This window comes from Kogia breviceps, chromosome 4 (genome assembly GCF_026419965.1).
Source record: "Kogia breviceps isolate mKogBre1 chromosome 4, mKogBre1 haplotype 1, whole genome shotgun sequence".
Classification (NCBI taxonomy): Eukaryota; Metazoa; Chordata; class Mammalia; order Artiodactyla; family Physeteridae; genus Kogia; species Kogia breviceps.
In genome coordinates, this window is record NC_081313.1 from 179,153,932 (window position 1) to 179,209,832 (window position 55,901).

The following is a 55,901-nucleotide window of genomic DNA, read 5'->3' on the forward strand; positions in this document are numbered from 1 at the left end:
GGCAGGCAGGGACAGGGTGGAAGGTGGTAGCAGGATTTAATAGCTCCCCAGGTGATTCAAACAGATTCTCAGTGTCAGGAACCATTAGATACACAGTCCAGTGCAGTAGCCACTTAATACATGCTTGCTGAGTGGTAAATGAATTATTTGGGGAGAGTCATAGAGAAGGTGAGGGGGATGGGCAGGCCTTGGCCAGCCTGTCGTTTGGACTTGGGAGCGGTTGGGCACCCAAGACCCAGTTCCCTTAATTGTACCTAAAGAATTGCCATCATTAGCCTAAGAAAATTCCAAGTGATGATAAGTGCTATCAAGAAAATGCAAGAGGGCTTCCCTGGTGGCGCAGTGGTTGAGAGTCCGCCTGCCGATGCAGGGGACACGGGTTCGTGCCCCGGTCCGGGAAGATCCCACGTGCCGCGGAGCGGCTGGGCCCGTGAGCCACAACTACTGAGCCTGCCCGTCTGGAGCCTGTGCTCCGCAAAGGGAGAGGCCACAACAGTGAGAGGCCCGCGTACCGCAAAAAAAAAAAAAAAAAAGAAAGAAAAAGAAAATGCAAGAAGATGGTGGGACTGGAAGCAATTGAGCAGCTTTTGGAGCCAGTTGGTCAGGGAGAGCTTCTTGGAGGAGGTGACATTTAAGTTGACACCTGAAGGGTGAGCTGACCCTAGAGATGTGTGGGAAAGGTGTGCCAGGCAGAGGGAACAGCAAGGGTGGAGGCCCTGAGGAGGTGACAAACATATAAACAGGTGGTTGCAGCACAGGGTGACCAGGACTGTGATGGGGGACGCCAGAGGTGGCAATTCAGCCCTGTCACTCCTCAGCGAAAAGGCCCCTCTCCCTCCGCTCCCCCTCCCCTCACCCCCATCCCCGAGAGAAACAGCACCTGAATAGACGCATTTATTTATTTTTTTTTTCCAAGGGGAGAGAGAGTGAACACGATCACCCTACATCCATCTGATTTTAAATTTAGCCCAGTGCACATGGAACTCAGTTCGGGAAAAACAAGAAGTTATAAAAATATAATTCCATTTTTCACCACAGGCAGCGGCACAGGGAGTGGGGCAGGGAGAGATGGAGAGGTGGGATTTGGAGGGTGAGGAAGATGTAAAACTCCCAGGGCAGCTACAGAGCCTGAGCTGCTGTGATAGGAGACTTCTGGGGTCCCATCCCGGGCCCCCCACCTCCTCCAGTCCTGCCCCCTGACAGCGCTGTCCCCGCCCAGCCATAAGCAGAACGACCAAGCTACAACCCAGATTCATCCCATCCCACGCTGCCCCCAGACGCCCGTGGTTCCCCACCGCCCTGTCAGCGAAACGCAAACTCCTCTCTCCCCGCTCCTGCCCAGAAAAAACGCCTTCCAGCCTGAAGAAGTCACATGTGCTGGCTTAGTCATCTCTGGCGGCCCCAGAAATGACCCCAAACGTAAGAACTGCAAGCAGCACACGTCACTACCCATAGATTCTGTGGGTCAGGAACCCAGCGCTGCTTAGCTGGGCGCCTTGCTTCGGAATCTCACGAGACCACGTTCAGGGAGACATCTGGGGTCGCGGTCTCATCTGCAGGTGCAACTAGGGCAGGCTGGGCTGTCCAGTCTGGTCAGGTGCTGTTGGTGATGTTCAGTGTCTTGTCAGGTGGCCTTCTCCATCAGGGTGAGCTTGTGGAGAGAGAGAGAGAGAGAGAGAGATAGATAGATAGATAGAGAGAGAGAGAGAGAGAGAGAGAGAGAGAGAGAGGAACAGCAAAAAGGAATTTACAATCTCATGTAAATTAATTAACCTCAGAAGTAACATCCCATCACTTTTGCTATATTCTATTGTTTAGAAGTGAGCCAGAGGCCCCATCACACCCAGTTGGAGGGGAGGGATTACACAGGGTGTGATAGAGCAGGAGGCAGGGATCCTTGGAGGGCCATCCTAGAGCTAGGGCTTCATTAAGGATATCACTTTAGACTCACACTGTGGAATGCTACACAGCTGTTAAAAGTGTTATGGAGTTTTAATTTAGACTATTTTCCTGTTACCGTTGAAAAATGTCTATATATATGTTGAAAAAAATATATTTTATATATATATAAACATCCCTCATAATCTAGTACTGGTCCTCCCTCAGGGCCTTTGCATGCACTGTGCCCTCTTCCTGGAATGCTCTTCCTTCATATTTCTGCGTAGCTTATTCCCTCATCTCCTTCAGGTCTGTGTTCAAAATCACCTCCTGAGGGACTTCCCTGGTGGCACAGTGGTTAAGAATCCACCTGCTAATGCAGGGGACACGGGTTCGAGCCCTGGTCCGGGAAGATCCCACATGCCGCGGAGCAACTAAGCTCATGCGCTACAATTACTGAGCCCACGTGCCACAACACTGAAGCGTGCGCTTCTAGAGCCCGTGCTCTGCAACAAGAGAAGCCACCGCAATGAGAAGCCTGTGCACCTCAACGAAGAGTAGCCCCCGCTCACCACCACTAGAGAAAGCCCGAGCGCAGCAACAAGGACCCAACGCAGCCAAAAATAAATGAATAAGTAAATAAATAAATAAATAAATAAATAAACAAAGTCACCTCCTGAGAGAGGCCCTCCCTGACCACCCTCTGTCTAAAATAGCCCCGTTCCCCTCCCTGACCACCCCCAACCCTGCTTTGTTCCGTCCATAGCTCAGCTCACCCCTGGACCTTGTGTATGTATCTTGTGAGTCCTCCATTTGCCACTGGAATATCAGTTCCACAAAGGCATGGACCTCTGTCTGGTTTTTTCATTCCTGTGTTCCCATCACCTGGCACACAGTAGGTGCTCAACAAGGACAAACGAATTTGTGCCCCCTCCCCACAGATTCTTTGATTAATGTCAGCACCCTGCTGAAACTCCTGAATATCAACTCTTTCTTCTTAAATGCCACCCCCATCCCCCACCCCACACCCTGGGACATCAGTCAGTGGTCTTGACCCTGTCTCTCAGCTTCATCTTTTAAAAAAAAAAAAATTTAATTAATTTATTTATTTTGGCTGCTCCAGGTCTTAGTTGCGGCATGCGGGCTCTTTAGTTGCGGCATGCAGACTCCTTAGTTGCGGCATGCGGACTCAGTTGCGGCATGCATGCAGGATCTAGTTCCCTGGTCAGGGATCGAACCCGGGCCCCCTGCATTGGGAGCACAGAGTCTTACCTACTGGACCACCAGGGAAGCCCCTCTCAGCTTCATCTTTATTGCTAGGCAACGCAGTGCTCTTCACTCTCTCCTCCAGCCCCCCAATCCACACTCGTTTCTTGGGGTAGAGTAGACTAGCTTGTCCCACCAGCCCGCCTTCTCACCACACCCAGCCCCTGAACCCCCGGCCACATTTTCTGAACCAAATTGGCCTCTGGATGGGGGTCCCAAGGCAAGCCGGCCCCTCCCTCATCCCCCTCCACCTCTTGGTACCATCCAAGTCCACAGCGGTCCCCTGGTCCCTCGACTCCATCTTTCACATGTTCTAAGCAATTTCTCTGTGCCGGTTTGCTTAATTATCACCCAGCGAGGTGCCACTGGGTCCCCATACAGATGAGGAAGCTGAACTGTCAAGGGGGGCACAGCAAGTGAGGACTGCTGGGGCTCGCACCTGAAGCCACAGGGGGTCCCAGGACAGACGCTGTGTGGCCTTGTAGAGGCCCCTTTCCCTCTCTGGTCCCCCCACCCCCACTCCCAGCCAGGCAGAGAGAAGGTGAGGCCGCAGGATACATTTCAATATTGCCTCCCAGCTCAATTCTGCCTCCCAGGTTGAGTACCTGGGGAGGTGGGGAGCAAATGGAGGGACCCAGAAATAGAGGTGGGGGACCAGCCTGGTAGAGAAGGGGAATGTGGAGCTCAGAGACACGCAGCACTGGGGGAGGGTGCCCAGCACATCTGAGATCCCTGCTAACAAAAACTGAGATAGAATGTCAGAGGAGGGACTTCCCTGGTGGCACAGTGGTTAAGAATCCACCTACCAGTGCAAAGGACACAGGTTCGCACCCTGGTCCGGGAAGATCCCTCATGCCGCGGAGCAACTAAGCCTGTGCACCAAAACTACTGAGCCTGTGTTCTAGAGCCCGCTTGCCACAACTAGTGAGCCTGCGTGCTGCAACTACTGAAGCCCACGCGCCCAGAGCCTGTGCTCAGCAACAAGAGAAGCCACTACGAGCACCGCAACAGAAAGTAGTCCCTGCTCGCCGCAAATAGAGGAAGCCCGCATGCAGCAACAAAGACCCAACGCTGCCAAAAATAAATAAATAGTTTAAAAAACAGTTAATAATTTCTTTTAAAAAAGTCAGAGGAGAGGCAAAGAGATGGGGGAGACCAGACCATCTCCCCACCTGTGACCAGTGACAGAGTGGTGTGGGTCCCCAGTGGCGTGGGGAGGGGAGAAAAGAGAAGAGGAGAGTGAAGGAGGTGCAGTGGGGAGGGAAACTGGAAAGGCGGACAAGAGTAGGGGATGAAGGAGGGAGTGAGAGGGCAGGGAGGGGGCTGAGAAGGGGGGGAAGTTGTGGGAGGGAGGGAGAGAGGCAGTGAATGCAGCGGGTGCCTCATGGGACGGACAGAGACAAAAGGAGACCCAGACAGATAGAGGGAGAGAGACACAGACACACAGAGACACACTAGGGATCAGAGATGGACACGTATAAGGAGAGAGGGAGAGAGATCAGGGAGAGGGACCTGGCCAGCCTCAGACTCAGAGGGATATTCAGATCATAAATGTTTCAGCAGCTGTTTTGTCTTTTTTAACAGCTATCTTTGGGTACCTGTGCAGGTACTGGAGTCCAGGTGGTCTCCCACAGACCAACCCCCAGGCCTCATGGTCAGGCTGGGGTGGAGGGGAGCTGGAGCTGGGGGTGGATGTTGGCCAGAGGGGAACAGGGAGAGGAGGCTCTGGTTTGGGTGGGAGAATTAAGGCTGCACTGAAAGGGGCTTGGAGCAGGGGCATTAAAGGGTGAATAGGTGACCAATCACTAAGAAGAAAATACGTTGGGGAAAGGTATTTCTGGCAGAACAGCATGTGCAAAGGCCCTGAGGCAGGACCCTGCCTGATGTGTTGGAGGAACAGTAAGGAGGCCTGTGTGGCTGGAGCAGAGTGAGCGAGGGGGAGAGAGGGAGGAGGGGAGGGCAGGGAGGGGACAGAGCAGGTCATGCAGGACCCTGTGGCCCACAGGGAAGACTTGGGCTTTTTATCTCAAAGGAGGTGGGAGCTCTGGAGAGCTGTGGGTAGAAGCAGGATGGATCTGGCTCAGATTTTAAATCGATCATTCTGAATTCTTCCACAGAAGAAAAACAAAAACCTCAGGCAGGCCAAAGTGACAAAACATTAACTGTGTTCATTAACTGAGGTTGGTTCTTATGTGATGGTATTCTCCAGACTTTATGTTTAAAAAGAGTAAAAAAGTCTCCAAATATAAATCAACTAATAAATGAACAATGACAAGTTGAATTTGATTGGTGGTCTTCAACTCCAGCCCCAGCTGGACCCACTGACCGGGACATCCAGGCCTCCGTCTGACCTGCACATTTGGCCCTTTCCTGGAGCTGGGCACCCACATTGCTGCCCCCTCACCTTGAGCCTTTCTGGCAGGGAGCCTAGCTTCTTCCCTGAACTCAACGACGACGGAATTCCTCAGCTCTGAAAGCCTAATTGTGCGTGAAATCCAATCGAATTATCAGGCCCTGATGAGCAATTCCCGAGATTATTTAGCTCAGTGAAGTAAATAATGACATTAGCATCTCCTGTGAGCTCCTGGAGTCCCCACTGCTCCCCTTCAGTCTTGCATTCTAGTTCCCAGCAGGGTCTTTTGCCTGAATGGTGGGAACAAAGATGGGGGGTGGGGCTCAAAATCCTTAGATGTTAGCGCAGGAGGGACTCAACACTTTCCTACAGATGGGGAAACTGAGGCCCAAAGCAGGACCTGTCACACAGAGAGTTAGAGCCTCTGGAATCCATCTCCACCTCTTTGGCCATTCCTGCAAGCATGGGTGACCCACATGGGCAAACCCCCCTCACTTCCTTCCTTGGGTGTGCCAAGGCAGGACTCAAATACCAGCAAGAGTGACATGCTGTGTGCTGTGTGTGTGTGTATGTGTGTGCGTGTGTGTGTGTGTGTGTGTGTGTGTGTGTGTGTGTGTCGGGGAGAGGGTGGGGAAGGCTGTGGTGTGCATGAACCCTAAGATTTGTCTTCTTGAGAGAGGCAAAGAGACACGGATTAACTTTCTGCTATGGTAAGCTAAGTATGCATGTTTTTTTAAAAAAAATATTGTAAGAATGACTACTGAGAGGATAGAAATAGAATGAATAATTTCCAAATCACTAGAGGGAATAAAAAAGGAAATAAAGGAAATCCACAAATTCAGCAGAAGGTTGAAGAGAAGGTAAAAAGGAAGCAACGGAAAAAAATGTTGAACAGAAAACACAATAAAAGAAGGTGATGGGAATATATCCAAATATGTCTGTAAATGCAATAAATATACATGGATTAAACCCACTACTTGAAAGACATAGACTCTCAAGTTAGATGCATACAAACAGAAACAAAGAAACAAAATCCATCTCTATATTCTTTGGAGGACACACCTAAAACAGAATGCTTGTCATCGACAAATAAATTGCAAGGAAAAAAGAAAAAGACATAAAGAGAAATCAACCAATTATGTGTGTAAATCTTATTTGGATCCTGTTTCAAACTGTGGGGAAAGAATTATGACGCTTTTTATATAATTGGAAATTTAAAGACTGGTGGAATATTTGATGATATTATGGAAGTATTAATTTTTTAACTAAGATAATTAAATTATCTTTAATTAAGATAGTGAGTCCTTATCTTTTAGAGACACAAACTGATCTATGTCTGTATACATGATATGATTCTGGAATTTTCTTCAAAATAATACCAAGAGAGATGAAACAAGATCAATAATTAATTGATAAATTTTTGACATTGATGATGGGTACATGGGGTTTCATTGTATTATTTTCTCCACTTTTATACATGTTTGAAATGTCCCATAATAAAGTGTTAAAAGAAAAAAAAAGGATGATGCAGATAAGCTTAAATGTCAAAGAACAGAAAAAGACTTACCAGGAAAATATGAAACCCCCCCCCCACAAAAGAGCCCTCAGAATAATAAACCAGTTCCGCCTCTGCATGGGTGGACCCTTACTAACATCATATTCCCTTCATCAGTTCTTTTTTTAAAAGTTTATTTATTTATTTATTTTTGGCTGCGTTGGATTTTCGTTGCTGTGCGTGGGCTCTCTCTAGTTGCGGCGAGCTGGGCTACTCTTCATTGCGGTGCACAGGCTTCTCATTGTGGTGGCTTCTCTTGTTGCAGAGCATAGGCCCTAGGTCTGCAGGCTAAAGTAGCTGTGGCTTGTGGGCTCTGGAGTGCAGGCTCAGTAGTTGTGGCACGCATGGGCTTAGTTGTTCCGTGGCATGTGGGGTCTTCCTGGACCAGGGCTTGAACCCGTGTCCCCTGCATTGGCAGGCGGATTCTTAACCACTGCGCCACCAGGGAAGCCCCCCACTTCATGAGTTCTTAAAAAGAATCCTTTCTCTTGTTCTGACCCCAGGCCCTTTGCACATGCTGTACCCCCTGCCTAGACCACCTTCTCTCTTCTTCCCACTCTTACTCAGCCTTCAGGTCTCAACTTCAATAGCCCCTGCTCTAAGAAGCCTTCCCTGATCCCCACACCAGGTGCCTCATCTGCAGCCCCCCCAAATGCCTGGATGTCCCACATCAGGACCCTTACCACCCTAAGTTGTAATTGCTTGGTTTCAAGTCTCTCGCTCCCATGGGACTGTGAGCCCCATGAAGACAGGGCCCCAATCAGTCTTGGCCACCACAGTGAACCCAGGACCCCCAGCATGGGGCCTGGCACACAGTAGGTGTTTGGTACATATTTTCTAGGCGAATGAACCTGTACCCCTCAACAACCCCTCCCCATCTTTAGGCCCGAGTTTCCTCTCCTGTAAAATGGAGGGAAACCCTCCCACACAGGCTTAGGGTGGGGTGTGCCAGAGATGGGAAGGAAAACACCCAGGGGGTCACACCGGGGGGCAGCATCATGAGTGTGGCCTCCCCAGCTCAGTTCAGGCCTGGGTGGTGGAGACCGCCCCCATTGTAGGAACAAATGTGTCCCTGTCTCTGGGACCCAGCTCTGGCTGAGTGAGGATCAGGGTCCTGATTCTGATCAGGAGGGTCTCACGGCTGAGTCCATGGCCTCTGCAGGTGGGGAGACCTGATGTTAGGGGCTGTGGTCCTTCAAGGAGGGGTCCCAAGTAGCAGCTAGGGGAATGGGGGGCAGGTTAGCAGGGCAGGACCAGAGCCCTCGGCCCAGAGGGGACAAGTGAGAGGATGGGCTTGGAGCCTCTTACACACTTCTCTCTGTCCCTCTGTCTCCTTCTGTCTCTGTCTCTGTCCCTCTCTGTCTCTCTCGGTCTCTCTCTGGGTCCCTCTCTCTGCGCCTCTCTCTCTCTGGGGCTCAATCTCAGTCTCTCTGTCTCTCTGTGCCTCCCTTTATCTCTGACTGTCTTTGTCTCTCTGTCTCTGTCACTATCTGTGTGTCTCTCAATGTTCTTTCCCTCTGTCTCTCCTCACCTCCTCCATCACCCCTCCCCGTGGTTCTCCTTCTCTCTACCCACCCCCCTTCTGGTTCGCACAGAGACCCCTCCCCGCCTTGGCCCTGCCTTCACTCCAGAGAGGGGCGGGTGAACACTCTGCCCTCTGGTCCAGTGTCCTGCTGGACCGACCAGCTAGCTCTCTGACCAACCCCTTCCCTCCCTCACTGCTTCCCCATCTTGATTCCCAGGGAGGTTCCCTCCTGCAGAAGCACCATCTCCACCAGCCCTTTCCCTCCGCTGCTCCCACACCTCTCATTGTTGCTGCTGCTGCCCAAGGCTACAAAGCGAAGAACCACAGTCTGGTCCCCTGGTCTCTCCCATCCCTCACTTTGCCCCAGGCCCTTGGAACAATGGAGAAGCGAATGTTTTCTCTCTTTTCCAGACAAGGCATGAAAAAGTCCCTCTCCATGTGGGGAGGCCAAGGCCCTGTAACCTGGTCGTTGAGGGCAGGCCTGGCACACAGCCACTGCTTCATAATCATTCGCTGGATAGATACTTATTGAGCACCTACTGTGTGCCAGGCCGTATTCTAGGCATAGGGAATGCTGCGGGGGTCCAAGATGGACGGAATTCCTGCCCTCCAAGAGGTGACCTTCAAGAGCAGGAGACACACCAAAGTCAAACACTCCCCGCACCCCACCCCCGCTGCCCCCAAACAAATTCATACCCACCTGGAACCTTGGGATGGGACCTTACCAGCAGCTGGGGTCTTTGCAGATGTAATTAAGGATCTCGAGGTGAAATCATCCTGGACTTAGGGTGGGCCCTAAATCCAATGACCAGTGTGTTTATGAGAAAGGACAGGCTGATTAGGGCACACAGGGAAGACAGCCACGCGATGATAGATGCAGAGATTGGGGTGATGCGGCTACCAGTCAAGGAACACCAAGGTTGCCTCAAACTTACTGGCTTGAAACAACACAAATTTATTATTTTAAAGTTCTGTAGCTAAAACCCTGGTGTGGGCAGGGCTGATCCTTCTGGAGGCTCCAGGGGAGAATTGTTTCCTTGCCTTTTCCAACTTCTCCAGGCCTCCCACATTCCTCAACTCAAGGGACAGGGGCATCGGGGGTGGGGGGGGGACCCTTCCTCCACCTTCACAGCCAGCAATGGCTGGTGGAGTCTTTCTGCCTTTACATCACTATCATTCTTTGGCTTCCCTTTTATAAGGTTCCCTGTGATTACACTGAGCTCACTCGGGATAATCTAAAATAATCTCTTTAACTCAACTGTCCACTGATTAGCAACCTTAATTCCATCGGCAACCTTAATTCCCCTTTGCCCTGTCGGGTTAAATATTCACAGATTCTAGGGATTCAGACGGGGACAACTTTGGGGGGCAGTTAGAACCTAGCACAGTTGGTTATACAGCTTTAGACACCCAGAACATGTGGAATCATTCCTAAGCCTGCCACGATATTCCTCCTCCCTGCCTTCCTTTGGGACTTGCTTCTATTCATCCTTCAGATCTCAGCTTATGGATCACCTCCTCCAGGAAGCCCTCCCTGATGCCTCCTTTGGTCCCCACTGCCACCTGTGTGTCATCATCACAGCCCTTACCACCCTATGTGGGTTACCTGGTGATGTCTGTCCCTCCCACTGGATCCACCAGGAGGTGTGTCTTGCCCCTTCTGGGTCCTCGCACCTAGCACAGAGCCTAACACACCAGTCGGCACCCAATGAATGTTTGCAGCTTGCATGAGTTGGACGCTGCTCCACTCAGGTCTATAAATAGCTCCGGCCTGGTGATGATAAACATAATCAGAGCATACACGGGGACTCAACAGACTTGGCAGGCAGGTGGGCACTGGTGGCCACGGGACCCCGTGGCCCCTGACTAGGCCTGGCCCAACCCAGTGCCTGCTGCTCCAAGGAGACCTTCTGGCCTCCTCATTAAAGCAGGCCTTTTACTTAGGCCGACTCTGCCAGTTCTAATTGATTGCCTGCCTCCCCGGGGGGGAGCTCGAGTTCCTGAGGTCGGCAGCTGGGCCAGGGCCAGGCCACGGCAGGTGGGAGGGAGCCCCGCTCCAGGATTGGGAACAAGGCCTGAAGGCTGGACCTTCTGCCTCACCAGAGAGGGCCTGCCCTCCCTCCAGGACTAGGGCACCCACCAACCTGCAGGCTCAGCATCCCTTCCCAGGCTCATGCAAGCCTCTGGTATGTTTGATCTTCATGTACTTGGTGACACCAAGAACAAAGAACGCACCAAGATGCACACAGACACTCAAACACACACAAGCCCACAACCCACAGATCCAGACAGAAGTGGTATAGCATGGTGGTGAGACACCTGGGCACATAGCCCCTCTGTGCCTCAATCTTGCCGTCTGCAAAATGGGATTATAATAGTCTCTTCCCCACACACATCCATGGGGCTTCCAGGAGAATTAAATAAATTAATAGTTAGAAAATACTTAGCACAGGGCCTGGTGCATACTCAGTGTTCTATAATGCTTATTATGTATGCATTTGACAGGTATTGATTGAGTACTTAATGCATGGCAGGCCTAGCAGTTATGGCAGTAAACAAGATATGCACAAATTCCTGTTCTGGGGAGCTGACATCTGAAAGGGGAGGGGGAGAGTAAGCCTAATAAAAGAGTAAATGTTGGGGTGAGCTGGGAGGACACAGGTGGACACACGCACTCAGACACCCCTGCAGAGGTACATTCTCTGAGTTTCTGTGATTATTCCCATTTCACAGATGGAGTAAATGAGGCTCTGAAACAAAAGGAAAATGGGTTTGTTTGGGGCCACCCAGTTTCTGAAATAGTCAATGCTTCCTGTGGCCCCAGGACCTTTGTCCCTGCTGTTCCGTTGCCAGGCAAACCCCCACCCCCATCCTTCTGTTCTCAGTTCAAGTGTCACTGCCTCAGGCTAGCCCTTCCATCCCCTCACTCCCCTGCAGTTCCCTGCCTCCTTCAAACTCTCTTGGCCATGGCTGCATCTGTCCTGGGGAACTTCTTTCATTAATATCTGTCACAGATGCCTCTGAGTTCCCAGAGCCGGGCACACAGTGGGTGCTCAATAAATGCACACTGGCCCTGGAACACAGCCCCTCCCAGGCAGAACTTGCAAACTGGCAGGCGGGGAAGGCCAGGTTGGGGGCCTCCCACCTCCCAGCCTTGATCCTGGCTGTCCCCGCCTTGGCCACCCCCAGCTTCTAGAACCTGTTTCTAGCTTTTCATCCTCCCTGGAGAGCCCTCATTACCGCTCCCAGCCCGAGAGACAGGAACCTGCAGCCTCCTGGGCTTTGAAAACAACATGTTAAAATAGAAATCGATGCCACCACTTGGGCACCCTGGGGCCTAGACTTTGGGCTGTGAGCCCCTGGCCGCGTGCTGTCACTTTTAGCCCTTCCTTTGTGAGCTGAAGGAGATGACAGACTTTGGAGCCCAGAGCATCGGGAACTAGTAATAACCGTCATTAGGATAATGATTTTAATTATTATCTAATAAAAGTATATTTAGCAGCATCCATTTTGTGAGCCTTTACACTGTTCAAGGCACTTTTCTTTTGGCCGCGCTTGCGGGATCTTAGTTCCTCCACCAGGGATAGAACCTGCTCCCTCGGCAGTGAAAGCACGGAGTCCTAACCACTGGACCACCAGGGAATCCCCTCAAGGCACGTTTCAAAACCCTTTTCTTGATCCCACATTCCTCTCTGTTGATCACCCGGTTACGCTCACCCTTTCTCCCATTGCCTCCAGAATCTACTCCAGTGGGTCTCTCGCGATCCCCACACCAGGAAATTGTACTCTGGAAAAGATGCCCCTGGCAGGGGCACCCACCTTGGTGACTGCCAGGCAGGTGGAGGGGGAAGCTGCCACCTCCACTGCTTGGAAGGAGAGGGCTGGGGGCTGCTGGCCTGGAGGGGCTCTGGGATGGGGGAATCACTCACCAGGCAGGGGGACCGGTCCCAGACACACCCACCTCAGCCCCTAACTCTAAGCCTGGGGGCCTGAGAGGCCCTGGGAATACCACCCCTTCACAGTCACACATGCAGCCTCTCTCACGAAGAAGACAGACTCAGAGGGAAAACAGGAGAGAAAGCTAACATTTATGAAGGGTGTGTTCCATGCTAGTGGGTATGTGTAGTAACTCCTTTAATTGTAAAAGCAACCTTATGAGTTAGATACTATTAGAGTGCCCCTCCAACCTTTTTTTTTTTTTTTTGCCGCACCACGCGACATGCAGGATCTTAGTTCCTGGACCAGGGATGGAACCCGTGCCCGCTGCAGTGGGGCAGTGGAAGCACGGAGTCTTAACCACTAGACTGCCAGGGAAGTGCCTATAGTACCCATTTTATTGTTGGGGAAACTGAGGCACAGAGAGGTGCCGTGGCCTGGCCAGTCACGCAGCCAGTAAGTGGCACCCCGAGTCTGAACCCTCGTCTCTCCGAGTTGAGAGGCACAGCCTGTGCTAAGTATCATTTCCCACCCAGGAGCAGTGGAATCCACAGAGCCATGCGCCGGGTCGGTTCTGTTATCTGCCCATTGTACAGATGAGGAAACTGAGGCTCAGAGGAGCTGCTGGGCTGTGCTGGGAGGACACAGCAGAGCTGCGGCTCCAGCCTGAGGCCATGCGCCCAGAACTGGGTCTCTTAACCACTCCAGTCACCAAAGGCTCTCCCGGCCTCTGTTTCAGCATCCATAAGGTGGGTTTAATTGCAGAATCCAGGTTATGAGGACCACGTGTGAGAAGGCTTGTAAAGCACCCCTCGTGGGTTCTGGCCAAACAGTAGGGTCTGATTTGCATGAGTTGGGGACACAGTGGGGACGGCGCAGGGAAAAGTTTTCCCATGGCCCCCGTCCATCATCCTCTCTCCAACCTGGGGCAGTTAGATCTGCCACACACACACACACACACACAGGCACACACACACACACACACACACACACACACACACACACACACACACACACACACACACACACTCCGCCTGAGATCCCCTTCCCTGGCGGTCACCTAAGTGCCCTCCGGCCCCTAGCAGGGAACAGCGCCGCCTCTGTGTCAGGCGCGGGGCCAGCATCCCTCCAGGTTTCTCAGCGTTGCCCAGAGACGGGAAGGGAGTCGGCGGGCCCCCGCCCCCTGCACGCAGACCCCTGCCCGCCCAGCCCCCAGGACCCCGGATCCAGAACAATGGGCAGGCCGAAGGAGGAGGCGGGCAGGCGGAGCTGAGGCCTCGGGGAGCCTGGGAACAGAGCGGCTCGGGGTTGGTGTGCAGGGAGGGGGGGGTCCTGAGATCAGACGGAGCCTCCAAGAGGGGCGGGGGCGCCGAGAGGGGCGGGAGGCGCACCCAGCCAGGAGGGATCTCGCGGAGGCGAGGAAGCTTAGCCCCCTCTCCCACGGCGGCTCCAGAAGGAGCGGCCGCCCCCTCCCCCCGGCCCCGGGGCTCGTGCCGGGAACAGGTGTGGGGGGCTCTGAAGGCAAGACTAAGGGACACAATCCCTTTCGGAAGTGAAGTGACATCGGGGCCCCGCACCGCTATAAATACGGACACAGCTGACTTGGGGGAGGGGGGATCGGAGGAAACCTGAAGGACCCGAGAAGAGGGCGGGTAGGGTAGCGGGATGGAAGGCGACCCTGAGCCCTTGGGACGCGGCCAAGTTTCTGGGTGGATGCGAAACCCGGTGACGTGATACACTCCGGACCCTGGCATCCTGGGGCCGCAGCGGAGGACAGAGCCGGGCGGGTCCACAACCTGTCTGAGCCCCGCCCCTCGCCGAGCCCCACCCCTCCCTGAAGCCCCTCCCGGTTCTGAGCCGGCTCCGCTCTCTCGGCCCCTCCCCTTTCAGCGCCCTCTCCTCTCCCTTAACCCCCTCCCCTGGCTGAGCCTCGTCTTCTATCTCAGCCCCCACCTCTCTCCCAGCCCCCCTGTTTCTAAGCACCACCTCCCATCTTTCAGTTCCCTGGGGTGGGGAGTGTCCTGGGACAGCCCCTTCCGGCTGTCCAGATAGAAACTTGACTCCTTGGCTGGTGGGGGCTTCCCCGGCTCTTCCTCACCTGCAGCCTCACCCTCATATTCTGTGACTGGAACAACCAGAGCTTTTGAGGTTACGCCCTCCCCGGGTGCCCCGCGGGCCCGGTTCTCCAGCAAATACCTGCAGAGATCCGCTACCTCCAACACCCGGTCCCCAGCTAGGCTCCTCATCAGAAACTGCGAGAAAGACCTTCGGGCATGCATACCCCCTTCAAATTCCCACTTAGACCTCTCATTCTTCCCAGATCTAGGAGCCAATTTTGAAATGGGGGATGGGTAGAAATTCTGACTTCATTCATTCATCTTTTCATTCATATTCTGCGACAAACATTTAATGAGCACTTACTGTCTGCAAGGCTGTGCCGGAGGCTGCGGATACAGCTCACGGTCTAGTGGGGGCACACAGGCAGCTATAGGGGTCAGGGAGCTGGTGGGTCAGGGAAGGAAGGCTTCCCACAGGAGGTGTCATCTAAACTGAAGGCTAAAGATATTAGGGGCCAAGAGAGGGTGTTCCTGGCAGAGAAAACAGCAAGTATAAAGGTCCTGAGGCAGGAGCAAGAGTCCCTGGCTTGCAGTCCCAGCTTTGCTGTTTATTTGCTGTGTGACCCAGACAAGTGACTGTTTCTTCCTGAACCTGAGTTACCAATGCTCGACGAAACGGCTTGGCAGGGCACCTGGTATACAAGAGGTACTCCATAAATGTTTGCCAAATGTTGCTGAGGGAATTGAGGTTTCAAGGGTTGTCATGAAAGAGAAGGCTTTGTGGCCCCTGCCTGGGGATGAATGGATTGGGGCAGCTCGTGACCTCTTTTTCTGGCCAAGGTGCCCCTGTCCCCTGGGCCCCTCCCCCCGGGCCCACCCGTCCTCCACCAGCTGTCCCTCCATGTGTGCGGCCGCCTGTCAAGAGCAGGCGCCTGTTCCGGAACACCTGATGCTTTGCTTCCCAGGGATTTCAGAGGGGTAGATGCACGGAAGTTCAGCTGCCACGGAGGCTTAACCCTGGAGCCTGGGTGCCGGGTCTTCAGAGGCCCAACGGCATCCCTCTTGACCCTGTGAAGAGCTCTGGCACCGCTACCAACCTTAGCTGGAAAGACCCCACTTCAACTCCTAGCCCTGGCATTGCTTGGCTGTGTGGCCTTGGGAAAGTTAGTCAACCTCTCTGGTCACTGCCACCACCAATAATGATAACAGCTGACACATCCTCAGTGCATATAACGTGCCCGGGGCCATGTTTAGAGCCTTTCTATGAATGAACTCTATCTTCTAGCAGGATTCTGAGTTCCCAAGTATTGTTGACCCCATTTTATAGATGTGAAAACTGAGGCACAGAGCAAGGTTATATGACTCACAGGGTGAAATAACTCAATCAGTAATAACTACAGTAACACCTATTGCATGCTCACTGGGTGCCTGCTTTACATGGATTAGCTCATTTAATTGTCCCCCAAACCAAATGAGGTGGTGGAGACTGCTAATAGAAGTTCCTTTTTACAGATGTGGAAACTGAGGCCCAGAGCGAATAAGCAATTTGCTCAAACCTACAAAGCTGTATAACTGAACACACATCATCATAGAAAGTTCTACTGATGAACATTGCTCTATGAGAAAGTGCTTGCTGTCATCTGGTAGGAGCCCAGGCCCTGGTAAGTTACAGTTAACTTGTAGGTTTCTGTCTGGTAGAAAAAAACTCCAATTATGGTTTTGCTGCGTGTAGGACATTCACTAGTTTGTACCCAGCCTAATCTTATTCTAACATTCTTAAGAAAAAAAAATCCTGATAAATACCCAGTCCCTTAAATGCTCTCAGAATCAGCTTGGGGACTTCCCTGGTGGCGCAGTGGTTAAGAATCCGCCTGCCAATGCAGAGGACACAGGTTCAATCCCTGGTCCTGGAATATCCCACATGCCACGGAGCAACTAAGCCCGTGAGCCACAACTACTGAAGCCCGCTCTCCTAGAGCCTGTGCTCCGCAACAAGAGAAACCGCCACAGTGAGAAGCCCGCGCACCGCAACGAAGAGTAGCCCCCGCTCGTGGAGAATGACCATTTAACTGGTTCCCTGAATAATGAGTTAATTAATCATTGACCAGAATTCATGTTTTCAACTTTCTGAGAACTGTACCTTGACAGCCCCGTTTTGCAAATGGGGAAACTGAGGCAAGTTCCCTGCTTCCCCCGCCCCAAGCCTGGGGGCCCAGTCATTGCACACCTGGCTCTCCACATCCAGGCAGCCCCCACCCAGCTCCCAGAAGCAGCACCGAGAACCTGTCTTCCCTAAGCAGCAGAGAACCAGGTCAGCCAACCGCTGGGACATCAAAGGGAATCTATAAATACAGCTGCAGGAGGAAAAATAGACACTTTTCTAGCCTCTCCCGGCCTTGCCTCTCTCCCTCTCCAGATCTTTCCTGGCTAGGCTCCCACTGTGGTAGCTGGGCCGAAGCCCCCAACCCCAAGGACCCCTGCTGGAAAACAGTGGGGAAAGCTGCTGGCACTTCCCCGGTTTCCCCCAATGAGCTCAACCTCTTCTGCCCTCCCCTTCCCCTGCCAGGGGACTGAGAAAAGAGGGGAATCACTGGGCCTGTCCCTGGGAGGTGCAGATGAGGTTCTAAGCCCAGAGGTGAGGGTTACTGGTTTGTAGAAATCTTCGAATTCCAGAACCCTGGAATCTCCCCTCTTTCTCACAGAACACGTAGGGCTTCTGCACTGTGTTGTGTGCTGGGAAACTGGCAGGACAAAGGCAGACAGTTTAGACTTGGCCAGGGCAATCAGGAGGGCTTCCTGGAGGAAGTGACATGAGCTGAACCCAATGTAAGGTGGGACAGATGGGGAGGGAAGAGCAAAACAGGGGAGGAGGTTGCAGGGGAAGGAATTCAGAGTCCTCCTGCATGATTCCCATTTCCTTGCTCCCCAAGTCTTTGCATCCAAAATGACTCTCAAGGGACTTCCCTAGTGGCCCAGTGGTTAAGACTCCGTGTTTCCAGTTCAGGGGGCGTGGGTTCAATCCCTGGTCAGGGAACTGAGATCCCACATGCCACCCAGGGCAGCCAAAAAAAAAAAAGGAAGGCCTCTCTAATCTGCCTATTTCTCCCCACCTCCTCAGCCCCTGCCCCAGTCTAGGCCCCCATGTTGTTCCCCCAGACGAGTCCCTCCTCCCCTGGGGCCTATTCCTGCCCTGGGTGCATCAGTCTCTGAAAGGCAGACAGAGGGACCTTTTTAAACGTCAAATCAGATCATGTCACTTGCTCACTATAAGCTCTCCCATGGCTCCCTAGTGCCCTTGAAATAAAATCCAAACTTTTCCCCATGTCCCCAACACTGCTCTGCCCTCCCCTCCTCCCTCTCTCCCCCTCATTCTTTCTGCTCCAGCCACACGGGCCTCCTGGCTGTTACTCCAACGTGGTCCTTCCCCAGGGCCTTTGCACATGTTGTTCCCTATGCTCTTCCCCTACTTCTTCCCCAGACTGGTACCTACTTCTCCTTCAGGTCTCAGCTCAAAAGTCACCTCATCTGAGAAACCCTCCCTGATACCTCCAGACAGCTGATGCTCTTCATCCTCTTTTCTTTCTGGCCTTTATAATGATCTGAAATTATTTTAGTCATTCACACGGTTCTTCATTGTCTGTCCATGAATGCCCAGAGAGGGCAGGGACCCTGCCAGAGACCTCACCTACCATGGGCTTCAGTTTCCTTGTTTATAAAATAGGAGGGCTGGTGACAAGTTGCTCCCTTGGGGAGGCCGCCTGCCTCGTTTGTTGTTCAAGTTACTATTGATATTTCCCTTACAAACTGTTTGTAATCGATATGCTAATTGATGCAGATTTTATGTAAATGCACAAGTATTTATTTCTCCTCCCCCCTTCCCCCCAACAAATTCCCCAATGGCCTAAGGGACCCTGGAAGCTGGAGGGTGGGTGGGTAGCTGTCTCAGCCCACACCTCTTGGGGATCTTTAGGGGTAGAGGGACAGTCTTGGGGGCAAGCAGGAAAAGGGGCAGGAGGTGGGCGTGGGGGATAGAAATCTGGAGACCTGGGGGAAGATTGAGACCAAGACACTAAACGAGCAAGATGGAGAGATGAAGAAGAGGGTGGGGAGATGGAGAAACACAGAGAGGATAGGAGAGAAGCAGAGAGGGAGACTGGAAGGAACGAGGGAGGAGGACCTGGCAGGGGTCCCTTGCCCACCTCAGGGCGTGCCGGGGGCAGACCTGCTCCCCACCACACACTTAGATCAGTGGAGTGACCGTCCCACCTTCACTCTGATCGTAGCCTATTGGAATCTTCTTGCAGGGGAAACGGAGGCAGGACAAGGGGAAGCGCTGGCCTCACTGGCCATTCCAGGACAGGTCTGGGATGAGAACTGGCCCACCGCTCCACGGGATCCTGGAGGTAAGGAGGCTTCCTTGACACTTGCCTGGACCTTAGCCAATACTCCATTGTCTTTACTGAGTGCCTACCGTGTGCCAGGTCTGTGCTGGGCGGTTCTGGGATCAAGACCAAGTGCCTTGACCAAGACAGCTTGGGGTCTTTTTTTTTTTTTGCGATACGCGGGCCTCTCACTGTTGTGGCCTCTCCCGTTGCGGAGCACAGGCTCCGGACGCGCAGGCTCAGCGGCCATGGCTCACGGGCCCAGCCGCTCCGCGGCACGTGGGATCTTCCCGGACCGGGGCACGAACCCGTGTCCCCTGCATCGGCAGGCGGACTCTCAACCACTGCGCCACCAGGGAAGCCCCAGCTTGGGGTCTTTGAGGAACCAAGTGAATTCCAAAGTGGTCCCCACGGCCCACGAGGCCTTGCATGACCTGCCCCCCCCCAACACACACACCCTATCACCTCTTCCCTCTCTCCCCCTGGATCATGCTGCCCCTGCTTCTCCTCTAGCAGGTCAGGAATGGTCCTTCCCCAGGGCCTTGGCACTGGCCATTCCCCCCCATCTGGAGCTCCCTTCCCCCACATACCTGCATGCTTTTCTCCCTTACCTCCTCCAGGTCTCTGCTCAGATGTCACCTCCTCCATGAGACCTCCCTGACTACCTGCCTAATATCTCCCCCAACTCGGGCACTTCCCATCTTCTTTCCTTGCTTAATTCTTCTCCTTAGCACCGTCTGGCCCAGGATAGATCTCACTCGTTTATGTTGCTTCTTGTCTGTCAACCCCATTGGGACGTCAGCTCCACGAGGCCAGGACTTCTATCTATACTGTTTGCTGCTGCGTCCCCAGTGACTAAAACAAGCAGGGCATCCAGTAGGTACTCAATCCATACTCGTTAAATAAGTTCATCTTCTCCTGCCCTGAGCTGTGAGCATTGCCAGGACAGAACCTGGCTCTGTCTTGGTCACCGTTGTGTCGCCAGCACGACCCAGCAGAGCCTGCTACACAGTAGGCGCTCAATAAAGTTAGCTGAATAAATAGGCCAATGAGGGTCAAGACCTATGGACTCGGCTCTGCTTCCTGAACGCATCAGAGGGTTTGTAGGCAAAGCTGAGTTTGTCCCAGGCAGGTCCCAAAGGGCACGAGGAGCCTGGGCGTGGAGGGTGAGCTCAGGGACCGCCAACTGCACCTCCACACACTGACGTCAGCATCCCCTGGGTCGAGAGCCTTGGTGGCAGTGACGGAATCGCCACCAGATGAGGTCATTCACACACACCCTCTATTATCACTGGCTGTTTTTTTGTTTTTGTTTTTCCCATAACAGTTTTGATTTGATTTGATTTCTTTTTGTGGGAAAATATACCGAATGTAATATTATTTTAACCATTTGTAAATGTTCAATTCAGTGGCATGAAAGACATTCCCATTTTTGTCCAGACATCACCACTACCTAGACCCAAACTTTTCCCCCTTCCCAAACTGAAACTCTGTCCCCATGAAACACTGACCCCCCCAGCCCCTCCCCCAGCCCCTGGCCCCCACCATCTACTTCCTGTCCCTATAGATTTGACGCCTCTAGGGACCTCCTGTGAGTGGAATCAGACAGTATTTATCCTTTCGTGCCTGGCTTCTTTTCACTGAGCATCACGCCCTCAAGATTCCTCAGTGTTGTAGCAGGTGTCAAATTTCCTGCAGTGGCCACGCCCATTCTATCACTCCATCACTGATTGAAACATGAATTAACAAAAGGCCTCTTGGAGAAAAGGATATTGGCCAAACACGTGAGGATCTTCCCAAGGAGAGGGAACAGCAAGTGCAAAGGTCCTGGGGTGGGGCTGAACTCCACGTGTTTGCTAGGCTGGAACAGGAAGCTCAGGGGAGGGTGGATTTTGAACAGGGAGAATGTGACCCTTTTTCGCCTCCCCCCAAGTGACGCTGGCTTCCTGCCCTTTCTGTGCCTCAGTTTCCTATCCACACCCAGCACAGACCCCAGGGAGCTCAAAGGTCCCTGGGCCCCTCACCACTTCTCCCTTCTGAGTACCAGGGTGCCCCTTGCCTCATTTGCATATTCAGATGAGGCCTTGGGGCTGGGGGTTCTGGGAGGACCCTGGACACACCCATGCCTTTCTGGGGATGTCACTGGTTCTGACCAGGAGGAAGCACTGTAATTGCTCTAATTTCCACTCACAGATCAGGCAGGGAATGCTGCTGCTTCTCTCTCTACTGTTTCCCGGGGGTATGTCTGGACCTTGGAGCTCCAGCCAGACACACAGTCAGATCAAGCCACAGCCCTGGGTCCAAGGGGCTGCAGAGAGGGTCTCAGTCTGGACAGCACCCAGCCATCCCCGCTGGCTGCCTGGCTGAAGGCCTACTGTGTGCCCAGGCCTGGCACTCACCCTCTCCACTGCAGTGGAGGGGCACTCGGGCAAACTCTAGGGCCAAGCATCCTGGGTTTAAATCCTTGCTCTGGCTCAAAATGTGCACAGTACCTGGAGCTATGCAGTGCACACAGAGGGCACTTAATCAGTGCTCCTGAAGTTATTACTTCACTGGATACCTCTTCCCCAGCCTGAAGAGGTGGCCTCATGCTGCCCCATTTTGCTGCTCAGGGGACTGAGTGACCCTGGGCTCCTGCCCAGCTGGGCCTCAGTTTTCCCATCTGTACAACGAAAGCAGAGCTCTCAGGCCCCCATTCATTCATTCGTTTGTTCAACGCATTTATTGAATGCTTACCGTGTGCCAGGCCCTGTTCTAGATGCTGGGGACACAGCCATGACCAAGGCAGACTCTGGCCCTGCCCCGGCAGAGCTGATTGCAGGGGTGGGGCAGAAGAGGGGGCAGGAATGGGAAGAGAAGCAAGTAAATGGATAAAAGAAATACTGTTGGTGGGCTTCCCTGGTGGAGCACTGGTTACGAATCCACCTGCCAATGCAGGCAACACAGGTTCGAGCCCTGGTCCGGGAAGATCCCACGTGCCGTGGAGCAACTGAGCCCGTGCGCCACACCTACTGAAGGCTGCGCGCCTAGAGCCTGAGCTCCGCGACAAGAGAAAGGCCGGGGGCAGCAAGGAAGACCCAGTGCAGCTAAAAATCAACAAATAATAAGAATAAATTAATTATAAAAATTTAAAAAAGAACCTTCCAAGCTAGGAGGTCCCTTGGAAACGATTAAAAGCATGGGGTCCAAATTCCTGTTTTATTTCCTGGCTATTTGAGTGGCCAAGCCATTTCTCTCTAGGCCTCAGTTACCACACCTGAAAATGGGGCAATAACAGTAGTCATGCTCTAGAATCACGGGACTACATATAGTAGGTGCTCCATAAATGTTAGCTCATCATTCTCATTATTACTATATGCACAAAATGGGTCATTTTCCCAGCCCAGAGGTGCTGTGTCATCTCTGGAAAGGGCCACACCCTCTCTGGGCACCAGGTCCCCCAAATGCTCCAAAGGCCCCAGGACTATTCTTGAATCTGGAGAAGAGTCCCAGAGAGGAGCCCCTCAGCATGCCCTGCGAGCAGGCAGGGGTCAAAGGGCAAGAGGCAGGGATGGGTCAAGGCCATGCCCCACCCACCCCCCACACGCACATGCACACACACCCCACCATGGGCTCTAGGCGGTTAGCTCTGCGGAGGGACCAGCTGGGCGGATTTAGCGAGCGCATCTGCCGCCGGAACAGCTGCCGTTCTGGGGGGGGCTGGAGGGGGATATGGGACGAGGGAAAAATCTGTCCGAGGAGAATCGCGTCTGCGCTAACCAGCTGCAGGCTCAGACTGGGGGGACACCCCGAATCCGCCCGGACCCCGAGCCCCTCCCCTGCTGCGGTCGCCCCCCACGTGCCTCTGGGGGGAGGGGGCTCGGGGAGGTCCTGACGTCACAGGCGGCCTCAGCCAATTGGAGCTGCCCTTTCAGAGCCCCCCCCCCCCGGAGATTCCCAGGCCGGAGCCGGGACCAGGGGCGCGACCGAGAAGCTAAGACCCCCCCCAACCTGGGCTTAAAAGAGGGCCCGGACCTGACTGGAGAAACCAAGGCTGGGACCCTCCAGGAAGGGGGCGCGGGACCCAGCTGACCCTCCGAGCCTCTGCCCATCCGCCTGGCTCCAGCGCGACCCAGAGAGGGGCAGGGGCCGGCGGGAGTCACACAGCAGGGCGGCGAGGCGGGGAGCCCTGATGGGGGGCGCGCAGGCAGCGGGGCGGGGTTTTCCTTCCCCGCAGGCGCCAGGCACCAAGGCCGGGCTTAGCCTCAGCCCATCCCAGGGGACACAAAGGCCGCTTGACCCACTCCAGGTCTCCCCGGGACCCCTCGGACCCGGGGCCGCGGCCTGGACACGCAGGGAGGAAGGTGTTGGTGGCCGCGGGCACCCTCAAAACCCGCCCTGGATTCCTGCGGGTCGGAGCTGGACGGGAGCGCAGAGCTGCCCAGCCTGACCTGAGAAACTGAGGCCCAGAGGGGCGGGGCTTTGCTCAGAGTCACACAGCTTGGAGGGCTCTGCTGGCGCTGGTGACCTCGGGCAAGGCCCTGCCCCTCCCGGGGCCTCCCTGGCTCACCCGGCGGGCAAGCTGTGAACTTCCTGCCACCCTCTTCCAGGTCAAGGCTCAGACAGTCAGGAGCCCACGGAGGGGGAGGGAGCAGCCCGGTCTGACCTTGCCCTAGTCCGGGGCATGAAAGACCCATTCATGACTGCCGAAGCCTGGACAGCAAGCTGAGCCGGCCCGAGGGGGTGGGGCCTCCCTCAGGGCCTTTGTCCCAGCGGGTCCCTCTGCTTAGTATACCCTTCCCACCACCCCCTGCACCCCATGTACTCCGCCAGATCTCTCTGTCGTCCTTCTGTGGCCCCCACATCACCTCGTGGACCTCCTGGGCCGCACAATGCCCCCGTCTATCTCAGCACGTATCTGTACCTTGAGTTCGTCAGCCACTGATTCTTCTGTCTCCCTTCAGCAAGTTTGCCTTGCTGACTGCTCAGTCCAGGACCTGGCACACAGTAGATGCTCAATAAATGTTTGTTGATGGAATAGGTTGCCGAGGAGCCCAGTCGGGCCAAGGCTGCAACTGGCAGGGCACAGCACGTGGAATGGTATAGAGGTGGGAGGGGAATAAAGAGCCTGGACACCAAGCTGAAGTGCTGGGACTTAGCACGCCCCCCGTTGCCCGGCTGGCCTCAGTCTCCCCAGGGGGCAGGAGGCAAGGGGGTAGAGTCCAGACAGACGCAGGCAGGTGCTTGGCTGATTTGCCTGGGACTCTGGCTCAGCCGGAAAGCTGGTCAGAGAAAAACCACTGGCAGGAAGGCCTGGCTGCTGGCGGAGGTTTCTAGTTGCCAGGACGGCCCCTGGGCAGCTACCGCGGGCCTGGAAGAACCGGGTTGTCTCCACGGATGCCAGGAGGGCTGCAGGTGGCCCAGGATGCAATGTCCCACTGCGTGTGTGCGCCACCGGGAAGCCACACAGCCTGCCTGAGCCCCCAGACTGCTGGGAGTCCTGGGTGGGACTCAGCGGGCAAGGCACGCACCAAAGGTGCTCAATAACCAAAGGCAAGAGGATTTATGCAAGCTGGTCGACCTCTCTGTGCCTCAGTTTCCCATCTGTGGGAGCCTCGTGCGGCCGCCCTGAGGACTGCACAATGCGATTTATGCATCAAACATAAGCACACGGCAGGTGTGCAAGAAATGTCACTTAGATACATACACAATAGTAAAACTTTTATGGAGAACCTCCTGTATACTGGGGATGCCAGAGGGGCCGGGACAGCGTGCAGCGCAGCGGGGGAGACATACACAGTCACACCCATATGGAGAGGTGCTTTGGACAGAGAGGGACATTGAGGTCCTGAGAGGAGCTCTCTTTCTAAGGTCACAAAGGAGCAGGGAGGTTACAGGGAGGTCTCGGAAACAGGAAGACCAGTTTGTCTTGGAGTCCCAAAGGCAGGGGGCCAGAGGGCTCCACACCGGCTGAGGGTCTGCTCCCGTCAGTCCCCATGGGCGCTGGGACAGAAGATAGCAGCCAGCTCGCTCTGTTCAAATTCCAGTTCTGCCACTTTCTAACTGGGTGACCTTGGACAAGACGCCCCCCATGCCTCAGTTTCCTTACATGTCTACTGAGTATTGTTTAATATAATGCTTGTGGATTGAATAAATGTCCTCATATATGGAGAGGGCCATGTAGACCCCCGGAGTTCCTGCCTCCACAGCATCCCCATCATCCCCGCGGATCCGATAGAGGATGGATTCTGGGTATGCGGGACTGGCCAGAATGGACCGAGGCAGTAATGTGGGGAGGGGAGCGGCGATCAGGCCCTCCATCGGGACAAAAGCAGGGTGCCTTCTCTTGGGTCACTCCTCCACCCCCCACCCCCGCCCCCGCCCCCAGCGCCGCCGGCCGCCCACCCGGCTCCGCCCTCCGTTCCGCGCCGCCTTTGCTCCGGGCCGGGTTTTGCGCGGCTCCGGCCCGGCTTGGTAAGGGGGGGTTGCCGGGGGTGGGGGGGCGGAGGTGGCAGAGTCGCGAGTCGCAGCGGCGGCCGCGGCGGGCAGAGGAGATGCGGCCGCGGCGCGCCCCCGGTCCGGCCGCCGCGCAGCGCCCCCCCCGGAGCCGACGCCAGCGCGCCGGGGGCCGGGGCTGAGCCCCCTCCCCCAGCGCAGCGCAGCGGGCCCGGGGGCGGGGAGAGCGCGCGCCCCCAGCCCCCCTCCCCACCCCGGGATGCCTGGCTGAGCCGGCCGGGCCGGGACAGGTGCGCGCACGAACCCCCCCACCCCCCCCCACCCGCGCCCTCCCGCCCTCGAGCTCCCTCCCGCGCACTCGCGGCGGCCGCGGCTCCGAGGTAAGCGCCCCGGGGCGTCTGCAAGAGGGGGGGCTGGGGAGGCGCTATCCCGGGGGTGTCTGTCGGCACGCAGCTGGGGGCTGAATTGTTGGCTGGGGTGGCCGGGTCAGGCGCTATAATGGGGGGCCTGGGGGCCCCGCCACTGCGAGGGGGATGGATTGGGGCCGGAGAGGGGATTTGTGGAGCTCTGTAACGGGAGGATCTGCCGGCAACGCAACTGGGGAGGGGGCTGGATTTTAGGGGGCTCGCAGTATGGAGCGATATAATGGGGGTCCAGTAACAACGCTTTGAAGGGTCTGGATTTGGGCCTGGGGCGCCGAATGAGACTCCATAATGGGGGTGTTTAACGGCACCGCAGCTGGGGGGGGCCTGGATTGTTGACTGGGGGCCTGTATGTGGAGCTATAATGGGGGTTCTGTCGGCACCGCAACGGGTGGAGGTTTTGTCCGAGGGGGCCGTAGGAAGCACAATAATGGGGGCTTGCGGCTGCGCCGCTGGATTCGGGCCCAGGTGGGGGGTTCAGGGCAGGCAGGGGGCCTGCTGGCCGGGGGTGGGAGGTGGTGCTGGGGGGCGGGGCCCTGGGCGCTAAGTCGAGGGCCCCCCGGGGCTGGTGCGGTGGTCCCGGCGAGGTGAGGCCCCTCCGCCCTGCTCCGCGGTCCAGCCGCCGCACCTTGGGCGCCCCTGAACGAGTCCAGGGCCCGGGCCGCGGGGGAGGGGCCGCGGTGGGGGGAGAGAGTCAGCCGGTCCGGATCCCCCCCGCTGCAGTGGGAGCCCAGGGGTTCGGGGCCCCCCAAGAGCTGACAAAGGGACAAAGAAAGCGTCTCTCTCCGAGAGCGCTGGGAGGGGTGGGGGGCTCCGAGTGTGGCCCCCTCCCGTGGGCGCTGATTGGTCTCCAGGGCGGGGGTCACGTGCCCCCTGTCCCGCTCTCCCCCTCGGAGTGCCCTCCGAGTTTGGGGCACCTCCGCCCTGCTCTGCCCCTGCCCGGACGTGTAGACGCTGAAGCTGGGAGTTTTTGCAAGCGTCCTGGGGCTGGGGGCGATTCCCAGACCCTCAACTCCTGTTTGGTCCTCTCTGGCTGAGGTCTTTGGCATCCTCCCCCTGAGGCTGTCATCTTTGACCCCCAGACTGGAGGGGAACTGGGGCTTGGGGTTAGGGGATTGGGCCCTTAAGTTTTGGGGATCTCTTTTGGGTTTAAGGAGGAAGGGGGGGAACCAATGGCTGGGGCTTCAGAAGATCCCCCCCCCAGTTTGCAAAATTGCATTGCTTCATATTTTTCTGGGTCCCCTCAGCTTCTCAAGAGTACAGCGCACTCTCCAAAATCAAAGTTCAGTACCCCCGGGGCATCCCCTCCCCTACAGACGCTGGCCAGTCCCTTTCCCACATCCTAGTAGATACGTTTTCTTTCAAGGATGAAATTTTGAAATTTTTGAATGTATCTGAGCAATTGCTGAAACTCTATTTAGACAGAGTACAGGGTGTGGGGAGAGGCTGGGAGTCATAGGTGGGGTCAGGATTCTTCTGGGAGGGGGTCCTGAGCTCTTCAGGAAGGTAGCTGGGGGTGGGGGGTCCCTGTGGCACAGAGGACCTTGGATATCGGGTAGGTGGCAGCCTGGCAGGAGACTCATTAAACTGTAGCGTGTCCACCCCGAACTGGCCCATTCCCGAGAACAGACAGGGAGACTGACGCCCAGGGAGGCGGCAGAATGGGTGGAGAGGGAAGCCAGGCCTCTCCACTGCTGGGGCTGTTAGATGGGGTCATGGGGGAAAGGAGCCTCCACATCTGCTGAAACCCAAAATGCCAGCCCAAGGGTTTCCTTGGAAACCCCGGCCCCCTACCCAGCCGACCCGGGGAGGGCAGAAATTAGACCTGGAGCTGCCAACGCCCCACCCCTCTCCAAAGAAAAAAAAAAGCATCGTAGAGAAGGCTGGGGCCTGAGAGGAGGAGTGCTGCTGTGTGGCCTCAGACAGGTCTCTAGCTCTCTCTGGGCTGCCATCTCCCCAGAAGGTTTTAGGACCTGAGCGGAGGGAGATAAGGCAGAGAGAGGTCCCAAGGAATACCCTGGATTTGTAACCTCTCCCTCCAGTCCCCACCTGCCTTCTGCCAGGGCTGAGCACCCATGGGGCCTAAGGGTCCTGTCTCCTCCTCTGCTTTGAGGTGAGAGCACGACTCCCAGCGGAGGTATTGAGTCACCAGGGAGGGGCCATTCACTTCTGTCCTCTGGTCAAAGAAGGTGCTGGAGATGTGAGCTGTAAGAGGGTTTGGCATCTGCAGTGGCTGCCCAGGGCTTGAGCCGAGAGTTGCTGGGGTTACCGGGGGCTGGACCAGGAAGATAGACATCAAACTGTCCTTGCAAAGGTGACCCTGACGTCAGCTGGCGGGACAGGTAAGCTGGGTCCCCCGGGGCTGAAGGATGTGCCGGTTGTTGCCCATCTCCCAGGAAGGAGGGTGTCCCTAACTGACCCTGTGGTGTGGCCCTGTCCTGTGTGGCCAGCCCTTTGCCAGGTGATGATGGGGAACCCAGAGAGGACTCAGCCAGGGTCAGGACAGGTGGAAACAGGGATGCCAGTGCCAGCATCCCCTGCCTGGAGGAGGGGATGCTGGCACTGGCCTTGAGGGGTGAGAAGGCGCTTGCCAGGAGGCGAGGGGGTCAGGGATTCCAGGTTGAAGGAGCAGAGGGGAAAACCACGGAGGGGTGTGTTGGGGGGCTCCTGAGTGACTAGGCTATTTTAAGGGTGGGAGACAATAAACAATGAGGCCTGAGAGGTGACAGGGGCCGCGGATGCCAAGCTGGGGAGCGGGCTTTATCCCGAGGGTAATAGGGAGCCATCGAAGATCGTAGAGCAGGGGAGGGAAGGCGCCACGTTTCAGACCTTGAGCAGCCGTGGGGGAAGGATAGCTACCAGGAGACAGGTTTTCCAGAATGCTGGACAAATGTTTAGGATACAGTGATTCCAAAATTCTAAGCCATTTAAGGGGCTGCAGATTCTCAGACTGATTCATCCAAGACCCAGCAGTAATTGGGGTTGGCCGTGGGAGGGGCCTCACTTAGCAGAAACAGGGACACTGAGGCTCATGGCAGCCTGGGAGGGGGCCCCAGGGGGCCCCGGCCGTCTGCCCCACATCCCGTGGTCAAATTATCTAGGAGTCGGCTTCAGGGAACAGACCCGCACGCTAGATACCCCCACCATTGTGCTCGGTGTAGGTTTGGCTTGCCAGAGCCAGGGTTTGATTGTGGCCTGAGAATGTCTGGGCCTGAGCCACATAATTCTCTCTTATTATCACGGTCATTCATCACCTGCCCTTGAGGGATGTCCAGATGAAGTGGCAGGCATTAGAATGTGCTAAGGAGGTGACTTGGGAGGCCAAGGACCCCTCTTGCATCTCTTTGGGCAGGGATACAGGGGTGGCCCCCTACCAGCCACCCTTGAATCTCCTTCACTGGCCCCAGGGTCCAAAGGTGGTAGCCCCAGGGCCTACTGGGAGGGAAGCCCAGTCTAGTGAGGACTACATTTCCCAGGATGCACTTTGTCCCAGGCTGAGCCTGCCTTCCAAGGGCTGACCTAGGAGAGAACTTCCCAACTGCAGGATCCCAGAGAGGATTGTGGATACATGGGTTTTCAGGAGGGCCCAGGGGGAGACTTGGTCCAGAGCGGTAGGGGAGGTCAGTCACTAAACAGACGCTCCCAGTGGCCTCTGTGTGCCTGGCCCTGGGCTGGGTGATGCTGGGATCGCAGAGAGGGAGGTTTAGCTCTAGTGCCTGGTTGGCCCTCAAGGTTCTTCCAGGCTCAGGGAGGGGAAACAGGCAGACCCTGGCCCTGTTGGCTACATGGGATCAGAATTGGGGCAAAATGGGGCTGAGGAAAGCTGGCTCTTCCCAGTGGATCAGAGAAGATGCATCGAGGAGGGGCATTGCCGCTAGGACCATGATGTATGTGTAGGAGTTCACCGGGGGGGGGGGAAGCCCATGTTTTCTGATAGTTTTAGAACCTTCCCCCTTTCCTGAATGCCCAGTAAGAATCCCCTAGGGCAGTTGAGACAGCCCCTCTGAATTTTTGCCTTTAGAGATTGCCACAACAGTTGGATCAGACTTACCTGGGTTGGAATTCATCTCTTCATTCACTCACTCCCTCATGCCCCCTCTCTAAGCCTCAGTTTCCTCATCTGTGAAACATGGATGCTATTCTCTCTCCCTTAGGGTTGAACATTTAAACAAGAGGATGCAGGGAAAATGCCAGGTCTGGACCTGTTCTTTTCTTACTCTAGAAAAAGGAATAATTTTGAAAAGAAGAAGCTTGTGGCCTCTGGTCCTCACCTCATTGAGAGCTGTGGGGTCTTTGCTCTCATTTCATGAGTTGACAGATATTTAATGACTGCCTACTATGTGCCAGGTGCTGGGAACCCAGCAATGATCAAGGCAGACCAGGCCCTGCCCTTGCCAAGCTCACACTAGATGGGAACATGGATACTAACTCAGGAAAGAAAGTGAATCGAGTATAACAAGTGCCCCGAGGACAATGACACTGAGAAGGGCGGGGCTGTTTTAGCTGATGATGTCTGGGAGGGTGTCTCTGAGGAGGTGATGTTTGAGCTGAGACCTGGAAAATGAAAAGGAGACAGTCATGCAGAGAACTGGAAGAGCCTTCCCGACAGAGGGCACAGCCCGTGCAAAGGCCCTGGGGCAGGACCGTGCATGGTATGTTGGAGGAACAGTGAGGAGGCCCCTGTGTCTGGAGCAGAGTGAGCAAAGGGGAGAGAGGGAGGAGGGGAGGGCAGGGAGGGGACAGCGCAAGTCATGCAGGTCCCTGTGGGCCACAGGGAGGACTTGGGCTTTTATCCCAGTGAGGTGGGAGCCCTGGAGGACTCTGAGCAGAGGAGAGGCGGGGCCTGACTCAAGTGCTCACAGGCGCCTTTTGGCTGCTGCAGGGAGCATAGGCTGTGGGCAGCAAGGGCCAGAGCTGGGGGACCAGGGTGGAGGGGTCTGCGCTGGTCCAGATGAACCATGATAGGGGCCAGCCAGGGTGAGGCAGTAGAGGGGAAAAGAAGTGGGTGAATCAGGGTAGATTTTGGACTTGCTAGATGTGGGGGACTGAGAGCCCCTTTCTCTGGGGGCACATAGTGCTAAGGTTAAGAATGTGGTGTCTGGACCATATGGCCTGGGTTCAAAAACAAGCCTGGCCTTTTCCTAGCTGTGCAACCTTGGGCATATTACTTGCCCACTCTGGGCTGCCTACAATTCCTCACCTGTAAAATGGTGAGGAAACCCCTCCTACCTACCCCGCCAGTACTTTCTGCAAAGCCCTTTGCACAGGGCTTGGAACACGATAGGTGCTCTATAAATGTTTGCTGTTATTCCCCTTTGAATGTCTACGTCCCAGGGTCTGGGAAGAAACGAGGCACAGATTGGGGTGGCAAATTCCCCTAGGTCACCCAGCAAAACGGGGGCCCCTGTCCCCTCGCTGTTTTGCTCCATTGATACACAGTTCTCACGCCCCAGCCCCCAGAACCCACGTCACTCTCTGCCAGCATCTCCACCATTCCTGAGCCCTGACTCACCAGGACTTGTGGTCCGCTATGACCCCAGGACCATCCCCCAGGACCCACTTCCCGCCTTTGTCTTCTTCAAGTTCATCGCCAGGTCTTCCGTTCCCAGCAGCACTTGGCACGGCCCCGCCTGCCTCCCTCCCAGCATCTCTCAGTGGTGTCCCCCTCCAGACCTGCCTTTCTGGTCTCATCCCACTTGGGGATCCCTGTGGCCTCCCAGACAGGGCCTCTAGGGAGGGACGGTGACTGGGGGACTTCGGCTGGGAGGAACAGCCTGTGGGAGAGGAGGGCTCCCAGAACCCCAAGTGCGAGGGGCCAGGCTCACCATCTTCTTCTTCCTCCAGGTTGAGGACCCCAAGGGCAGGGGCCAGATCTGTTTGCCCTCCCTACAGTGGAGCCCCCTAGAGCCGAACCTTACTCCCCTCTGTCCCCCAAAGCTGGGTCCCAAGAGCAGCACCCTGCTCTTCTGTGTTTCCTCCAAATTGTGGTTGAGACCAGGGTACATTTGCCCCCAGGCCGGCTCAGGGCCCCCCACTTCGGAATCTGTGGGTTCCTGACCCCCAACCCCAGCGCCATCCTGGATTCCCTAGGAGCCCCCAGGCCCCTCAAGTGGCCCCCTCCCAGGGCCCCTAATTACCCGCTGGGTATAAATGACACTTTAATTTCCTCGGAATGGTCGCCACATCACCAAGAAAGCAGCGCCCCCCTTCCCCATTCCTAATTACAAGTTGCTGCTTCCGATTTGCCTCCTGGCAGCCCAATTTCCAAACAGTGATTAAAATTAATTACCCAGGAGCACCCCCTGTCTATCTGGCTGGGAGCCCCGGGGACCTGTCCATGTCCCCCACTCAAGGTCCTGCTTCTGCCACCTGGTCTCCCCACTGGCTCTCTGAGTGGCCTGGCACTGGGGCGGCCTCTCTCTGGGTCTCTCTGCTTGCTTTTCTGCAAAATGTGCAATTAGAGTGTGCAGCCTCGTTGACAGATGGCGGCACATTGTGGGCACTCGGTAAATGTCAGCAAGAGGCAGTTTAGCCACGTGGCCTGGGTTCGAATCCCAGCTACAGCCTTCTGTGCTGTGAGACCTTGGCCAAGTGTCTTAACCTCTCTGAGCCTGAGTTTTTTCCCTCTGTGAAATGGGGATAATTGTGCTGGTCGCCGCTTCATAGGGTTGGCGTGGGCAGGAAACCAGTTCAAACATGTGAAAGGCTTGGTCCAGCAGCTGGCACACAGTAGGGGCTTCATCAAATTTTAGCTTAAATCCCTGCCCTGCTGGGCTGCTGTGGGATGCATCGGGGAGTCGCCTCAGGTTCTCCGAGCACCATCCTCTTTAAACGAGATGCTCAGCATTAATTGGGTGCTTACTGCATGCCCAGCTCTGTGCACGATCCTGGTCAGGGCTGAATCCCCAGCCATGCTGGCACATGGTAGGTGCTCAGGAAGTCTGGAATAAGCAGATCCTTGTAGCTCTTTCATAAATTGGATCTTTTTGTGGGACATTCATTCAGCCAGTATTCGTGGAGGGCCAGACCCCTTGCCCCTGTGGAGCCAATGTTCTCATCCCTGATTTACAGAGGCAGAAGCAAACCCAGAGAGGGGAAGGATGTAACGCTAGGCTGCACAGCAGTCAATAGTTTATTAAGCACCTACTATCTGGAGCTCATTTACCCATCGTGATAACCCGTCGGGGATGGTTATCATGATCAAGTCCCTGATGGGGAAGCAGAGGTTCCGGGAACCGAGAACACAGGGAGGAAGGCTGAGGACCAAGGGGATATGCTGGCCGCCTCCCAGGCTGGGGAGGGATGAGTTAACCAGCGTGGTGCGAACGTTGCGGGGCGAGGGAGCCCCTCTCCTCAGCGCCCCCGTGGCCTGGGCCCCAAGGGACTCCCTCTGGCTAGTCTGCCAAGTTCCTAGACAGCCCCGGAGCCCGGCTGGGCTGCACTGGGGGCAACTGAGGCAGGTGGAGGAGGCAGCTGTAAGCAGAGCTGGTAACTAGACCTGGACGACGCAGGGGCCCGGCTGCCTGGCCAGGTTACTCGATCCCCTTGGGGACGCCGGGCCCCGGAGCTGGAATCCTGGGGCGGCCGGGCTGACAGGAGCTCCTTCCATAGAACTGGAGATGGGCATCCCGCCCCCATCCTTGCCATGGCAGATGGAGAAACAGGGGCTCCGAGCCTGGCCTGGGGTCACTGAGTCACCTGCTGTGGTATGGAGAGGCCCAGAGAGGGCAAGCTGCTGGCCCAAGGTCACCCAGCAAGGTCATTTCACAGAGAGTAAACACGTGTGCCAGGCCCTGTTCTAGTGCCTTATTGTACAGATGAGAAAATTGAGGCTCTGTGTTTTGTCTGGAAAAGGGGGAAAGTCCCAGGGCTCCTCTCTTATGATATGGCAGCCTCCCCGCCCATTGGCATCTTCTTGCTGTTCCTTTGACGGTTCCAGCCTCCAGGGCTTTGCCTTTTCAGTTCCCTCTCCAGGAGGTCCCCTGACCACCAGCCAAAGCAGCGCCTTTGCCATTACTCTCCACCATTCTCTGCATTTTCATCTTCAGGCTTCGATATCATTGTCAGAAGCTGAGTTCTGTTTTCTGGTAATGCGTGTACCCCTGTCTCCCCACTGGACTGGGAAACCCCCAGAGGCAGGGCTTTGCAACTGTCTTGGCCACCGCTGCGTCCCCATGCTGGGAACAGTGTCTGGCACACAACTGATGCTCAGTAATGGCTCATCCAATGAGTGAATGAATAGCTTCCAATTTGGGGTACAGAGAGCCAGAGCTGGTCACAGATGCTCCAGTTGGTGAGGTGGGGTGGAGCCGAGGGCGAGGTCATGGCTGAGGGAGCCCGGGGAAACGGAGCTCCCCAGGGAAGGCAGTTAGAGAAGGCTTCCTGGAGGAGGGGGCATCCCCATGTAGACTTCTTTTGAGGGGTAGGGGGCTGCACCTCACGGCATGCAGAACTGCCCCAATCAGGGATCGAACCTATGCCCCTGCCGTGGAAGCACAGAGTCTTAAACACTGGACCACCAGGGAAGTCCCAGGACTCAGCATTTCTAACCGCTCCCAAGTGAGGCTGCTGCTGCTGGTGATCCGAGGACCATATTCGAAGTAACAGAGGGTCTAGAGGACCCTTTGAGAGTGTGACACTGGACCCCAGGTGGGAGGTGGGTGCATGGGGAGGGACGGGGTTGCTAGAGTCCAGGGGGTGGGGGTGGAGACCTGAAATAAGGAGGGAGCCATGTGGGTATCTGAGAGAAAAGGCTTTCAGGAGTGAGGAACAGCCCGTGCAAAGGCCCTGGGGCAGGACCGGGCCTGGTGTGTTGGAGGAACAGCGAGGAGGCTCACGTGTCTGTAGCAGAGTGAGCGAGGGGGAGAGAGGAGGGAGAGGACGGCAGGGAGGGGATGGGGCAGGTGGCGCAGGGTCTTGTGGGCCCCAGGAGGACTTGGATTTTTACTGGGAGGGAGGTGGGAGCCCTGGAGGGCTGGGGGCAGAGGAGGGGCGGGGCCTGACTCGGGTGCTCACGCGCGCCCTCTGGTGGCGGCTGCGGGGAGGGCAGACTGTGGGGATGAAGGGTGCGAGCTGTGGACCGGGTGGAGGGGACTGTGGGGTCCAGGCAGGAGATGCTGGGGGCCGACCAGGAAAAAGACTAGTGAGGGGTGAGAATTCTGGATGAATTTGGCAGACCCCACAGGGCTTGCTGGCATTGGATGTGAGGGTGAGAAAAGAAGGGGCTGGTGCTGAAGGGAGTTGGCGGGTGGGGGGAGGGGGGATGACTCCCAGGTGGGGCCTGAGCCATTAGCGGAGACAGGGAGCCTGTCCGTCAACAGATCAATTTGGTCTATGCGTTCAGCACGGTTCCGGTGAAAATCCTAACAGATTTTAAGTTTTATGTTATTTGTTTTGCAACTTACCAGCTGATCCTAAAATGTATGCTGAAGCCCTGGGGTAGCCCAGGTAGCCCTGGCCAGGTGGGAAAAAATGTTCCAGAAGGAAATTTGAGCTTTTGACGAAGTTAGAGTAGCTAAGGCCATATGGTACCTGGGAAGGTCGATGGGAGAGTGAAGCCAGGTGGCCTGGGGGGAGTTTCCATCCCTGCCTCAGTTTCCTCATCTGTACAGTGAGACTGTACCAAGGCTTGGAGAGATGGTTGGGAGGTCAGGCAGAGAGGCCGTGCCACAGCGCGAGCCCTCCCGGCTGGGGGTGGACCTCTATCTCTTTATGACCGTCCCTCCCACCCCCATGTGCATGGATGCACGTCTCCAGGGCTGCAGGCAGGCAGACACACGGGTGCCCTGCAAGCCAAGGAGCGCATACGCCGGCCATGCAGCTCCCCACGCCCGGCCCCGGGGTTGGGAGGCAGCGCGGCTCCCAGTGACCAGGTGCCAGGGCCGGCGGTGGGGCCACTTCCAGGCAGGTGGGCGCCAGGCAGCTGCTGGCAGAGATGCCTCGAGTTTTATGGAGAGCAGCGGATGGTCTTGGAGGGGTGGGAGAGGGGCCACCTCTCTGATAACCCCAGGTCAGGGGGGTAAACTGAGGCCAGGTGCAGTGGTTTGGCCCCGACGTGACCCAGACTCCCCCAAAGAGCATGTGGGGTTCAGCTCTGCATGATCGTCAAGCTAACAAAGGTCGATTGAGCAGGTTTCAGTCTTGGCTCCACTGTTTCCATTCAGGCAAGTGACTTCGCCTCTCTGTGCCTCAGTTTCCCCATCTGTGTAAGGGGCACAGCACCCACCTCTCCGATGTGTTGTGCGGATCAAATGAGTTCATTTAAGTCCTTCGGACAGTGCCTGGCACATCACAAGTGCTTGGTGTTTGCTACTTTTATTCTTTATTGAGCTTCTACTGTATGCCAGGCCTTACGCTGGGCAGTGGGGACACAGTGGTGGCCAAGGCAGACTCAGTCCCGCCCTCTCGGAGAGCTCAGAGTCCAGTGGGGAGATGAACAGTTAACCAGGCCTTTGGAAGATAGGGTGAGCAGGGCCCTCCTGCACAGGCAGGCAGGAGCCCAGGGCAAGTCAATCCCGGCGGATCTGGGGAGCCTTCCTGGAGGAGATGTCTGAGACCTGATGTGCGAGCGTGTTCACCAGGTTACTGGGAGCCGGAGGAAGGTGTTCCAAGCAGAGGGCACAGCATGTGCAGATGCTCAGAGGTGGAGATGGAAGGGAGGGGACTTCATTTCAAGGGCACTGGGGAGCCATAGAAGGGTTTAGAGCAGACGTTCTCAGCTGGGGGTGGTTTTGCCCCCCACGGGATACTGGGCGGTGTTTGGGGACATTTTTGGTGGTCACAATTGAGGGATGCTCCTGGCATCGAGTGGGTGGGGGCCAGGAATGCTGCTCCACACCTGGCAGCGCCCAGAACCTCCCCACCCCAAAGAATGACCTGGCCCTGAATGTCAGCAGGGCCAAAGGGGAGAGACCCTGGTTTAGATGAGGGAGGAAGCCAGTGAGATTTGGGTTCTAGAAAGATTCCTTTGCTACCTTGAGGAGGATACTGAAGGGGCGGGACTGGAAGCCAGGGGGCCAGGTAGGGGGTGGGAGCTGGGCTATGGGGCCCTCGGGGCAGGGGAGGGACTGGGAGGCTGACACCCTTGTCTTTGGCTCAGGAACAATGGGGCTGGTAAGAAAAGCCCAGTTTGGGTTTCAGGGTTCCCAGGGTGGTTCTGAGGGGCCGGGGGCAGCTGGGGGCAGAGGGAGGACAGGAACAGCCTTCTAGCCCCGAGTTGCTGCATCACAAAGTCATGAAAACCAGGAGAAAAAATGAGCCTTGAGGTCCCACCCCGACCTGGGGCCTCAGTCTTCCCATCTGTGAACTGGGTGTTAAACAACTGCTGGCCTCACCGGGTTGAGGGATGACGGAACGAGTGATTATTAATCTTGCCATGACCATTCGTACGCTCAACCCCCAGGAGCAAAATCCTGGTAGCAGAGAGCCCGGGGTTCAATCCAGCTGCCACATCCTCTCTGGTGGGTCATGGCCCCTCAATCAGCCCCTCAGTTTCCCCATCTGCAAAATGGTCTGAATTGGGCTTCCCTGGTGGCGCAGTGGTTGAGACTCCGCCTGCCGATGCAGGGGACGCGGATTCGTGCCCCGGTCCGGGAGGATCCCACGTGCCACGGAGCGGCTGGGCCCGCGAGCCATGGCCGCTGCGCCTGCGCGTCCAGAGCCTGTGCTCCGCAACGGGAGAGGCCACAGCAGAGGGAGGCCCGCGTACCGCAAAAAAAAAAAAAAAAAAAAAAAAAAGGGCTGAATGTTATACCAACCGTACTAGAGCCATCATGGGTCTCCATGAAGCAATTCCTGGAAACCACCCAGCCCGGCCTCTGATACTCAATATACCAACAGCAACAACAACAATAATAATAATTAGCATTTACGGAGCACGTGCAGCATGCCAGGCACTTTGCTAACACCCACCACAGGCCTGTGAGGCCGATACTGTTACCATGCCCATTTCACAGATGAGAAAACTGAGGCCCAGAGGGGTGGAGTGACCTGTTCAGGGTCACACAGCATGTACATAGCAGAGCTGGGATTTGAACCCTTATGGCCTTGGAGCCCAAAATAGTGTTGGCAGGAGAAATTGGAATGCATGGGCAATGCCAGTGGGAATGTATAATGGTGCAGCTGCTGTGGAAAAGAGCATGGCAGTTCCTCCAAAAGTTAAACATACAATCACCATATGATCCAGCAATTCCACTCCTGCATATACACCCAAAAGAACTGAAAGCAGGGTCTCAAAGAAATGTTTGCACACCCACGTTCATAGCCATTCACAACAGCCAAAAGGTGGAAGCAGCCCCAGTGTCCATCAACAGGTGAATGGATAAATAAAATGTGGTCCATCCACATAGTGGAATATTACTGAGCCTTAAAGAGTCAAGGCATTCTGACAGTCATTACAACATGGATGGACCCTGAGGACGTGATGCTCAGTGAAAGGAGCCAGACACAAAAGGACAAATGCTGTCTGATTCTACTTATGTGAGGCCCCTAGAGGAGTCACAGCCACAGAGACAGAAAGTAGATGGTGGGGGCCAGGGGCTGGGGGAGGGGCTGGGGAGTCAGTGTTTCATGGGGACAGAGTTTCAGTTTGGGAAGATGAGAAAGTTCTGGAGATGGATGGTGGGGATGGTTGCACAAGAATGTGAGTATACTTAGTGCCACTTAAAAATGGTTAAGATGGCAAACTTTGTTATACATTTTACCACAATGTTAAAAAAAAAATGTTTAGGGACTTCCCTGGTGGTGCAGTCGTTAGGAATTCACCTGCCAATGCAGGAGACACGGGTTCAAGCCCTGGTCCTGGAAGATCCCACATGCCGCGGAACACCTAAGCCCGTGCGCCACAACTACTGAGCCTGTGCTCTGGAGCCCACGAGCCACAACTACTGAGCCCACGCACCGCAACTACTGAAGCCCGCCCAGCTAGAGCCTGTGCTCCACAACAAGAGAAGCCACCACAATTAGTAGCCTGCGCACCGCAAGGAAGAGTAACCCCCTCTCGCCGCAACTAGAGAAAGCCCAGCTCCCAGCAATGAAGACCCAAAGCAGCCATAAATTAATAAGTAAATAAATTGTTAGATAAATCTTTAAAAAAGAGAGAGAGAGAGAGAGAAGGAACAGAGCAGACAGAACACCAGAGGCAGGGTGCCCCGGCAGGTGTTGTAAGGAGGAAGCTTGTAGGGTGGGGTAGGCAGCAGCGGGGCCTGTGATCCCGTTGGGGGTCTTGAATGTAGTGTCTGGGGCCTGGCTCAGGGGTCTCTGGGAGCCACGGGACTTTGCTAAGCAGGGGAGGAGCCGGGGAAGGAAACTCTTAAGGAAGTAGAGCCAGATCCGCGCACACGTGAGATCCTGGCGTCCGCTGAGTCACAAATCCTGGAAGTTCAGGGTCACAGAGAGGAAACTCCGCTGTTCCACGCAAGGACTTCCTGTTTTTTGGCCCTGAATCCTCAGAGGCAGGCGTTCCAGGGCCAAAGTTCCCGCCTCGCGTCCACCTCCACGGGTTCGGGATCCCCGCACCCCGAGGCTGGGGCAGGGCTCGGAGAGGTACCTGCTGCCCAGACGGGGAAACTGAGGCACGGGGCGCGCCCGGAGGCTGCAGGTGTCTTCTTGGGGCCTCCGGACTGCACTCCTTCTGGAAGGGGTGTGGAGGGCTGGGTTCCAGAGGGTGAGTTCTTCTCACACCGCCCACCAGAGCATCACTTGGGACGGGTCGGGGGTGGTCTCCACTCTACACACCTGGAAGTTTCTTCAAAGTCCCTTGAGTGGGAGCGGGAAGCAGGCCCCCTGAAGAGGTAGTGAGGCCCCTGTCACAGAGGTATTCCAGGAGAGAACAGAAAGGCTGTTATCAGGAAGGAAGTCAAACTTACCGGGGCCTCTGAGGTCCCTGGCCAGCTAGAATACTCTGCTATTCTAAAGTACTGCAGTTCCCAGATTGTGGTTTATAAAATTCCAAGAGCCTTTGAATTTTTGTTCTTTGAGACTTTCATTTTAAGGTTTCTGTGTTTTAATTCTAGGAATTCTTAAAACATGTTTTGAGGTTGAATTTTTATAAATATATGTTTTGAAATGTTTGGGTTTTTAAAAAATAAATTTATTTATGTATTTTTGACTGTGTTGGGTCTTCGTTGCTGCACACGGGCTTTCTCTAGTTGCGGTGAGCAGGGGCTACTCTCCGTTGCTGTGCGCGGGCTTCTCATTGCGGTGGCTTCTCTTGTTGCGGAGCACGGGCTCTAGGCGCGCGGGCTTCAGTAGTTGCAGCACGTGGGCTCAGTAGTTATGGCTCGCGGGCTCTAGAGCGCAGCCTCAGGAGTTGTGGAGCTCGGGCTTAGTTGCTCCGCGACATGTGGGATCTTCCCGGACCAGGGCTCCAACCCGTGTCCCCGGCATTGGGAGGCGGATTTTTTTTTTAACATCTTTATTAGACTATAATTGCTTTACAATGATGTTGTTAGTTTCTGCTTTATAACAAAGTGAATCAGTTATACATATACGTATGTCCCCATATCTCTTCCCTCTTGGGGAGGCGGATTCTTAACCACTGCGCCACCAGGGAAGTCCCTGTTTATCTATTATTATTATTAGTTTTTTAATTTAAAATCATTTAATTTTTAAAATATTCTCATGATTATCCATTTTGTGTTAGAAACCGTTTCCTGAGCTTTCACTAAAATGTGGTCAGAAATTTGTTCTGATAATTAATAAGTGCTGGTGTTATTGTTATTGCAATGATTGTTGTTATTTTTAAATGATTACCCCCCCCCCAATGGGGAATTTTTCTGGAAATTGAAGGTCCCCGCCGCGGCGGCTCTCGGGCTCCCTCTGCTGGCAGCAATGGGGACTGCAAGCCACACGGCTCACCGCTTGGCCCCTCGCTCGCAGGTGTCGCCTCCTGTCGCCCTGACCTCGCCATGCGGACCCCGCGAGCACCCCCTCCCCGCCCGGCCCTACTGCTCCTGCTGCTGCTACTGGGAGGCTCCCACGGCCTCTTCCCCGAGGAGCCGCCGCCACTCAGCGTGGCGTCCAGGGACTGTGAGTGGGGGGCCTGGGGAGGGGGAGTCCCGAGGGAGGGTCTTGCTCCCCAGCTGGATCTGCTGCCCCCTCCCCCGGGGGCTCACCAGGCCAGGCTCACCCTGTCCCTGGATCACACCCCTTCTCTCTCTCCCCCCAGACCTGAACCACTATCCCGTGTTCGTGGGCAGCGGGCCAGGACACCTGACCCCCGCTGAGGGCACCGACGACCTCAACATCCAGCGGGTTCTGCGGGTCAACAGGACGCTCTTCATCGGGGACAGGTACGAGAGACTGTCGGGCAGAGTGTGCAGGGTGAGATGTGCGGGAGTAGGTGGTAGCATTTTAGGGAGGTTTGCATGCTGGGGCCTGTTGTTTGTCTGGAGTGTGAATGTGTGTCCCTGGGGTGGGATTTTTAAGGGTGCTGAACTCTGGGTGTGGTTGGAGCCCAGAGCTTGCTATGATGTGTTACCAGGTAGGGACAACTGTTTGGTCAAAATTCACTGGGTGCTAGAGGGGGTGCTGAATGATGAGGAGCCAGCTATAAGGAAATCTGGGGGAGAGGGAGAAGTCAGGGCATAGGACACAGACCGTGCAAAGGTCCTGGGGCCAGACTCTGCTTGGCACGGTGGAGGGATAGCAAGGAGGCTCTTGTGGCTGGAGCAGAGTGAGTGAGGGGGAGAGGGGGAGAGAGGGAGGAGGGGAGGGCAGGGAGGGGACTGGTCAGGGAGGGCAGGGCCTTGTGGGCTGCAGGGGAGGACTTGAGCTTTTACCCCCAAGGGAGGCGGGACCCTGGAGGGCTGTGGGCAGAGGAGGGACAGGACGTGACTCAGGTGCTCACAGGTGCCCTCTGGTGGCGGCTGGGGGAGGACACACTGTACTGGTGAGGGCAGGAGCCACTAGACTAGGGCAGAGGGGACAATGCTGGTCCAGGTGGGCAGTAATGGGGGCTGAACTAGGGTGGTGGTCATAGAGGATGTGAGAAGTGGGTGAACCCTCGCTAGATACTGAAAGGCAGACGTGACGTATTGGGAGGGAAGGAGAAGGGAGTTGAAGATGACTGCCACGTCGTGGGGATAGAGTTGCCTCAGCCGAGACGGTGGACAGGGCAGGAGCAGATTTGGGGGATGGTCGGGTGCCATGTGGCCAAGCTGAGTGTGAGACAGAGTATGAGACACCTTTGAGCCCCCTCGTGGAGACCTTGAGGGTTAGCTGGACCCCAAATCTGGAGCTCAGGGGAGGCCCTGGCCGGAGACAGGACTGTGGGTGTCATCCGGGCAGAGACGTGGTTCCAGCCCTGAGAGTGGATAAGGCGGCCCAGGAGGGGTATGGACGGGGGAGGGAAGAGGCCAGAGGACCCAGGTGTGGGCCCACCAGGGAGAGAGGAGGGCCCGGAGACGTGGGAGGGAAGCCAGGCGAGTGCAGGGTCCAGGGACCCAGTGAGGATGGAGTTCCCAGGAGGAGGGTGGACTGGCCGGGAGAGACGCTGTGGAGAGGGGGAGGAGGACAGAGAAGTGACCGCTGCACTTAGCAGGGGCCAGTGACCTTGATTAGGGCAGTTTCTGCGGCATGGGGGGAGGGGTGAGAGCCCGGGGGAGACTGAGGGGTGGCTGAGGGGGGGACAGCGGATGTAAAGGCATCAGACAGTGCGTTGTGTTGGGTGTAGGCCATGGGGTGTGTAAGCGTGAGGTGGCATGGTAAGGCATGTGGGGTGTGCTAGAACCTGTGGCTCACTTTAGGGCACGAGGAGGTGTGTTAGGGCATGCACATGCGGAGCTGCACGTGGCAGAGGCGCTGGCACGCCCCTGTTTGGCACGTGTTGGACCTCACGTCTGCTGTCAGAATAGTGGGGGGGAGGGGAGGCTCTCAGATCTCATTAACTACACACCTCCTCTAGGGACAACCTGTACCGGGTGGAGCTGGAGCCCCCCACGTCCATGGAGCTGCGGTACCAGCGGGTGAGGAGGGGTGCAGGCGGGAGGGGAGGGGGCAAGTGCTTGGGGCTCTCGCCAGGGGACCCAGACACTGAGCTGGGGAGCAAGGTGGATTCGGGCCTGTCTAGCAGGGTTCCTAGGGCTGTCAAGGACTCCGCTCACCTCACCAGCTTTCTGTGTCCCAGAAGCTGACCTGGCGCTCCAACCCCAGCGACATCAACGTGTGTCGGATGAAGGGCAAGCAGGAGGTAAGTGAGCCCTGGCCACGCCTCCATCAGCCCTGGCCACGCCTCCAACCACGCCCCAATCCGTCCTGACCACCCCCCCAGGGCAAATCTTCTGCTTTCATTCTAAGCCAGGGCCCTGGTGTTGCCATGGCTACTCCCAGAGCCTGGCCACGCCCCCAAGGTGGTCCTCAGTCGTGGCCTTGCCCTTAGCCCTCGTCTTGCCATAACTCCACCCCTTCAAGTGCCCTATTTCCCTGTCTGCGCCCCTCCCTTAGTCATGGCCTCGCCCCCAGCCGAGTCCTAGTTTAGCCCCCTGATTTTTCCACGCCCACATCCCTGGCCCCTCCTTGCAGGCCCCGCCTCTGTCCTGGCCCCGCCCACACCCGTGACCACACCCACCCTGGCTTCTCTCTTCCCGCCGCCCCAATCCAGGGCGAGTGTCGAAATTTTGTAAAGGTGCTTCTACTTCGGGACGAATCCACCCTCTTCGTGTGTGGTTCCAATGCCTTCAACCCCGTGTGTGCCAACTACAGCGTGAGTCACCGCTCTTCGAAGCCCTGACTGCCCCAGGTTCAACCTCCGCGCCTTTGCTCACCGGCCCTCCACTGGTCATGCCCTATCCCCAGGCCACATCATCTCCTACAGGAAGCCTTACTGGATATGCCCTCCCAGGCCCCTCACCCGGAGCTCCGGAGAAGCTTCCTTCTAAAGGAGGCCTGTACAGGCTGCAGCAACTTAAACTACAAACCAGTTAGTTATAGGATGAATTAGGATCGATTCAGAGCTATTTATTACAGATCAGTAAATTGAGTCCCAGAGAGGTTAAACGACTGACCAAGTCATACAACATCCAAGGTGGTGCCAGGATTCCACTTGGAGGGGGTGGCTGGGGGAGCCAGGGGCTGCTAGGTATAGACAGGAGCTCTGTCACTCAGTCCCCGTCCCCCCTGCAGATGGACACACTGAAGCCCCTCGGGGACAACATCAGCGGCATGGCCCGCTGCCCATACGACCCCAAACACGCCAATGTTGCCCTCTTCTCTGGTGAGTGCCCCCAACTCTGACCGTCTGATGGGGCCCCAGTCCCCAAGCAAGACATGGCATTTTCCACTCTTGGAGTCAGGTCATTTAGAAGGTGGCTGGGAGACCATCTCTCCAGCTATGAAACAGGCAGAATCTCAAGGGCAGGGCTCAGCCAAGGTTGGGGATGAGCTGAGGAGCTGGTGATCAGCCTGAAGTCAGGGCCTCGGCAGGGTTGGGGCTCAGCTGGGGGCTTAGGGCTCACTTAGGCTCAGGGCTCAGTCTTGAAGTCAAGTTTTGACCCACCCAGCCTCCGGCCTCTATGATAATCTAATCTCTCACCTGCCTCCCCCTGACTCACCCCCATCCAGAAGGGATGCTCTTCACAGCCACCGTTACCGACTTCCTAGCCATCGACGCCGTCATCTACCGCAGCCTCGGGGACCGGCCCACTCTGCGCACCGTGAAACACGACTCCAAGTGGTTCAAAGGTGGGGCGATAGGGGCAGACCTGGTAGGGCTGACATTCATCAAATTCCCCCACCAGAATAACAGTCCCAGAGGAGACAGGCAGGGAACTCCCATCTCACCTTTGGAACCTACTAGCCTCTTTTTTTTTTTGCGGTACGCGGGCCTCTCACCGTTATGGCCTCTCCCATTGCGGAGCACAGGCTCCGGACGCGCAGGCGCAGCGGCCATGGCTCAAGGGCCCAGCCGCCCCTCAGCACGTGGGATCTTTCTGGTCCGGGGCACGAACCCGCGTCCCCTGCATCGGCAGGCGGATTCTCAACCACTGCGCCACCAGGGAAGCCCCCTACTAGCCTCTTTGAAGATAAAGTTAGAGGAAAGATTCAAGTTGGATCTAAAGTAGAACTTGCTGGAAATGGGTGGCTTAGTAACCCGAAATGGAACATCATGAGCGGTATGGTAGGAGCTCAGCTCAACACATGAGGGAGGAAGGTGACAAAATAGTACACGTTGCTGTCTGTGGAAAGAAGACACGGTGATTTTAGGATTCTGACACCTACTCCCTCCAAAAAACCCCCAAAACTTGTCTCTTTTATTTTGCCTGGGTAATCAGCTGATATTCCCCCCTTCACTATAAAAGCAGCCACCCAGGCTCCAGTGTTCCCAGCCCCAGAAACTCTCTTTCTCCTGTCACGGGCTGAGTTCTGACCCCTCCTCTCCTACAGAGCCCTACTTTGTCCACGTGGTGGAATGGGGCAGCCACATCTACTTCTTCTTCCGGGAGATCGCAATGGAGTTTAACTACCTGGAAAAGGTAGGGCCCTATTTCCCCTCCCAAAGAGGCCCAGGCAGTGGGGCATGCAGCTGAGAGGCTCTGATCTCGGGAAGCGGGGAGCAGAGGCGGGTCCATGAAACTCCACGTGGGGAAAGAGGAGGGTTCCCCGTGGTCCTCAGGGCCCTCCTCCACTCCAGCCGGGTCCAGGCCCCTGGGGCTTGAAGACATTTGTGGAGCAGCCCTGGGTGAGGGTCCCAGGTCTGAAGTCAGATACACCCCGATTGCAGCCCCAGTGCCGTTGCTGTTTGCCTGTCCACCCACCCATCTACCATCATTTATCCATCCTTCCTCAGTGGGCCCATCTGTCTGCCCACTCACTCTCCCACTCGGCCACCCTCTCACCTACCCATCTACCCGTTCTTCAGCCCACGCACACTTCCAATCAAACCACTTACCTATCCATCCGCCCACCCCGACTCAGCCATCCTCCATCCATCCGTCCGCTCATCTACCCTTCCAAGCACCTATATGTCCATCCACCCACCTCCCACTCATCGACTTCTTCATCCATTCATACACCTACCTGTCCATCCATTCATACACCTAACCATCCACTGGTCTATCCTCCTACCGATCAGCTCATGCATCTACCATCCACCTCTCCATCTACCTGCCCACCCCTCTAGAATCCAATTCTCTAGCCCATCTCCTCCTCATCACCTCTCATCCACTCCATTCAACCTTCTATCCACCCATGGATCCACCCATCCGCTGATCTGTCGTTACCTCCTTCATCTGCCTTTCCATCCAGCCACTCATCCATTCCTCTCCCCATCTCTCCACTCGCCCACACTCACATCCATCTATCCATCTGTCCACCCATCCGTCCTTTCATCCATCCATCCACCCACCCGTTCATCTACCCATCCATCCATTCATGCGGACTCACACCCATTTACTCATCCAACCACCCCTCCATCCACACACCCGTTCATCCCTCAGTTGATTATTTCCTTCCTCCTTATCTTCCCTGTCCATCATTGCCTCCTTCAAGTTCATCCATCCATCCACTAATCCATCCATCCATCCATCCATCCCGTCCCTCAATCCACGGAGACATTTAAGTGCACAGACTGCCACTTACTACTAGTGTGACCTTGGGCCTCGGGCACTTTCCTTTCTCCGTGCCTCAGTTTCCCCCTGCGTACCACGGGGATCTCAGTAGGCCCCCCTCTGTAGAGCTTTGGGAGGAACGTGAGAGGTGAGGAGGATAGAGTGCCTGGTACTTAGTGAGTGATGTGTAAGTGGAAGCGATGATGATTAGCTTGTCGTGGTGGCTGCGATCATCGTCATCCCCACATTTCGCTGGGGAATCTGGTGCTCAGGGGGCTAGGGTGACTGGCTGGGGCACCCACAGTGACCCAGGGACAGGCTCCCGCATCCCATCCTGGGTAGCGGGCAGTGCGACCTGCGGGCGGGCCTTGCAGGACACGGGGCTCAGCCCCCCACCCCCACCCCCGCCTGCTGATGTGCCAGGTGGTGGTGTCCCGTGTGGCCCGGGTGTGCAAGAATGACGTGGGCGGCTCCCCTCGCGTGCTGGAGAAGCAGTGGACGTCGTTCCTGAAGGCGCGGCTCAACTGCTCGGTGCCGGGGGACTCCCACTTCTACTTCAACGTGCTGCGGGCCGTCACGGGCGTGGTGAGCCTGGGGGGCCGGCCCGTGGTCCTTGCTGTTTTCTCCACGCCCAGCAACAGGTCAGCGGGCACCGCCGGGAGCACCGGGTGGGCACGCGCGGAGAGTTCCCACGTTACCTCACCACATATTCCCTGGGTCCTGCACTGGGCAAGACCGGACTCCCGGGAGGCCTCGGTCCCAGGCCAGGGGGCACCAAGCCAGACCCTGACCCTCCGAGGCCCTATGGCCAGAACTTGGCAGATGGGGGTGGGGGTGGGGGGCGTCCTCATCCTCTGCCTTTGGAGGAGGGGTCGGGGAGGGCTTCCTGGAGGAGGCATCAATGGTTGTGAGACGAAAGAAGCAGGAAGAGCATTCCAAGTTGGAAGAACAGCCTGTGCAAAAGCCCTGAGGCTGCAATGAGCTTGCTATGTTTAAACCATAGGGAGGAGGCCCGCGTGGCTGGCGTGGAGGGAAGCAAGGGGGAGAGTGGAGGATATGAGGGCAGGGAGGTGACGGGCTGTGGGGAGGAGCCTGGATTTTATCCTGAGAGCACTAGGGAGCCATGGGAGAGTAAGGAGCAGAAGAGGGATCAGGTCAGGTTTGCACTTTTGGAAAACTCCCTGGGGAATGGGTTGAAAGGGAGCAAGAGTGACACCTGGGAGACTGGATATGCAGGCAAGTGACCGGGGGGGGCGCTGGACACGGGTGGCTGTGGAGGGGCTGAACTATGATCCAGTCTGAGAACTGTTCAGCAGGTGGAGTGACTGGATTGGACAGGGGGTCGTGGGGGCAGCAACCTCTGGGCCAGGGAACTGAACATGTGACAGCTCCGGAGGACAAACACTCCTCCACATCCCTGCCCAGGGCAGTGCCCCCCGCCCGCCGGCCAGGCTCACTGCCCCCGTTCATCTGCCCCCACCCACAGCATCCCCGGCTCGGCCGTCTGCGCCTTTGACATGACACAGGTGGCTGCCGTGTTTGAGGGCCGCTTCCGTGAGCAGAAGTCCCCTGAGTCCATCTGGACACCCGTGCCGGAGGACCAGGTGCCACGGCCCCGGTGAGAGCCCCCTCGACCCTGAGACAGGTGCCTGGGTAGGATCCTGACCCTGGACCAAGGGCTGGGACTTCCAGGCCGTTAGTTATATCGATAACTATTGCCAAGTTCAGCTGTACCCATTATGCAGGTGGGGAAAACCGAGGCCCTTTGGGCAGGGCAGCAGGTCCCCTGGTGAATCAGAGCCCCTGTGCGGGGGCCTCCACGTCCACCCTGACCACCCCCTCGTCCCCACCCAGGCCCGGGTGCTGTGCGGCTCCCGGCATGCAGTACAACGCCTCCAGCGCCTTCCCGGACGAGATCCTCAACTTCGTCAAGACACACCCCCTGATGGACGAGGCAGTGCCCTCACTGGGCCACGCACCCTGGATTGTTCGGACTCTGATGCGGTCAGTCTCTACACGGGGCCGGGGTCCTGGTGGCCGGGCCTGGGTGGTAAGGAGGGAGCACAGGGCCAACTTTGGACACGAGAGGGGAGCCGGACACTCGAGACAGCTGGGCATGTGGCTCCGGGGCTGCCCAGGAAGATGGAGACAGAGGGAGACACAGAGAGAGGGAGAGAGAGACCATCTGACACAGAGAGATGGAGGGAGACAGGGAGAGAGACAGGCAGGCCCAGGTCGGAGTCGGGTTTGGGGGTCTGTTTCTCTCCATGATGTGCCCCCTTGGAGCCACGCCCATGTCCACCTTGCCGGGTGTGGGTGGTGTCTCTGAGTGCGCCCAGGACACCAGGGGGCTAGGAGGCAGCCTGACCTCTGCCCAACTCTGGCCCCAGGTACCAGCTGACGCGAGTGGCCGTGGACGTGGGCGCCGGACCCTGGGGCAACCAGACTGTCGTCTTCCTGGGTTCTGAGGCAGGCACTGTCCTCAAGTTCCTTGTCTGGCCCAACGCCAGTGCCTCGGGCACCACCGGGCCGAGTGTCTTCCTGGAGGAGTTTGAGACCTACCGGCCGGACAGGTGAGGCCAGACAGAGGTCAAGGGACAGGGACAGTGGGCAGGGAGACAGGGCGTGCCCCTTGAGTCTTACCAATCTGCTCACCCCCAGGTGTGGACGCTCTGGGGGTGACGAGACAGGGCAGCGGCTGCTGAGCCTGGAGCTGGATGCGGCCTCGGGTGGCCTGCTGGCAGCCTTCCCCCGCTGTGTGGTCCGAGTGCCGGTGGCCCGCTGCCAGCAATACTCAGGATGCATGAAGTGAGTACTCCCGGGCCAGCTGTGGGCAGGGGAAGTGAGGGGAGGTGAGCACAGGAAGAGGGAGAGAGTCAAGTTCAAGTCCAGGCCCCAACAGCATCCTGACTCACTGAACGAGATGAGCAGGGCAGAAGGCAGAACATGTGCAAAGGCCCTGGGGCAGGACTGGGCCTGGTGTGTTCACGGAACAGAGAGGGGGCCTGTGTAGCTGGAACAAAATGAGAGAGGGGGAGAGAGGGAGGAGGGGAGGTCAGGGAGGGGACAGGGTCGGGGGTAGGTCGTGCAGGGTCTGTGGGCTGTGGGGAGTACTTGGGCTCCTTCCCCCACCCCTGGAGTGAGGTGGGAGCCCTGGAGGTCTATGGGCTGAGCAGGATGGGATGTGATTGACATTTCTAAGAGTAGTAGGAGAAGCAGCTAGGGACCAGGGAGACAGCTGTCTGTCTGCCTCTAAAATGGGTGGGAGGGACTTCGCTGGTGGTCCACTGGATAAGAATCCTCCTTCCAATGCAGGGGACATGGGTTCAGGTCGTGATCGGGGAACTAAGATCCCACATGCAGCAGGACAACTAAGTCCACGTGCCACAACTAGAGAGTCCACGCAACCAAAAATAATAAAATAAATTTTAAAAAAATTTTTTTAAAAAGACAAAATGGGTGGGAGGGATGTCCCTGGAGGTCCAGTGGTTACAACTGCACGTTTCCACTGCAGGGGGCACGGGTTCAATCCCTGGTCGGGGAACTAAGATCCCACATGCCGCGTGGCACAGCCAAAAAAAATAAAATAAAATAAATAAAATGGGTGGGAAGATCACATGCAGGTAAAACACTGGCACATCTCTGGACTCACAGTGTACCCTCCACACGGAGCACCCGACCCTGTGCCCGCCAACTTGGCAATAATGATGCCATAGCACACACCCAAAGCACAGACTCAGGGGCAAGCCTGCCTGGGCTCCAACCCTGGCTCTGTCCCTTGGGCGCAAAAGTAAACTTTCTTGAGCCTCAGTTTTCTCATCTGTGAAATGGGGGAAGGAATAGCCCCCACCGCTAAGACGTGCCTTGAGAACTCCCAGAGTTGACAGTAAGAGGTGCCTCAGAAGGGGCTGTGGTCGATCTGCCCTCCGGGTCCCTTGTCTGCTCCAGGAACTGTATTGGCAGTCAGGACCCCTACTGCGGCTGGGCCCCGGATGGTTCCTGCATCTTCCTCAGCCCCGGCACCAGGTACTGGGGACGAGGGAGGTGGGGGGCGGGTGTCTGTGACCCACGTGATGATCGGGAGTTTCCCCCCGCCCCCCGCCGCAACCACAGCTCTGTGCGAGGGGTTTCTGCTGACTGCGCCTCTCTGCCCCCCTGCCCTCATCAGAGCCACCTTTGAGCAGGACGTGTCCGGGGCCAGCACCTCAGGCTTAGGGGACTGCACAGGTAAGTGGGGGCGAGGGGAGGAGGCCTGGGGACTCGGAGTCCTGGTCCTCTAGGGTTCTCACACCCTCTGCCGCCCACGCCCAACGCGGGGGTGGGGGGCGGTACCGGCTTCCGTCAGGGCTTGGGAAGGGCAGGGGGCCCCACTTCCAGATAGGGAGGTGGGAAAAGGACCGACAGATGGCGAGGGGGCGCTGGGGACCGCAGAGAGAGAGGCCAGGAGACAGACAGATGGGCAGACAACCTTTAAGACAGATGCCAGGGCACAGAGAGATGGGCGGACGGGCGTTGAAAGGGTCAGAGAGGCTCCACGAAGCAGAGAAGCGGACAGACGTTGAGTGGGTAGACCAGCCGGAGGCCGCGAGAGGTGCGCAGGCGACCGTCCCCGGCCGGGCCCCTCACACGCCGCCCTCCCGGCCAGGACTGCTGCGGGCCAGCCTCTCGGAGGAGCGCGCCGGCTTGGTGTCGGTGAACCTGCTGGTGACGTCGTCGGTGGCGGCCTTCGTGGTGGGCGCCGTGGTGTCCGGCTTCAGCGTGGGCTGGTACGTGGGGCTCCGTGAGCGGCGCGAGCTGGCCCGCCGCAAGGACAAGGAGGCCATCCTGGCGCACGGGGGCGGCGAGGCCGTGCTGAGCGTGAGCCGCCTTGGCGAGCGCCGGGCGGGCGGCCCCGGGGGCCGGGCCGGGGGCGGCGGCGGGCCCGGGGTTCCCCCCGAGGCCCTGCTGGCGCCCCTGATGCAGAACGGGTGGGCCAAGGCCACGCTGCTGCAGGGCGGCCCCCACGACCTGGACTCGGGGCTGCTGCCCACGCCCGAGCAGACGCCGCTGCCCCAGAAGCGCCTGCCCACCCCGCACCCGCACGCCCTGGGCCCCCGCGCCTGGGAGCACGGCCACGCGCTGCTCGCGGCCTCCGTCTCATCCTCCCTCCTGCTGCTGGCCCCCGCCCGCGCCCCCGAGCCGCCCCCCGCGCCCGGCGAGCCGGCCCCCGACGCCCGCCTCTTCGTCGCGCGGCCCGGCCGCGCCTCCCACGGCGACTTCCCGCTCACCCCCCACGCCAGCCCGGACCGCCGGCGGGTGGTGTCGGCGCCCACGGGCCCCTCGGACCCGAGCTCCGCCGCCGACGGCCTCCCGCGGCCCTGGAGCCCACCGCCCACCGGCAGCCTCCGGAGGCCGGGCGCGCACGCCCCGCCCGCCGCCGCGCTGCGCCGCACGCACACGATCAACAGCGGCGAGGCCCGGCCCCGCGGCCGCCACGCCCGGCCCGGCACGGACTTGGCCCACCTCCTCTCGTACGGGGGCCCGGACAGGACTGCGCCCCCGGTGCCCTAGGCCGGGGCCGCGCGCCTCGGCGGTGCCAGCCACGGGAACCAGGAGCGAGAGACCGGGCCAGCTCCGAGTGGGTGCTCAGACCCCCGGCCCAGCCGCGCGGGGTTGGGGGGCGCCCTCCGCCGCCCGGAAGCACAAGGGGCTCGGCCCCCAGCCCCGCCGCGCCCCGGGGCCGCAGGACCCTGAGGCGGTCTGGGGCAGGCGGGCGGGCGGGCGGGCGGGCAGAATGTGCTGTGGATTTGAGGTTGACCTTCTGCGCGTGGATTTTTGGTTTGTTTTCCAATTTGCGTTTCTTTTGCAGTTTTCTAACCAATTGCACAACTCCGTTCTCGGGGTGGCGGCCAGGGGCTTGGCGGTGGGAAGGGGAGGGGGCACATCTGCTGACCCCAGCTTCCCCCCCCCCCCGCCCCACCCAGAGGTCCCTCCTCGACCCGGCCCCCGGCGTGTGTGGGTGTGTGTGTGTGTGTGCATGCCGTGTCCGTGTGCAAGGGGCCGGGAAGGGGAGGGAGGCGTGCGCGTGTGCCCGCGGGCTGCTGCGGCGTGTGCGTGGGGGCGGCCACGTGCGGTGTGCGTGTCTGTGTGCGAGCGCGGAGGCCCCAGCGGCCTGGGCGTTGGCTGAGCCGACGCCGGGGCTTCCAGAAAGCCGGGGGCCTCCAAGGTGCCGGTTAGGAGTTTGAGGGGTGATGAGGAAGGGGTTTCAGGCAGGGGGTCGGGACGGCCTGCCCAGAAGTCGTATTGGAGGCTGTCCAAGGGCTCGGGCGGTCTGGGAGATGGCGAAGGCGGGCGGGCCCCCCTGTAAATACGGCCCCAGGGTGGTCAGAGGGTCCCATGCCACCCGTCCTCTGTGACCTCCCCCTTGACCTCCAGCTGACCATGCATGCCAGCTGAGTGGCCAGCTGAGAGTCCTGGACCCTCTCTGGAGTTTGCCTCCCCCAACCCCCCGTCAATAAAACTGTTTACAACCACCGGCCCCCAAGGCTCTGGGTCTGCTCTGTCTCCTGGGGGTGGGACTTGGACAGTGGCCTGGCCTGGGGCAGTTGGGAGCACCCGGGAGAGTCCTGTCACTGCAGCCAACAGAATGAGGGGGAGCTGGGCGTGGAAATGTGGAGAGTTGCAGGGATCCCAGTCTTCATCTGGATGGGGGCCAGTCTCTGGTCCTTCAGCAAAAATTTATTATGCACCTACTATGTGCCAGCCACTGTGTGGAGACAAAGACCCCTGTCCTCATGGAGTTCACAGCCTAATGGGGAAGACCAACCACATACAAGCAAATTAGGACTTGATTTGAATTAGCGATATGTGTAATGAAGAAAAAGCCAGATAATGCATTAGGTAGGGGGTGACTGTGTATGGGGGGGGGGAGTTGAGGAGAGCCTGCCAGAGGAGGTGACATGTAAGCTGAAATAAGATGGGCTAGAAGGAGCAGCTGTGGGGAGATGTGCAGAGTGTTCTAGGCAGAGGGAACAGCCAGTGCAAAGGCCCTGCGGTAGCAACAAGCTTGGAGGAGGGCCCAGGCCATTAGTATGCCTGGAGCAGCCACACTAGGTGAGTGAAAGGGGAGCAGCTGGAGATGAGGAGGGAGAGGAGCACAGGGCCCCAGGCAGGCAGGGCCTCATCAGTGAGGAGTACAATTTTTTTTTTTAATTGTGATAAATAACATGCGATCACATTTACCACTTGAACTTTTTTTTTTTTTTTTTTTTTTTTTTTTTTTTGCGGTACGTGGGCCTCCCACCGTTGCGGCCTCTCCCATCGCGGAGCACAGGCTCCGGACGCGCAGGCTCAGGGGCCATGGCTCACGGGCCCAGCCACTCCGTGGCGTGTGGGATCCTCCCGGACCGGGGCTCGAACCCGTGTCCCCTGCATCGGCAGGCGGACTCTCAACCACTGCGCCACCAGGGAAGCCCCCTCGAGCCATTTCTAAGTGTACAGCTCAGTGGCATTAAGTACATTCACATTGTTATGCAGCCATCCCCACCGTCCATCTCCAGAACTTTCTCGTTTTCCCAAACTGAAACTCTGTCCCCATGAAACACTAACTCCCCACTCCCTGCTCCCTCCAGCCTTATGAATTTTAAGTGGGACAGGAAGCCATGGGAGAGTTTTAAGCAGGGGACCTGATCTGATTTCATTTTAAGAGATCACTTTAGCATTATGTCACTGCAATTCACAACTCTTCCGGCCCATGTCGATTAAGCACCCACTGTGTGCTGGGCTCTGGGGATAGAACAATGAACAGGACAGACCCCCTGTCCCCCGCTTATCATGGGGAGACTGATTTAAACAAAGAAACACAAAACACCATGACGGCATCTAGCAGCTCCTCCTGTACCTGTGTGTCTGTTTTTTCAGCTTGATTGAAATATATTTGACATATAACATTGTGTAGGTTTCTGGTGCATATCTTGATGATTTGATACACTGGATATATATTGTAAGATGATTAGCACAATAAGGTTAACCCATCCATTACTTCACATAGTTACTTTGTGTGTGTGTGGTAAGAACATTTAAGATCTACTTACTCTCTTAGCATCTTTCAAGTATACCGCCGTACAGTTTAACTAATCACCACGCTGTACATTGCATCCTCAGGACTTATGCATCTTATAGCTGGGAGTCTATATCCTTTGACCAACATCTCTCCCTTTCCCTCACCCCCCAAGTCCCTGACAACCACCATTCTACTCTTGGTTTCTACGAATTTGGTTATTTTACATAACTGAGATCACTCAGTATTTGTCTTTCTCTGCCTGACTTATGTCACTTAGCATAATGCCCTCAAGTTTCATCCTTGTCCCAAATGGGCAGGATTTGCTTCCTTGTTACGGCTGAATTATATTCCATTATACATATATACACCACATCTTTTCCATGCTTCTGTGAACGGACCCTTAGGTTGTTTCCATGTCTTGGCTATTGTGAATAGTGCTGCAGTGAACATGGGAGGGCAGATAGCTCTTCAAGATACTGGTTTCATTTCCTCTGGATACATAACCAGAAGTGAGATTGCCAGATCATATGGTGGTTCTATTTTTAATTTTTTTTTTTTTTTGAGGAGCCTCCCTACTGATTTCCATAGTGGCTGCACCAATTTACATTCCCACCAGCAGTGCACAAGTTTTCCCCTTTCTCCACAGCCTCACCAACACTTCTTATCTCTTGTCTTTTTGATGAAGCCATTCTAACAGGTGTGGGTGACATCTCGTTGTGGTTTTGATTTGCATTCTCCTGATGACTAGTGATGTCAAGCACCTTTTCTTGTACCTGTTGGCCATTTGTATGTCTTCTTTGGAAAAAACGTCTACGCAGGTCCTTTGCCTGTTTGTGTGTGTGTCCGTTTTTGTGTGTCCATCTCTGCAGATGTGTTGTTCTCTCTCCTGTGTGTCCTGCTCTGTCTGTGTCTCTGGGTCTATGTGTTTTTCCCTGTCTCTTTGTCACTGTGTATGTCCGTGTATTTCACGCAGGTGGTTATCTGTCTTTCTTTATCTGTGCCGGTCTATGCCAGCCTGTGTGTGTGTTTCCCTCTCAGCCCGTATGTCCACTAAGACAGAACGGCTTAGTCATCCTCACAGCTGAATAAGGACAAGACCCTTCAGAGATTGGGCTGGGAAAAGGAGGCCATAGCCAGGCATGCAGATAAAGATAATACATCACACCTGAATGTTTAGAACTCAACAAGAATTTAAGCACTGAATAGCCAAACCTGTGAGATGCAGTCAAACAGTTCTCAGAGGGAAGTGTGAGCCTTCAAATGCACTTATTAGGAAATGAGAAAAGTCCAAAACAAATAGCACATCAGCTTCAGCTGAAGAAAGAAAGAATGGAAGGGGCTCTTGGAGACTGAGTTCAGCTTCACAGATAGGGAAACTGCGGCCAAGAAAAGTTAAGCCACTTGCCCAAGTTCACAAAGCAGAGCAGTCACAGAAGAGCTGGGATTCAGAACCAGGTTTAGTCCCTCCCAGACCATTGTTCAGACTGTGGAGACTTTTGGCATCACTT

The 55,901-nt window shown here is 56.5% G+C and overlaps 1 protein-coding gene across 3 annotated transcripts; it reads left to right on the forward strand.

Moving 5' to 3' along the window:
- The first annotated feature begins 25,571 nt into the window (after positions 1 to 25,571).
- On the forward strand, positions 25,572 to 52,378 carry SEMA6B (semaphorin 6B). Of its 3 annotated transcripts, none has more exons than XM_059062039.2 (17): positions 25,572 to 25,767; positions 40,687 to 40,836; positions 40,976 to 41,099; positions 42,713 to 42,773; positions 42,935 to 42,997; positions 43,409 to 43,510; positions 43,930 to 44,020; positions 44,368 to 44,487; positions 45,190 to 45,278; positions 46,776 to 46,993; positions 47,839 to 47,970; positions 48,207 to 48,356; positions 48,743 to 48,925; positions 49,014 to 49,160; positions 50,301 to 50,378; positions 50,521 to 50,579; positions 50,998 to 52,378. In XM_059062039.2, the coding sequence occupies exons 2-17, from the start codon at positions 40,716 to 40,718 to the stop codon at positions 51,900 to 51,902; spliced, it is 2,643 nt and encodes an 880-aa protein (XP_058918022.1). In that variant the 5' UTR covers positions 25,572 to 25,767; positions 40,687 to 40,715; the 3' UTR covers positions 51,903 to 52,378. The 3 variants fall into 3 exon arrangements, with proteins under 3 accessions (XP_058918022.1, XP_066889124.1, XP_058918023.1); XM_067033023.1 differs by lacking the exon at positions 25,572 to 25,767 and adding an exon at positions 38,557 to 38,870; XM_059062040.2 differs by lacking the exon at positions 25,572 to 25,767 and adding an exon at positions 39,256 to 39,472.
- The last annotated feature ends 3,523 nt before the right edge of the window (positions 52,379 to 55,901 follow it).

Excerpts from the sequence above, each read along its gene's own strand:
- SEMA6B (XM_067033023.1), top strand. The coding sequence starts at position 38,840 with ATGAAGACCCAAAGCAGCCATAAATTAATAA. Across the intron at positions 40,837-40,975 it reads CAGCGTGGCGTCCAGGGACT|ACCTGAACCACTATCCCGTG; the intron begins GTGAGTGGGGGG and ends CTCTCCCCCCAG. Across the intron at positions 50,379-50,520 it reads TTCCTCAGCCCCGGCACCAG|AGCCACCTTTGAGCAGGACG; the intron begins GTACTGGGGACG and ends TGCCCTCATCAG.